At 39.0% G+C, this 61535-nt stretch overlaps 5 protein-coding genes across 5 annotated transcripts; 2 read left to right on the forward strand and 3 right to left on the reverse strand.

The window, feature by feature from the left end:
• Positions 1-16945: 16945 nt before the first annotated feature.
• On the reverse strand, positions 16946-20939 carry LOC121798068 (putative wall-associated receptor kinase-like 16). The gene is made up of 3 exons (XM_042196898.1): positions 20039-20939; positions 19463-19633; positions 16946-18361 (listed from the first exon to the last, which is right to left on the reverse strand). Exons 1-3 carry the CDS (start codon positions 20937-20939, stop codon positions 17097-17099), a joined length of 2337 nt encoding a protein of 778 aa, XP_042052832.1. The 3' UTR covers positions 16946-17096.
• Positions 20940-23591: 2652 nt separating this feature from the next.
• On the reverse strand, positions 23592-27196 carry LOC121798078 (chlorophyll synthase, chloroplastic-like). Its single transcript, XM_042196910.1, has 15 exons — positions 26854-27196; positions 26699-26743; positions 26515-26603; positions 26286-26373; positions 25848-25933; positions 25660-25746; positions 25520-25585; positions 25364-25447; positions 25222-25283; positions 24786-24861; positions 24632-24694; positions 24441-24522; positions 24286-24362; positions 24063-24110; positions 23592-23942 (listed from the first exon to the last, which is right to left on the reverse strand). The coding sequence occupies exons 1-15, from the start codon at positions 26966-26968 to the stop codon at positions 23877-23879; spliced, it is 1134 nt and encodes a 377-aa protein (XP_042052844.1). The 5' UTR covers positions 26969-27196; the 3' UTR covers positions 23592-23876.
• Positions 27197-31027: 3831 nt separating this feature from the next.
• Positions 31028-32997, forward strand: LOC121798086 (bifunctional monothiol glutaredoxin-S16, chloroplastic-like). The gene is made up of 2 exons (XM_042196922.1): positions 31028-31509; positions 32342-32997. The coding sequence occupies exons 1-2, from the start codon at positions 31123-31125 to the stop codon at positions 32840-32842; spliced, it is 888 nt and encodes a 295-aa protein (XP_042052856.1). The 5' UTR covers positions 31028-31122; the 3' UTR covers positions 32843-32997.
• A 1142-nt stretch (positions 32998-34139) lies between these two features.
• Positions 34140-42292, forward strand: LOC121746939 (phosphoinositide phosphatase SAC8-like). Its single transcript, XM_042140903.1, has 20 exons — positions 34140-34465; positions 34960-35037; positions 35519-35646; positions 35732-35823; positions 35917-35974; positions 36246-36302; positions 36575-36608; positions 36742-36822; positions 36906-37012; positions 37768-37854; positions 37958-38035; positions 38623-38687; positions 40322-40420; positions 40533-40639; positions 40787-40900; positions 40997-41069; positions 41171-41264; positions 41676-41762; positions 41897-41963; positions 42038-42292. Exons 1-20 carry the CDS (start codon positions 34303-34305, stop codon positions 42163-42165), a joined length of 1797 nt encoding a protein of 598 aa, XP_041996837.1. The 5' UTR covers positions 34140-34302; the 3' UTR covers positions 42166-42292.
• A 90-nt stretch (positions 42293-42382) lies between these two features.
• Positions 42383-45924, reverse strand: LOC121746930 (acyl-coenzyme A oxidase 4, peroxisomal-like). The gene is made up of 13 exons (XM_042140892.1): positions 45765-45924; positions 45484-45588; positions 45156-45262; positions 44945-45022; positions 44730-44853; positions 44567-44640; positions 44425-44484; positions 44090-44199; positions 43672-43831; positions 43395-43471; positions 43110-43281; positions 42935-43027; positions 42383-42793 (listed from the first exon to the last, which is right to left on the reverse strand). The coding sequence occupies exons 1-13, from the start codon at positions 45790-45792 to the stop codon at positions 42662-42664; spliced, it is 1320 nt and encodes a 439-aa protein (XP_041996826.1). The 5' UTR covers positions 45793-45924; the 3' UTR covers positions 42383-42661.
• Between the last annotated feature and the right edge of the window lie 15611 nt (positions 45925-61535).

Below are 61535 nucleotides of genomic sequence, written 5' to 3' on the forward strand. Positions count from 1 at the left end.
TGTTGCAAGTTTCCGACGACCCAACTTTTATATTCTATTCGAATCTAGGTACATGCTCTGTTTTCTCCATCTTCGTGTTTGATTCAGTTAAAAGAATGCATGTCGTTGTTAGTTAGAGTTTCATTTTGTTATTTGCAGCTTTTCTGCCGTACTTGCTAATTTTAGAATTATGGTCCCCACTGTTATATGCTTTATGTCTGCTTTTATTAAGTAGCCATTTACACGGTCTAGGAAGTAAATTTAATATCTCGTAGTTTTGATGATGTTTGATCTCAGCATGTTTACAGTTTCCTATGTCTACTGTTTACATTTCTTGCCTAGGTCTAGTCATAGTTAAACCTCAACCCAGTTTGGTGGCAGCAGCCGCCCTTGTCCAGAGTTTCTAAATGCTTTCTTACGTGTCCATCTTCGTGGGATCGACCCATGCTTCTCTATACTAAATCATAGTATTCGGGTTGAGGGATCTTTGAAGGGGAGTGTAGTGTGCCCAACGATAGAGCATTCCGTGTTCTCTTGAGTTCATAGACCAAGTGATCTAGTGGATTCATAGGACTTGGCATCTCGACCTAGCATAATACCAGAAGCATAGCGCATCGCATTTACACACAGCACACGAGCCTCACTTCATCAGCCTTTGCTTTCTTAGGAACCGATGAGGCCGGTTCCTCCTTCTCCTTCGCTGCTTGCTTTGGCACACTTTTATTAACAGACACGGTGGTGGGATTGGTTACTATTTCATTTCTCTTCTGGGTCGGGGTACTGGCTAGAGTACCGGCGGCTTTCTTGAGAGTTGAAGTCCCTGGACCTAGTTGTTTAGACTCGCTGCTGGGTCTGGGAGGCATCATCTGCTGGGCCAGGGGGAATCTCTTCTCCATCAAAGCAATCATCTTCATCATAACATTGATGGTCTCGGACATCTGCCCATTTTGCACTTCCATGTTCCCCGTGAGCCCTGCGATATATTTGCTCAACGCGCTTACCTCACTTCGGACTTCTCTCATCTCGCGCCTCCATTCCTCACGCTCAGCATTAGATGGACCTTCCGACTCTTCCAACTCCCTCTTCTAACTCCCACTTAATAGAACACAATCTCGTCGTCCTATATACGTAGGAGTCCCTTATATGTAGGACCTCTCAATCAAACTCTTGAAGTAACAAGACCCAGCGAATCAGTCTCGGTTTAGACTCCTTCTTGGCTAACAGATATTTAATAGCTACGTGATCCGTGAATACAATCACCCTCGACCCTATCGGAACTTCTCAAATGAGTACACAATAGCCAACATTTCTTTCTCTGTAGTGTCATAATTCTTCTTGGCCTGGTTGAGAGTTTTCGAGGCATAGAAAATCACATAACTCTTCCCGTCAATCCTCTGACCTAGGACTGCTCCAACCACGAAGTCACTCGCGTCACACATCACCTCGAACGGGTGATTCCAGTCTAGAGCTCTGATGATTGGGGCCGATACAAGCTTGCCTTTCAAAAGGTGGAAAGCCCCATGACACGTCTTGTCGAAGACAAAATCTACATCATTCTGCAGGAGACGAGTGAGTGGTTGTGCAATTTTTGCAAAATCTCTAATAAACCTCCGGTAAAAACCAGCGTGGCCCAAGAACCCTCTTATTTCCCTCTGATTCGTAGGGTAAGGTAACTTCGAGATCACATCCACTTTCGGTTTGTCTACTTGAATCCCTCTCTCGGATACAACATGGCCTAGGAAAATGCCTTCAGGGACCATGAAGAGGCACTTCTCAAAGTTAAGTACGAGGTTCTTTTCCTAACACCTTTGCAACATGACATCTAAATGTCCTAAGCATGACTCAAATGAATCTCCATAAATAGTGAAATCGTCCATGAAGATCTCTATGCACTCCTCTAGTAGGTCTGAAAAAATGCTCATCATGCATCTCTGGAAGGTTCCAAGTGCATTACAGAGTTCAAAGGGCATTCGCCGATAAGCATACGTGCCGAACGGACACGTAAAAGTGGTCTTGTCCTGGTCTTTTGGATTCACATAAATTTGGAAATAGCCATTGTAACCATCGAGAAAACAGAAGTATTGTTTCCCAGCTAACCTCTCCAGCATTTGGTCGATGAAAGGCAGGGGAAAATGATCTTTCCGCGTGGCTGTATTCAACTTCTTGTAATCGATACACATGCGCCGTCCAGTGACTAATCTCGTGGGCACTAGTTCGTTCTTCTCATTTTTCACCACTTGTATTCCAGATTTCTTCGGTACCATGTGTACCAGACTTACCCACTCACTGTCCGGAATGGAATATATAATTCCCAAGGATACTAGCTTCAACACTTCCTTCAGGACCTCTTCTCTCATGTTCGGGTTATGCTTCCTCTGTGGATCCCGATGGGCCTTTGCACCTTCTTCTAATCGGATGTGATGCATGCAGAGATCGGGGCTGATGCCTACCAGGTTTGACAGAGTCCACCCTATTGCTTTCTTGTTCCTCCTGAGCACTTCTAATAATTCACGCTCCTCTAAGTAAGCATACTTCAGACCCGGTGGAAGTGTTTTAAACTCCTTCTTTGGTGTACTGTCTTCCTGGGGCAGGGGATTCTTTTTCATTTCCTTTGTGGTCAAATCCTCCAAGTCTGGCAATTTTTCCACACCGGCAAGATGGGCAGATCCCTTTGACGTGGCAGACTTCAGATTCTTACAGAACTCCAAGATCGCCTCTGCTAACTCCTCGTCTGTCAATCCTTGAGTGTTCATTTCCTCACACCATCCTGCTACTTCTCTATCAATTGAATGACTCAACTCTAAATTATCAATTTGTTCCAGCATGAGTTCAATCTCAAGATATTCCTGGACAAAGGGGTTAATAATATCTACGGCATGAAGATTTTCCACATCTAAAGGTTACTTCATAGTCTCATCAATGTTAAAAGTGAATTTCTCCCCATGATAGTCCAGACAAATTGTTCCATCGAATACATCAATTATAGTCTTGGCTATGCGTAGGAATGGTCTACCTAAAAGCACTCCGCTAGACTCAGCAGACTCATGTTCACTCATCTTAATCATATGAAAATCAGCAGGATACAATAAGTCATGCACCTTAACTATCACGTTTTCTAAGACACCTTCTGGGTGTATGCAAGACCTATCAGCCAATTGGATCACTACCTTCGTATCAACTAACCTTACTCCTACCAATTTCTTATAAAGCGAAAGAGGCAACACATTTATTGACGCACTCAGGTCACACATTGCATGCTCATCATTCAAGTTACCTATCTCAATGGGTAGCGTAAACATACCTAGGTCGGTTCTCTTTGATAGCAGCCTCCTCTTTTGTATCACTGCTGAAACATTTTCTCCAATCACGATTTTCCCATCCAGCTTGGTTTTTCCCGCAATGAACTCCTTAATAAACTTACTGAAGGGATGTAATTTCAGAGCCTGTAGGAATGGTCTGTTGATTTCCAGCTTAACAAAAATCTCCATGAAATCCACTGGATCATCCTTTCTTTTTCTGGCTTCCCCACGATAGGGAAATGGCTTAACTGTCCTGTTGGGTTCTCCCTTAGAAAACTCCCCAGTTTCTTTCCTCACTTCTTCATTTTCTACTTCAGTTCCTGGGTTCAAGAAGGTCGTATCATCCTTCGCTCTATTTTCCCCTGTTACGGTGTTTCCCTTCTGTTGAACCGTGTCCTCTGTCTCCTTACTCATCACAGTCGGTTCTGGCTCATCAAGCTTCATTGTTGGCCCTTTGTACTCCCTTCCTAACCTCAAGGTGATTTGACTAATGTTTGCTATGTCCGGTGGATTTACTGAGGCAGGGATTCTCCCTTCGTTTCCACGCATCTCACGCAAGGAGGTGGCAATTTGAGATATCTGTTTGGCTAACATATCCATTGCAACCTTCTGTTCTTGCTGAGCGTCTTGCAACTTGTGGACCAAGTCATTATTGGCCTGCATGTTGTTCTGAAAATGTTGCTGCGAATTGAGTAGGTCTCCCATTATATCATCTGTACTCCTTGGCTGCTTGGGATATGGCTGACTCAAATTTGGTCCGTAATTTGGGTTGAAATTCCCTTGTTGTCCTTGGCTCGCATTGTAATGGGCATCCGGTCCTTGATTTCCTTGGTAATTGGCGGGAGGGTTTGAATTATTGCCCTGGTAATTCCTCTGGCGGGGTGGAACATAGTTGCTTGACGCTTGGTTCTGATTCCTGCTGACCCAGTTGGGTTGGCTCCCTTGGTTCCTATTCCCCCAGTTTCCTTGTCCTTCTTGATTCATGTGGTTCCAGTTCTGCTGGAAATTTTGCCCCTCCTGATTTCTGTTGGGCCAGTTCTGCTGTAAATTCTGCCCCTCCTGATTTCTAGTATGCCAGTTAGATTTCCCTTCAGGTGGATTCGTGTTATGTTGTTGAGGAGGTAGATACTGATTCCCATCAGCCCGCCTAAAATTAGGATGATCTCTCCATGGAGCATCTTTAATCTTCCAAGGGTTCCAGTTAGTATTCTGGTTATTCTGGTTCCAGTTTCCCACGTCATTCACTTGGGCTTGGCATTCCATCTCTCCTTGAGTTCCATAGTAATGGTATCCTTCCTCTGGGCGTGGCAATTGCTTGGCCTTTTCTGTTGGGGGCCGACGGGTTATTTTTTTCTAAGGCGGTCAGAATCGTCTTCTCTAGGCTATCCATTCTAGGGTCCATCCTATCCTCATTTTGCACATTTACTGCATCCATAGTTCCCCTTCTAAGGATAGTACGAGTGGAATCATACGCCTTCTTTGCATCAATCAATCTTCCCAAAATCTCCCTGGCTTCGCTCACACGTTTCTTTGTGAAATTCCCTCCGCTCGAGGAGTTCAGCAAATCCTTGGACTCTGGATTTGCCCCTTCGTAGAAGATGTTGTAGACCTTTGCTTTGCTCATTCGGTTGTCGGGGCAAGAATCTAGCAATCCCTTGAAGCGTGACCAATACTGGCTCAAAGACTCATCGTAATCCAGCCTGCATGCTAGAATTTCCTTCTCGAGGGCATTCGTCTTGTCCAAGAAAAACAATTTGAAGTCTGCCCATGTGCGGACAGAATTGTCTGGTAACCTTAATAACCATGTGTTGGCCTCATTCTTCAGCGCAAATGGAAGTGCGCGCAACCTTTAGTCCTCTTCAGTCGCATTAGGGGGCCTCTTCTGAATACTGCAAAGCTTGCAGAACTTATGGAGAAACTCATATGGGCACTCAATCTTCCGCCCGTAAAAGTGTGGCATCACAGCCAACACATTCGTTTTGATATCGATCGCCTGCTGGGCTGGGGTAATGACTATGGCTTGGGATGGTTCGCCATTCAAATGGGAGTTGAGTGATCCTATCTTCGTATCATTATTAATTATCTCCGCCATGATTTATGGCTGCTCTTCTTCAAACTCCGGAGGTAGTTCCGGTTCTCTCTTCCCAGGTGAGACTGGATCTGCCTCACTTCCTGAACTCGAAGGTGTTGGGTTTGTTGTGGTTATCCCGGACCTAGTGGTAACATGGGCTGTGTTTCCTTGGCCAGCCAACTAGTCTGTTTGTCCCTCTAATTTGATGTATCGTTCCAGTACCCGTACCTCGAACCTCAGCTCATAAACTGAAAAAGAAAAGGAAGAAAATAAAAACAGATCAAAAACTATATACACCAAATCACTCTAAACACAAACACAAAATACGCCATCCATCCCCGGCAACGGCACCATTTGATAGGTAGGGTTATGCGATGTGAGTGTGTGGGGTGCGAGGTGCAGATCAAACAAGTCCAGAGGTGTCAACCGCTAGGCTTCGGAGCTCCCTAAACTTATTTGTCTGTGTCGTTGGGCTACTCTCAATTCCTATCAAAACCTTAACTCATTTACTATTGGCTAGTACAGGGTAGTAAGGATCGATCCCACAGAGATGGACTAGGTAAGCAAGTGTTCAGAGGACTTGGAAGAGGTCGGCTACTGCCACGCAACTCATGGGTTAAGACTTGACTAACTACTAGACTTGGGGAAATTGAAAATGACTATCCTATTTGCTAGACCTAGGGAATAGAAAGAGAACGTACACATGCATGGGTAACAGAACTTAATGGTTAACTAAAGATATTTAATACGAAACTACTTGACCAGGTAAACGGGTTTCCTAAACCTGCTAAACAAAACGTAAACATGTAGTGGGGACCATTTTTCCCGAATTAACTAGTATGATGGAAAAGCTGGAAAAAGCAAACAACACAGATGAAGAATCCGACTTCTAACTAACTTCTACCTTCATCTTCTCCAGCAGTCGAGATAACAGAAACGAAAATAGAGCATCAACATATGAAAACAGAGAAATCAAAAATCTAACTTCAAACATTACGATCAAACATGAAACGACTAGATCTAAACTACTAGGCCGAGCAAAACAAGTAGAAAACAGTAAACATCCATAACCATGCAAAATTCAGAACGTCACGACTCAGATCCACAACTCTGTTTAACAATTCAACTCATGTTGAGATTCAATACGCACAAGACTTTCACACACTCAGGTGAATCACACACACACTCACAGTTGTATGATAACTCACAATGCAGAAGAACACACACTCACACTTAGAGTATCGAAGATGGTAATCTTGGAGAGAAAACTTGAAAACTCTTTATTGATTTTCACTACTCACTACGTACATGGTTTTGAGCTATTTAAAGCTCTACAATCAAGTAGCAACTGCTACTAACTAACTACAAGAAGAATCAAGAAAGCAAGAAGAATAACCGCTACATCTCGGCTAACTAACAGCTGCTCCAACGGCTAGTTTCTCTAGGCCGAACTTCCTTCTCGGTTCAAGACCGAACTGTTGCTTCTTCTTTCTCGGCTCAAGACGAACTCTATTCTTGACTCAAGACCGAACTTTCTTTTCGGCTCACAACCGAGCACTCTTTTCGGCTCACAACCGAGCACTCTCTTCGGCTCACAACCGAGCTCCCTTCTCGGTTCACAAACCGAACTCCTTTGCTTCTCGGCTCAAGACCAACTGTCTTCTCGGCTCAAAGCCGAACTCAAAGCCGAGCTCAAAGCCGAGCTTCCTTCTTCTTCTCTTCTTCTTCCAACTGAAATGAGCACTCCATTATTACAATTCTCCACCTGAGGGCTCATCTCAGTTCTCGCACAAACATTGATCAACTTCTTGCAATGATCAAACTTGTCTCTACTTAGAGATTTAGTTAGCATATCTGCCGGATTGTGCAAGGTGTTAATCTTAACCACCTTCACCCTTCCCCTTTCAATCTCATCTCTAATAAAGTGCAATTTTATGTCTATATGCTTGCTCCTTTCATGGAAACCCGGATGTTTAGCCAAGCATATAGCTGAGCTGCTGTCACAATGAATCACCATTGTTTCTTGGTCAAAACCAAAATCAGAAATCACTCCCTGGATCCAAAAGCTCTCCTGTACAGCTGCAGTGAGAGCTATATACTCTGATTCTGTAGTTGAGAGAGCAACTACACTCTGCAGACCTGATTTCCAACTGATCACAGTTCCAAACATGGTGAACAAATAACCTGTTTGAGACTTTCTGGTGTCCAGATTTGCAGCATAGTCTGCATCACAATACCCCTGCACAACCTCCTCAGATCCACCTTCCCAGCCATTGAACACAATCCCCCAGTCCTTAGTTGACTTCATGTACCTCAATATCCATTTAAGAGCATTCCAATGCTCCTTCCCCGGGTCTGCCATGTATCTGCTAGTCACTGAGATAGCATGAGCAAGATCTGGTCTTGTACAAATCATAGTGTACATGATACTCCCAACAACACTAGCATAAGGGATAGCCTCCATCTCATCAGCCTCTTGCTTAGTTTTAGGAGCTTGTTCCTTTGATAATCTGAAACTCTGGGACAAGGGTGTTGAGGCAGGTTTAGCATTCTCCATTCTGAATCTCTGCATAACTTTGTCAATATAATCAGTTTGCAGCATCCACAGCTTCTTGCAGCCTCTATCTCTCTGAATATGTATGCCTAGGATCTTCCTTGACTCTCCTAGATCCTTCATTTCAAAGCTCGACTTCAGATCTTGTTTAACTTTCTGGATTTCTGTCATAGAAGGGCCTGCAAGTAGCATATCATCCACATAGAGTAATAGGTAGGCAATGGGAGTCCTGCCTGCCTTCTTGATGTAAATACAATCATCATATTCTGATTTGGAGAAGCCAATCTTCTTCATCTGTGCATCAAACTTCTTATTCCACTGTCTAGGACTTTGCTTAAGTCCATAAAGACTTTTCTGTAACAGGCACACCTTGCCTTCTTCTCCAGTCTTCACATAGCCCTCTGGCTGTTCCATAAAGATAGTCTCCTCTAGATCCCCATTGAGGAAGGCTGTCTTCACATCAAGCTGTTGTAGCTCCCAGTCTAGCTGGTTCACAACTGCCAACAAGATCCTAATCGAAGTGTGCTTAACAACTGGAGCAAATACTTCATTGAAATCAATTCCTTCTTGCTGTGTGAAGCCCCTAGCCACCAGCCTTGCCTTGAATCTGATTCTATCTTTATCAGTGGTCTCAATCTTTTTCTTAAACAACCACTTACAACTGATCAGCCTCCTTTCTTTTCCATCTGTAGTCAGTCTGGATTTATCCACCAAAATCCATGTTTTGTTCTTGAGTAAAGATTCCATTTCCTCATTCATGGCTTCAATCCACCTTTCTCTGTCTTTACTCTTCATGGCTTCTTTATATGTGAGAGGATCTGCAATATCAATGCTCTCAGCAGCACAAAGTGCATAGTAGACCACATCAGAAAACCTTTCAGGTGGTCTTGTATTTCTTCTGCCTCTATCTCTTGCTATCTGGTACTCTCTGGCAGAATCTGCTGTAGGCTCATCAATTTTTCTACCTCGAGCTAGAGCACCATCATCCTCTGGTTCAGACTCACTTTCTGAGTCAGAGGCTCCACCTGCTCCTTGGCAAAGTCCCACTGGCTCCACCTTGAGGAAATCACTCTCAACTTCATTGGAGTCCAGCTTCCTTTTTAAGTATGGCATCTGATCCTCCAAGAACACAACATCCCTACTCACCACCACCTTCTGCCTACCAGGCTCAATGCACCAGAGCCTATACCCCTTAACACCCCTCTGATACCCCAGCAATATGCATTTCAGAGCCCTAGCCTCAAGTTTACTTTGCCTAGCATGAGCATAGGCTGCGCACCCAAACACCTTGTATTTTGAGTAGTCACTATGGGCTCCATACCACATGTAATCAGGAGTCTCAGACTTAAGGGCAGTAGATGGACACTTATTGATGAGATAGGCTGCTGTATTCACAGCCTCTCCCCAAAATCTGTTGCTCAGACCAGAACTGAGTAACAAGCACCTTACTCTCTCTAGGATAGTCCTATTCATCCTCTCCACAACACCATTTTGCTGGGGGTTACCAGGAACAGTGCGGTGCCTCTTCATACCCTTTTCTTTGCAAAACAGATCAAACTCAGTAGACAAGAATTCCAAGCCATTGTCAGTTCTTAGGCATTTAACACTCCTTCCCTTCTCTAGCTCCACCTCTTTACACCATATCTTGAATTTTGTGAATGTCTCTGATTTTTCTTTCAGTATGTACACCCACAGTTTCCTAGTGTAGTCATCAATAATAGCAAGGTAGTATTTCCCACCACCAATTGAGCTTACAGGTGAAGGGCCCCAGAGATCACTGTGTATGTAGTCTAATGGGGCTGTAGAAGAGTGAATACCTGTAGGATAGGGTGCCTTCTTTGCTTTTCCAAGTATACACTGCTCACAGGGGTCCATCTTGTTGAAATCTCCAGAGATCAGGCCCTTCTTGATGAGTTCTTTCAAGCTTCCTTCTGCTGGATGGCCCAATCTCTTGTGCCATAGCATTATGGAATCATCTGACACTGCATTGCTTTCTCCATCAACAGCCTTAGCCTTCAGATAATAGAGAATGTGCTCTCTGTCAGCCTCCATCATCACTGCATTCCCAGATTTCACAAGCATCTTTCCCTGACTCATCAATATGGTGAATCCTTTCTCCTCCAGCATTCCCAATGAGATGAGATTTCTTTTCACTTCCGGAATATACCTCACCCCAGTTAGGATCTTTATAGAGCCATCTTGCAAACTTAGCTTCACTTTCCCTATCCCTTTGATCTGACACACATGGTTATTTCCAAGAACTACAGTCCCTGATGCTTCCTGAAGTTCATGAAACCAAGATTTGTTGGGGCACATATGGAAGCTGCACCCTGAGTCCATTATCCACCTGTGACTGATCCCATTATCACTGACATTCATGAGTTGAGCAGGGGGATCAGTACTCTCTACACAATCAGAAGTGTTGTGGCCCTCAGAGGCTAGTTTTCTCTTCCAGGCATGGCAGTCCTTCTTCAAGTGCCCTGGTTTCTTGCACCAAAAACATGCTCTGGTTTCCTTCTGAGCATCAGAACTTGAGGGTTTAGAGCCCTCAAACTTTTTCTTGAAGTTCTGCTTTTTGAACTTCTTCACATTCAAGGCCTCTACAGCTTGAACATTGGAGCTTGCAGAGCCTCTGCTGGTAGTCTTCTGGAGTTCCTTAGCCATCAAGGCCGAGTAGACTTCTGCATAGGTGATAGGCTTATCTCTGCCATAGATAATTGCATCACTCAACTGGTCATACGAGCTAGGCAAGGCATTCAATGTAAGAATGGCCTTGTCTTCATCTGAAATTTTAACATCCACAGAGCCCAGATCATCAATGATCTTGTTGAACTCCTCCAACTGCTCTATGATAGATTTTTCACCAGAAAAACTATAGGCATAGAGCCTCTTCTTGAGATACAGCCGGTTAGCCAAAGATTTTGCCAGGTAAACTTCATCTAACCTGTTCAAGATCTCCACCGCAGTCTTGGCTTCTTGAACTTCCCTCAAGACCTTATCTCCAAGGCACAGAATCACTGCAGAATGTGCCTTGAGCTGCATCTCCTCCATCTTTGCCTGAGCTTTATCATCAAGCATTGGAGCCTTTCCTTTCTCTTCTGTATTTGCAAGAACTGCGGCCAAGCCTTGTTGAATCAAGACCGCCTTCATCTTCATCTTCCACAGGCTATAATCATTCTTGCCTGTGAACTTTTCTGCATCAAGCCTTGCTGCCATCTCTGAAACCGTTTGATCCTCTGCAAATCAGCTTCAATATCCCCTTCCCACAGACGGCGCCACTTGTTGAGATTCAATACGCACAAGACTTTCACACACTCAGGTGAATCACACACACACTCACAGTTGTATGATAACTCACAATGCAGAAGAACACACACTCACACTTAGAGTATCGAAGATGGTAATCTTGGAGAGAAAACTTGAAAACTCTTTATTGATTTTCACTACTCACTACGTACATGGTTTTGAGCTATTTAAAGCTCTACAATCAAGTAGCAACTGCTACTAACTAACTACAAGAAGAATCAAGAAAGCAAGAAGAATAACCGCTACATCTCGGCTAACTAACAGCTGCTCCAACGGCTAGTTTCTCTAGGCCGAACTTCCTTCTCGGTTCAAGACCGAACTGTTGCTTCTTCTTTCTCGGCTCAAGACGAACTCTATTCTTGACTCAAGACCGAACTTTCTTTTCGGCTCACAACCGAGCACTCTTTTCGGCTCACAACCGAGCACTCTCTTCGGCTCACAACCGAGCTCCCTTCTCGGTTCACAAACCGAACTCCTTTCTCGGTACACAAACCGAACTCCTTTGCTTCTCGGCTCAAGACCAACTGTCTTCTCGGCTCAAAGCCGAACTCAAAGCCGAGCTCAAAGCCGAGCTTCCTTCTTCTTCTCTTCTTCTTCCAACTGAAATGAGCACTCCATTATTACAACTCAGACTCCAATACGTTAAACCAATACTCCTCAACTCTGATTCAACCGATTCAACAACAATTCAACTCCGATCAACCCGATCTCAACTCCAAAATAACATCAATTGCAAAAAGCATCCAAACAGTAAATACCAACAATTAAACATCAGAATCAGCCAAACAGAAAACATAACTTCCATAGCAACGATATTTAAGGTTCAACACTGAGACAATAAACGCCAAGCATCTAAAACGGTGAAGTCTCGGCTTAAAACGATGGAAAATAACAGAAAATAGTAAATTGTATCTTCGCCCTTCACGAGAACGGTGTTACACCACAGAAACTGAGCTAGGCTACCACGGACTCCAAGAATTTTACCCAATAAGTTCTTAAGTGCGCAGAGAAATGTGTGTGAAGTGATGAGCTAAGAGCGAAAAAATGTGAATGATGATCTGTGATGGCTCTCTCTTCATGTTGTCTCAATTTATAGTTGAGGCTTGAACTTCTAGGGTAGTCTCTCTGCTGAATTGTCGATTTTGCCCTCCTAGAAAGTCCTTCAAAAAGATACTTTTCCGCTCACAGCTGCTTCCTCGATCTCCTAGGTCGGGTTGCAAACTGGCTTCTTCACTCCACTTTTCCTTCAGTTTCCTCTGCCTGGTAGATTTTTACTTCCGTTTCCTTTACCTGGCAGATTCTCTACGCACCTAAACTTAAAACGTGTATTAGTTTATAGAAATCGTAGAATTTAACCCCATAACCGATGCATGAAATTGGCCTGATCACATGTATCACCTAAACTAACATATCTCAGAAATCGAGCACGTGAACAACTAGATCTTAACCTCTAAACTACTGAAAATCATGTAAACAACATTGATCTAAACATCTAAGCCACCAATTGCGAAGAGCATCTAAGAAATATGAGTAAATAGCATCATCAACATGAAAATGAACACCAAAGCTTCATAAAACTGGAAATAAGTCAAGATCCAACGGCGGAGTCGTCAATTCCTCCGATGAAACTCGAGATCTAACAACAGCATCTCCCAAAGCGGTAAAGAAAGCAAGGATCCAACGTCGGATCGTCAATTCCCCGTCGAAACCATTGAACTAAGCTAAGCTAAGAGAGCGGTGGCGTTAAGCGCCTATGAGAGCTTCCTACCTAAACTACGATAGCGTAAAGCGCTGCTACTTCAATGTGGAAAGCTTCTATTTATTGAGCAGCTTAAACTTCAACCCTAAGGCAACTTCTCGTCCGATTTGACCATTTTACCCTTGCAGTAATTGAGGATCTTCATGTCAGCACGCCATTTTGTCTCCTTGACCAGTTAGGCGACTTTTTCTACACTTTTGCTCCATTTCTGCTCAATCTGAATCGGCTCGGTCAGTTTGCACCATCTACTTGATCCAGCAGATACTTGCACACTATCTCACAATTTGTGCATTATCTACCCCAAAAGCATATAATATCACCCAAAATCAAAGCATGAAACGAGCTTTATCATTCATTCGAATTCACTGAACAAGGTTTTTACTTTATTTAGTGTAAAAATACAATTTATTCCAGTAGATTTATTACTTCATTCAAAAATATTATTACTTCATTGGATTAGGTTTTTACTTCATTCCAATAGGTCTAAATATTTTTACCATTTTCTTCCATCTCCTGACGATTGATGAATCTACTCTTTTCTTGCATCTCCTTAAGATTGATGATTTTAATAGCCACAAAATTTTTCGTCTGAACATGTGCAATTTTCACCTTTGCAAAGGTGCCACGCCCAAGCACCTTCCCAACTCTTTGTTGAGGTTTGCACAACGGAAATTGCAAATTAAATAAATTCACAAAAGAATCTATTTAGGAGATTATGTGAATCAATTCAATTTCATGCTTCAAAATGTAGAGACATATTATTGTGCAATTAATCACATAATTTTAATATGAAATTCTGATATTGAATCTTACAATTTTGATTCTCCAAAGAATCAAATAGGCTTGCTACTTCTCCACGTGTAGATCTTGAAGCAAAACCAAAGATCTTCTAACCTATGACCCAACTCTAGATCTAACTTCCTTGTGGGAGGAATCTATTAGAAATTATAAGGATCTTGAAGGAGAAGACAAGAAAAACCAATTGCACACACTTTGCAATTTCGAAATCTCTTATTAGTGAGGAGCTAGAAAATCTTGCAAGCTTGGAGGCTAGGTTTAGGTTTTGTGTGATGTAAAATGTCACACCTCATTCATTCCTATGTATAGATTTTGTGATGGGCTAGGTTAGGGATCTATGGGGCTTGGACTAGGCCTCCCCATTTGAACATTCTTTACTAATTAAATTATAACTCATAATTTAATATAAGTCCAATGGAATATTTCTTGTGCCGCTATGGAAGAAATACTGATTGTCCATCCAATCCGTGATTACAAGCAATCCGAGTTAACCTCTTTAATATATTATTTCCCGTATTTAAGGCTTTTTATATCCATTAAATAATTTGTAGTCTGCTATGGACTTTAAAATTAATAAATATTTTATTTCTAAGAGTTTGTCTAGTACGAGATATATATTAAAATAATATACTTTGCTTTACTATTATTCTTTGATAAAATCCAAATCGGCCAGGTTTCCGAATAATAGAAATTTTTTCGAACACCTCTTGGGGATATAGTCAAACTGCGAAAGCACACGATTCAATGTAATAATAAAACTGACATCGCACTAGTTATTAATTACTACTCCTCAAGATATCAGGAGTATTTGATTGCGAAAAACCTGCATCTACTGATAAGTTAAAGCAGTGTATGATTAATAACGTATGTCCTATATTATTACAATGATTACGAAATATTAAATCTCCAAGACATCGTCTTTCAAAAGATAGCAATAAAGATGTTTCTATACTTTATATCCTTTCAATGTTATACCACACCAATGTCTCTAGTCATTCTCAAGGTAAAGATGACTTTCGGATGGACACTGCAACCTTTCGCGATATGTAGCCAAAACCTATCTAGGTTGTGAAAAAATTTTACTTCTACAAGGTTCCGGCTGAGTCATCTACTGTGATGACCTGTTCCACTACTCAGCCTTCAATGTAGAAGACTTAGACTGATTTTACTTTTAAGCATTTTAATTGAATATAATTAAATATATAATTAAAACGGTCAATGCCCATTAAAGTAAAATACACGGAAGAAAATATTTATTATTCTAATTAAAGAAGAGAATTTACAATATATAAGTAATTTATCAAATTTATATAAACTCAAAAAATACTTTTTAGTATACTTGCTGCAACATTGTGTAGTTCCTCCTAAGTGGATTGACAGCCTCCATGTTGACAGAAACCCAATACTCACGAGATTTGATTTGAAAGTAGAGAGAGAGTTTGAGCAAATTAATAGTTCATGCTACATATGTATTTGTAATGAGTGACATACTATAACAAAGGAAATAAAATAACACGAAATCTAACCAATATGGAATTAAATTATAATCAGAGGCGGACCAATGTGGGGGTATGGGGTTCCTTGGAAACCCCACCCAGTTTCCTATTTACTATATTAGGTATAAGAGCATCCACTACGTTGTCCCCACACCGTCCCTTAATCATCCCTTAAACTATTATTTGAGGGTCCCACTGTACTTTATTCCTCCATCCCTTAACTAAGGGACGGAACCTGCAACGCTCCGTCCCTTAACCGTTCCTTATTCCGTCCCTTAAATTACTATTCATTCAATTTCATTTTTTATTTTTTTTTCCAACACAATTCAATTAAAACAAATACACTTCATTAAAATTAAAATAACATTACATCATAAAATAAAAATACAACTTAAAATTTAAAAAAAAAACATAATTAAAATCTTAAAAAAATAAAAATGACATAATTTAAAATACAATTTATATGGACATCCTTGAATGTTTTATGTTTCACTTTCGATGTGGGACAAAATCATTCTTGGATGTCTCTATAAAAGAGAAACAACCAAGAATGATTTTGTCTCACATCAAAAGTGAAACATAAAACATTCAAGGATGTCTCTATAAAAGAAGAACAACCAAGAATGATTTTATCCCACATTGAAAGTGAAACATAAAATATTCAAGGTTGTCTCTATAAAAGAGAAGCAACCAAGAATGACTTTGTCCCACATCGAAAGTAGAACATAAAACATTCAAGGTTGTCTCTATAAAAGAGAAGCAACCAAGAATGAGTTTCATAAATTCACAAGCCCATCAAATATATGTGGGCTATTACGAATTTCTTGTATTTATTTATTTTATAAAAATTGTTTTTAAATATAAAAACAATTTTTATAAATAAAAAGTATTTTTTTTAAAATTTGATTTTTTTTAAAAAAAATTGATTTATTGCGTTAGCGTGACGACGCCCACTCGCGGGCCGGCGAGTGGGCGTCACGCATGGCGCAGGGGCGCGCCACGTCGCCACGGCGCGTGGCGTGACAGCCCGTCCCGTGTCTTGCAGGCACAGGCCGCGGGACGGGACCGCGTGTCGCAACGCGTCGCGCGAGCGTTCCGTCCCTCCGCGACGGAGCGCGGGACGGTGGCGCGCCGCGTAGTGGATGCCCTAATTAGACATCATTAGTCAAGTAATTAGTTAGCTCAATTGGTTGGCGATTCAGTCATGTAACCAGCTGGTCGTGTGTTTGACTCTCCTTGGTGAGAATACTATTTATCTCTCTCATTCATATCTCTCGCAGCTCTGTATTGTCTCGGGTTGTTTCTAAAATCATCGACACTAAAAATATGCAATTATCGTTAATGTAATTTGTACCCCCTCAAGTATAAAAATAATGCCTCCGCCACCACTGATTATAATAATAGAAATATGGACTATGGTTATGCGTTCGCTGAGTCACTATTTCAATTAGAAATTAAATTTAAGAGATAGAGGAAGTATTATATAGTATTAAATTAATTAATTAGCATTTGAATTAGAGATATAAATGAGTATTGCATAAGTTTATACACAATTAATGTGGACGTCCATGTTATTTTATCGATTACTAGAAAAATGGGAGAAGCCCCAATTGTAAAAAATTAGACAACTTGAGAATTTATTAGTCACTTGCAAAAAACTGAAACTGAGATTGAACCTGGAAATTGAAGATGTGTGTTTTATATTGTAATTTATCCAACAATCTTGCATTGATTCTGTTGGGCTTCAAATCATCCCAAATTGCAGAATTAAAAAATGCATGATATCGTACTAATGTGGAGTTTGAATATGCATTGACGAACCAAAAGCATTTGGTCAACGAGGATTATTCTTCATGTGAGGGAAAATGTTGGGACTCTGATCACTGTTCAAACTGTATTGGCCGGTTAAATCCCCAGAGCTGATCGGCGCAGTGTAGAGATCTCCCCCAGATTCAATCCGAACACTGTAGAGATCGGCAGCCACTGCGACGTCGTTCTGATTCATCAACCCGACCGATTCCTCCTCGTCTGCACCTTGATTCGCCCATGGATGTTTGTTGAACTTCCTCAATCCTTCGAGCTCCATTGCCACCTCCTTCATCGTCGGCCTGTCTTCGCCGTTCAAGTTCAGGCACCGCTTCACCAGTTGCGCCATCGCCTGCAGCTGCTCCAACGATCCCTCCCTCACCACTCTCGGCTCCAGTATCGGGAACAATTTGTTCTCCTTTACCGACATGCAGAAATACGTTGTTAAATTGCGCGTCTCGAGGCTCCTCTCCATGTCGATGGGCTTCTTCCCCGTCATCAGCTCTGCCAAAACGACTCCAAAACTATAAACATCGCTCTTTTCTGTTAGCTGGCTTGAGTGGAAATACTCAGGATCCAGGTAGCCCAAAGTTCCCTGGACCAGTGTTGTCACTTCTGTTTGGTCCAGGGAAATAAGCCTTGAGGCCCCGAAATCCGAGATCTTGGCAGTGAAATGCTCATCAAGCAAGATGTTGGCGGACTTGACATCCCTATGGATGATTGGGATGTTGGCCGCCGAGTGGAGGTACGACAGGGCGCCTGCGGCCTCTGACGCGATCCTCAGGCGGCTCTCCCAGGACAGCCAGGCTGCCCCGGCCTTGTTGATGTGCTCGTAGAGCGTGCCGTGGGAGACATACTCATAGACCAACAGTGGCACCTCAGCCTCCAAACAACATCCCAACAGTTTGACCACATTCCTGTGATTGATCTGCGTCAGTATCACGACTTCGTTGATGAACTGCTCGATTTGGCTAGCGTCCATCACTCTCGACTTTTTTATCGCGACGATGGTGTTGTTGGGCATTATGCCTTTGTAGACCGTGCCATAGCCTCCTCGGCCTAGGATCCGGTCGTCGGCGTAGTTGTTGGTGGCTTTCTCGAGCTGCTCCGCCGTGAATATCTTTGTCGATTCCATGGAGTTACCTTCTTCGGTGGATGAGAATTGCTGTTTCAGAAGCATACCGCCGTTTTGTTGGAAGAATTTCTCTCTTAGTTTTATCAATTTTCTTTTTTTTAGGCTGAAATATATCAATGTTGCGACAATAATTACGGCTAAGAAACTCAATCCGGCACCTGCATTATTAAACAACTTCAATAAGATCACAATATGATGAAAAAATATACAAGTGATCATCAAAAAAATTTAATCCAAAACATAACAAATAACGAGCAAATTCATACAGAACTTTACTTTTGGGCAGCCAGAGCAATGATTCAATTTTATAAAGTGCTCTAGGATAAAATATACTCACTTCGATAACATGTTTCTATCAACCATCTCTAAGGGCATCTACAATCAGTTTTTTCTTAAATGCTAAAATATTAAATATACTTAATTCTCCATTGTTCTTATTTGAATTTTATGTATCAGATAAATCAACAAAATATGATAAAGAACACATTTTAAATAAAATAACTCTAATATATACCTATCAAATTACCATTAATTTGAAGCAATTAACATCTTCTACATTTTTTTGTTATTTATACTTGCTATTTTAAATATGACATTAATAAAATGTTAGAAATTTGTTAATAAAAACTAAAATTACATAATTAAATTAGAAAAATATATAATGAAAAAGAGTATATAATTAAAATACGCTACGTAAAAATTCATAATTTAAATTAAAAGAAATACATAATTCAAATACATTGCAAAAAAATTAATTTTAATTTAATTAGCACATAATTAAAAATATACTAATGTAAATACATTACAAAAAATGCACAATTTAAAATTTAAAAGTATAGTTGAAAATATATAATTTAAATAAAAAGTGCTATTTAAGTAAAAAGACAAAAAATTAAAATAACAATTGAAAAAATACAAAAAAAATGATTCTAGAATTAAAAGGATAAAAAGTTGAAATTATGAGAATAAAGAGAAATGTCACATGGTATGCAGCCATTGGTTGTCTTATTCTTGTGCACGCACTCACGCGTAAGAAAGCGTGCTTAGGACAGCCGCAGTACCGTACTTAAGCAGTAAGCACTTCGCGGTATGCTTTGGCTAACATCGGGATCCAAATGCTTAAACCATTACATACTTCATAAACAGTAGTATAATATAATACGAGATCTACAAAATACTACTAGCACTTATCTCTAAAATCGACACATACTTCATCAATAATTGTAGTAAAAAACGAGATGTGAAATCGTGAAAATTACCTAAGACAACTTTGATGCTTCGATTTGATGAGCTATTACCAATGCAACCTTTACCATTCTTTCGGCCATCCCCACTATCTCCTTTAGGACAAAAACAATCGTAACCCCCCGGTTTGTTCAAGCAGCCTTTTTTAACACAATCGTCGAGCCCCATTGCGCATTCATCAATATCTACAAACAGAAGCACATTATATTTAAAAAAAATACAAACCACAAAATTTAATAATCAGCCCAATTTTAAGGGCATATTAATTTACAAATAAATCACTAAAATTAGTCATATTAACTCATACTACACCGTTTTTCTAATGAAATCCGGGATGATATGGCAATCAGATTTTGCAATTATCACCATCAGTTAAACCGCACGAAGTCGTTATGTGTTACCGTTGTTTTGTTCACGTAGATAAATCCGTATGTCACATCATCGTAGGGTTCATCAGAAAAATGATGTATGGAATAATTGTGAAATTTTATCATTTAGTTTTATAAAAACATAGAACGAACCAGAATTTAACTATTATTTTTTATTTATTTGAAAATTTGCTTTTTTAGTTAACAAAAAAAAAAGCATACCTATGCAGCCTGGATCCAAATAGGGGTTTCCTTCATAGCCGGAATCACACCGGCAACGGTAGCCTCCCAAGCCGGTGGTGGAATCAACGCAAACACTATTAGCCTTGCAAGCGTAGTCAGCTGCCGCCGCAGCTCGGTCGCACGTGCTATTCCAAATGGCCCAATCTAAGACGATGGGGACCGTATCCTTGACCCGCTGCATGAAATTGGGATCGGAAAGGTCCGGCGCGCCGCGAAACTCGAAGCGGTTCTCCTCCCCGAAGAAGGCGTAGCTGCATTGCCCGAAATCAGAGATATTAGTGTGGTTGCTCAAGCTGGAGAGACGCGTCTCGTAGTACTGAAGCCCCTTGGGCAGCGACGTCTGGCAGCACCCGATCCCCGAGCACGAGCCCCCGATCACGTCCTCCTCCCTCGAGCACAGCGTGATGCAGCCGCTGGTGAAGTTGCGGCTGCCTCCCCCGTCCACCAGGGCGAAGTCGTCGCACCCGATCACGGTGAACTTGTTGAGCGGGGAGTAGCTCAGGGGCGTCTCCGTGATGTCGGAGGAGGCGCTGTTTTCTTGAGTTGGTGCTCCCGTTTTGTCATAGCATTTGCGGGCGACCACGTTGGAGATGCGGCAGCGGTCGTCGGAGATGTCGAAGAAGCGGATGTTGCCGTAGAGGAGCTGAGGGGCGCCGAAGGCGGTGGTGCAGTTGAGCTCGAAGTCTCTGTTGAGGCCGCAGCCGGAGTTGATGCCGATGCCGAAAGGGTAGGGGACGGTCAGGTTGCCGCACTTGCTGGGGCAGTCGGCTTTCGTGATCGTCGCGCCTTTGGTGATGTTGTGTGTGTCTCCTACGACGGTGGCGACGTGTGTTTGGGTGCTAGAGAGGAGCCAGGCGAGGAGGAGGAGGAGAGGGAGCATGTTTGCTGGTGTGCTTCAAATTGTTAATTTTGGAGTAATATATGCGGTCGTAAGTTGACTTTGAGGTAGTAGGTAGACGTGCGAGTAATGCGATAAATCCAGCCCAAGTTGTTCTTTTAAAAAAACAAGACTAGGACAAGTCTTTGCTAATACAAATCAATATAGTATTTGAAATATAATCGAGAGAAGTAAAATACTATATTCAACAAACCATGGGCCACTAGCAGCTATTTAAGAATCGGGTGTTAGAAGACTTTGAGGGAAGACTAAGAACGGGTCATAATCCTCCGAAATTGAGTTGTCTTCTACTAATAAATAGGAGTACTACTATTACATAGTTTACTTATTTAAATAGAGTTAAACATTTATATTTACTCCTATGATACCGACTTCATATATTCCTCTTACATTCATGCAGAATGTACCTATACCCAATTGTGAAGTCAATATGTAGAAAAATGTTAATAGTGACAGTTAAGTCCCAAAACTATTACTTAGTCCCAAAAATTAATTTGTCGCAAATACTCTATAAGAGAATCCAATTGGATTGAGAAAATAGTAGTCCTCTTTAATGGGGATTAGTTATCACATTAATCTTAGCTATGAGTTTCGACCAAGTGTAGTAAGAAGTAGCTACCTACATGGCATATTTAATACTATCTCCGTCCCATAATAGATGTCACACTTTCCTTTTTAGTTTGTCTCACAAAAAATATCACATTTTTTTTTGGAAAAAGTTCTTTCTCACATTAATATAAATATATTATTTTCTCTTTCCACTTAACACACAAAACAATACCTTCTAAAACCATATGTCAATCTCCATAATAGATGTGAACGCACATCTCTGAAATTCTCTTATCTCTATACTTTTATCTCTGTGATTTATCTGCAATTAGTTGTTTACTTGCTTTCAATTGTTCTTTGTTTTCAAAAATTCACAAAATCTTTCGGTTCTCCAAATAATAATTGAGTTTTAGTAGAAGGTAGCCAATTTGTGATTGTTTTCCCTGTGATCGATATCCGGTACTGACCTTTAGCTATACTAGATCTACTCTTTATACTTGCAGGTATTTATAGTGCTAATAAAAAGTGCATTGCGGTGGCGGGGGAGACGAGGCGTCGGCTGTGCGCGAGGCACCAGCCGCGACGGAGAGCAGCAAGGCAGCAGCCATGGCGGCCGCGGTGGCGGCGACTGCAGCGGGGGCGGTGACGGCGATGGCAGTAGCGGTCGACGGAGGACTTTGTACAAAGAGGCAGAGTCCCTTGCTATTGCCAAGGCTTGGGACGCGGTCACGGCGAATGCCATAGTTGGCACGGATCATACCGACATATGCTTCTGGAAACGCGTCCTGGCGATGTACAACAGATTCAAACCGACAGGCAGAGCCGAGCGTACACACTACCAGGTCCGGAAGAAGTTCGGCAGGATCACTAAAGCCCTCAAGAGGTTCATTGGCATATACGAGAACCAAATGCGCACTGTTGAGAGCAGCCGCAGCGAAGCCGACATAAAAGCGTTGTAGATGCAGTTGTTCAATACTGAAGGCTTCCCCAAGTTCGGCTACTGGGAAGAATTTCTCGTTCTGCAGGACTCCCCGAAATTCAATGCCATCTTTGAGGAACAGAGTGCTCCTGGTGCAAAGCGTACAAGACTCGGCGTATCCGGCACTACAACAGTAGTAGCGGCTTACGTACCTTCGACCTCAACGACGATGTGTTGGAGGAGCCCCCCTCGTCACTCTCCCGGCGCCCACGTCCACAGGGCCAATCCCAGACGCTAGATCCTCCTACCAGTTCTCTGTTGCGGGCGCGTCTGCATCGCGCCCAGCATCGGCCTCGGCGGTGTTGACCAACACCCTGGAGGTGCAGATGACGAAGCAACTTCAGGATACTTTGTCCTTGTATGAGAAGTCGGCCGACCCACCCACCAAGCGGATGTACTACGACCTCATACTGAGGCTGAGGTCGAGGTTGGGGTGGGAGGAAGCGGGAGCGGTGGGCGGCGACGGCGATGGCGATGGTGAAGAAGAAGCGGCAGATTTTGATGACGCCACCGAGTAGGTGGTGGTGGCGGTGATTTTTCGGTGTTTTTTTAGTTATTTTTTTAGTGTTTTTAAAAAAAATTCGTTGCATAATTTTACCCCTTTCTATAATACAACGAAGATTTAGTTTTAATTTTTTTTATTGAATGATTTTTTTTATTATTATTATTATAGTCCGATAATTTTTATTCTAGTTGAATTAAAATACCTCAAAAAAAAATAATTGGTAGTTTGGGCATGTCCACTTTTAGAGTGGACAAGTTTTTTGATGGCCTGGCCAAGTCTTGTGACCTAGGCCAAGTTTTTTGTGGCTTGGGCAGGGCAACCGAGCTATCCTCATGTGGACAATCTTAGTGATTGTATGACTTGTATTTCAGTTTATTTAAAGAAAAATGGTGGATCGTGTTAGATTATTGATTGTGTTGAAAAGTAATCATTAATTTAGTAACAACAAGATCATACAGTACGTAATAATTCCAGTTACTTAAAAAGGATGAGAACTCATTGACGACTTCTATACAAAGAGGAACTTCAAGCTGGCTGCGTCGAAAGCCTGTGCTGTGGTGCTATTCTTTTCAATGGTATATAACTACACACACATAGCATGGACACGTAAAAATGCTGCTTATTTACAGGAACCTTCTATCAAACAATAACCAAAATACGAGTCGCTTGGACGTATCTCGATATTGGTGACTTGCATCAAAATTTCAATCACCAAAATGTAGCGCAACTTACAAAGGGCACTATAACAAGACTGACATGATGTTCAAACTACAACAGGAGAAGTAGATCCTGCTGCATAAACAAGACCTTTCTTCTACGGGAACGAAAATTACCTACTAGATAATCTCTAAAATTCAGGCCGAGACTGTTACCTGGATTCATCGCTCTAAGACGAGCTAGTTGCTAATGCAGTGACTAATAGACCAAGTATAAGAAATGGCTGTGCACTAGCCTGAAATAGAATATGGAGCTAATCAAATACATGTACAAAATACCCAAACGTTCAGCCGTTCAACTGCTTTTTATGCTCGTCATATTCATGAATCTTACTATACAAGGAAATAATATGTACCTGATACTTGACATCATATTTCACTGGGTCTTTGAGGAAGTACTTGAACTGTGTTAAATGGTAGTCAAATTCACTAGTTAGAGCAGCATATGACAGTCTAACAGAGAAACTATGCAAAGATATTGAATATCATTATCGAATTCTGAGCATTATTTTCCACTCTAACTGAAGGAATTATTCAAGGAATGAATCCAGAAAAAAGATAGGTCTCAACCATCACTACCTGAAAAAAGACTTGAGGGGCAATTAACCCTAGAAGTGCTAAAGCATACAACGGTTTACCAGAACCTAGAAGATATCCTGCAATGAAAATAACAGAAACTTGTCATGAGATACATTCACCAAAAATTATCTTTTGAGTTGATAGTAAGCATTTACCAGCCACAGATATCTGAGTTATGTCGATAGCACCAACACAGATCCATTTTGCAGTCTCAGAGCCAAAAGCCACTGGGAGCGACTGTATATATTGAATTATGTAAGACTACAAGTATTTGCTTCCCTGAATGCAAGTGTGTATGTTCATCAGGATTCCACGCTAATTTATAAAACTAATCCGTAAAAGTTACCTGCAGTCCCATTTTTCGGTCTCCTTCAACACTCTTGAAATCATTTACAATTGCTATGCCCAGCTAAGGCTCAGAAAAATGAAATTTATGTAACAGTTCTTCTCTATTAAGAAGCACATAAAATGTAGAAACAGAAAAAAGAGGTATCACGTACACCGGCTATACTGTAGAGCAATGTTAGAACAATAATGTCTGGTGTCAGGGTCCCAAACAGCGCTTGACCAGCCCACCTAAGATTGATATATTCAAAGAATTTTGAATATCATAAGACATACAACAGGGGGAAAGGCACCATGCTCATGGCATGAGTTTGACATAAATTACGACTATTATGTCCGGAAAAATTGCACTCACATCTTACACAAAATGATAATTACACATTAATTTCATATGTAGCCGTGTAGGCAATTATCCACAACAAAACAAACCACTGACTAATTTACTGGTCATTACAAACTCCAAAGTGGCCACTAGTCTTCATTGTATATTGAAACTCCACACACAATTTCACTTTTGAAACACTTGTAGCTATCCAGACAACTTTAATACTTCCAACACACATTATACAAAACTCAAAGTTGAGAAATTACCAAGGCAAACTAATGTAGCTCGCTCCTAGGGCGAAATTGCCGATCCATCCATTTTGTTTTAGCTGCAAAACAGGAAGTTGTACTTATTCATCCCTTCCCAAAATTTCAAACTTCAGTGTATAAATTAAGATGAGGTGAACACCTTTAAGGGGGGAGCTGAATATATGTAGGATAATAAGGATCCGCCAAGGGCAAGGTAAAATATCACTGGGGTATTATGCCCTGCCTGTATAGAAAAAGCAATTAGGAAAGATTCTACAACATTTGCAAGTAAAGAACCATCCTTTTGAAGACCTACCCACACATCCAAAAGACCAGCCAACCCAAGGCCTGCCAGGAGCAGCACCCATATTTGTGTAATCACCTGATAATATTATGTATTTAGTATTGGAGAACAAGATCATTTCATACCAGAGAATAACTTGAAATGTAAAGTACCTCATTCTCAGATACTGCTCCTGATGGTATTGGACGATAGGGCTCGTTGATAGCATCGATCTCTCTATCATACCAATCATTAATTGTCTACAAGTTGAAATACATTAAATACATAGACAGAGATCTTGAGACTAGAGCAGATATAGAAGTTCCATAATTAGCAAACATCTAATTAATATGGGTAGTACCTGTGTATAACCAGTCAGGCAAGGTCCAGACATAAGCATGCAGACTACTGATTTAGCTACATCTTCCGGAGTCCAGTGGAAATTGCCTGTGAGAAAGTCAGGGTAATTGCATAAGACGTAGACAGCACTAAGTACTTTTTATCATCGAAAATGGACGGTTAACTCATTATTTGAGGATTAAGGAACATAATTATTCATTAAATTTCAGTTTATGCACACTAAATGTCTGCCTTTTGAAATAAGCTTATGACACAACACAATGACTACTATTAACAGCCTGCAACAGTAAATGTTTATATATGCACGACAATACGACAATGCGTGAGGCAAATGCGCTATGCAGTACTCTCATAAATCTACAAACTGTAGTAATAGTTAATATAAATTGGTTCCAATGTCACACTTGCATTATAAAACACTTCCAGTGATAGAAATTACCCGATGCAGCAGCTCCACAGACTACACCCCAAACAAGAGGAGGCCATGTAACAGGTTTCATCAGCTGAACTCGAATCTTCCATTTATCCTAAAAATTATCACTACGTGTATTAGCAGAAGACCGAAATAAGAAACAAATTCGTAATCAAGAGAAAACTCCCGCACTCTATACAACACTCATTACCTCAGTATCAAATTCAATAAATCCATAGCTCATAAATAGACTTACAGTTTCCTGCTTAGCTCCTTTAATACCGAGAATCTGATTAAAGCTTGAACCCTTATCAGCCGGTGCCTTATCTGGTACCTTGGCTCCAACTACCACACATCAACCAAAAAATCTCAACAAAACATTTAAACCTCAATCCATATGCAACCAATTTATACCATTCAAAAAGGAAAATTAACCATACCTTTGTCTGTATCGGTCTCAGTAGCTCTAACTACAAGTCTCCGTACTAGCAAACTCAATGCACACCAAATTAGCACACAAAAAACGCAGAGAAGAAGCGCACAACGCAATCGCTCAAAACAGCAATCAATTATTTATTTGGAAAAATAAGCTTACTATGTACGGAAGTAGAGCTCGGATTGACCGCCAGCCGTCGATTTCGCTGCGAATTGAATGCACCGTAGTTGGAAGATAATTGCAGTGAAAAGGCTGAGTTGAGTAGGGAAGCCATTGCAGAGAAAACGGGAGAGCTTAGTGTTCCGATGATAAAACTGTAGTGTCTTTATCGTAGTCTTCAGTGGTGACGTGGCGTACAGTGATGGGATAAGCGTCCGTTTCGGCTCTACTACGAAATTCTAGCCCAAGTTCCCTATTCGGCTATTTCCGGCAAGGCCAACTAAACAGTAGATTAATATTTAATGAGATAACCTTTTTCTTCAAATGGAATTCAATCTAACATTTCGTGGAACAAATAACTTGTACGGATATTTTCCATTTATGCAAGAGGGATTTTAATGCTAAAAATAGTTCAGTGGGTCAATGCATTTGAACTTTGTTTCAAAATCCTTTATTTCTCTTGTACCATCTCTAATCATACTTCAAAACTCTTTTTTGGCATAGACAATTTCTCTAATCAGACCATCTTCAACCATACTCTAAAAATAAATTTTAGTGTAGAAATATTCTCCAACCATACACCAAACTCAAACTCATTTTTGGTATTTTTTGTGAAACAATACCAAATATGGTGTTACTGCAAAAAATTTATGAGACAAAAACTCAAAAATGGTGTAAATGGTTAGAGTAAAAGTACTTTTTATGTGACGTATACTAAAAAATGGGTTTGAGTTTGGTGTAAATAGTTAGGGATGGTCTCATACACCAAATCCAAACCCATTTTTAGGGTTTTCAATATAATAACACCATATTTGGTTTTACTGCAAAATTTTTGTGAGACAAATACCTAAAAATGGTGTAAATTTTAAATATGGTGTGAATGATTAGAGTAAAACTATTTTTTTTGTGTGACATTTATAAAAATGTGTATAGATTTAGCGTAAATGGTTGGATATGGCCTTCCTACCCAACTGGCCAATATCAACTTTTGCAATAAAATTCATGATAAAAAGCGGCTCCTCATTTAATCTGCACTAATACTGTAAAAACTAAAAAGGATAAATTATTTTCAAGAAGTGTAGCATAAAATGGTTGAAAAGAATACGGAAGATAGATTTTGCAAGAGAGATATAAGAGCATCCATAGTGGTGCGGATGTCCTGACGGACATCTCCGGGGACATCCCAAAAACACCTCCTGCCACGTCATAAGGACTTCCCACTGCAATGCCACGTCATAAGGACATCCCACTGCACAGTGGCGGACATCCCCAAGGACATCCCGACGGACTTCCCACAATAATAAAAATTCACAAATTCACCAAATTAAACAATTTACGGAATTAAAATTTCGACACAAATACGGAGAAATTGCATCCACTTTATTTAAAAAAAACATACACAGTACAAAAAAACATACATAATTATTTTAAAAAATTACATAGTTAAAAAAAACCGCCGTCTCACTCCTCGGATTCCCCGCCGCCAGTACCCTCGTCGTCCCCGCCGGTAGTCCCCTCGTCGCCACTCTCCGCCATGTCTCCCAACCCCAAATCGCGCCGCATACTGTTGATGATATCCTTCAGCGACGACCTGTAATGGCGATCGGTCGATGTCCGCCATTCAACCATTGCACGTAACAGGGTTTCATGTTGCGCGACGCGGGCGAGTGAGGGGAGCTCGGGATCGTTTTGGGTAGGAGCTACCGATTGGTTCTCGGCGAACCCGCTGGCGCTTCCACTCGCCATCCGCGCCGCGGACTTTTGCCCCACCGGGCGACGGCGGCTGGCCGACGATGAAGGTGTCAGGAACTCTGCCTCGGCGGGGGGAGTTCGTGGGAACCAGCACTGCTACTGTACTCCCTGGAGACGCTGATCTTCGTCCGCATCGGCCAGCCAGATTCAACACCCGTAGTAAACTTGGCCGAAGTCTGCACCACAAGATACACCTCCCAATATTTGAATTCCCCGAAGCCCGCCGCAACGTCTTTGAACTGATGGTGAGACAGAAGCTTCACTTCCTCGACAGACATGCCGCTGGTTGCCGAGCGGAGGTTGTTTGTGTAAATGCCAGTGAATCGGCTGAGCTGCCTCTTCAGCCGCTCCCACTGTTTCCGGCATTGCTCTCCGTTGTGAGGCTTCCCCCCTGGCAGTTTGAATTGGAGGTAGCTTTGGCTAATGCGCCACCACATCCTGTCGATATGCTGGTTAGCCCCGATATATGGATCCTCCACTATACTGATCCACGCCTTCGCAAGCGCGATGCACTCCTCTGTGCTCCAGACGGTCCTCTCTTTCCCGCTGGATCCCTCCTCCACCTCAACGGCCACCGCCTCACCATCGTACCCAGTCGCAGGCGAGGTAGTGCCCCGTCCCCTGCCTCTCTCTCTCCTTGTCCTCCCCCTCCTCCATGTCGCCATTGGTGCGTCTGTGGGAGAATCCCGGATCGGAGATAGCCCCAACTCCTCAAACGAGAATGTCTCGATACCAGTGAACTGAGTCTCGAGAGGAGTACTCGGGGGTTGTCCGTCGACAGTAAATCCATATAGGGGCGATAGACATTGTCCACCGGTGATTGGGGGACCCCTGCCTACTCCCCCGCAGCGACAGGCGAGCCCTGCATCATTCTCGGCATCATCATCCCGGTCATCTGGGGCGGCATCATCCCCGGCATTCCGTGCATCATCCCCGGCATTGGGGTCATTCTGGCACTCACCCTGGGCATTTGGGGCATTTGGGGCATCATCCCATACCAAGGCGGCTACATGTTGTAGTACCCGGACATTATCCCCGCCGTCATTTGGGGTTGGGGCATCATCCCCGCCATTCCGGACATCGTGGCGAACATTGGGGTACTTCAGCCAACGGGAAAGATCAGTCCATGTGACTCGCTCGTGGCGGGGGAATCACTATCGTGGTGCTCCATTTATCTTCAAAAGAAAAGTATTTAGAGAGAGAGATACTCGTTAATACAAGTGGTGCTGATGAAATGAAGTTCAACGAGCCATATTTATAGAATTTTAGAAAAAAAATAATAAAATAATCGGGACGTCCGCGCGGACGTCCGTGGAGTCAACGCAATGGCGGACGTCCCGGGAACGCCGCGGAACTCCGGCACGCGGACGTCCGTATCCGCGTCACCGCTGCACAATGCGGACGTCCCGCGCGGAACTCCGGCACGCGGCCGGACGTCCGCCGGGACGGGCGCCATTGTGGATGCTCTAAGCATGTCAAAAGAAATACTCCCTCCGTCCGGCATTAGGAGTCCCGGTTGAGTTGGGTGCGGGTTTTAAGAAATATTTGAGTGTGTAATAATTGGAGTGTGTGATAATGGAATGTGAGACTCATTTGCATTATTATTTGCTTTATTCTTTGGATGTATTTTTACTTGTGCTTTTTAGTATTTTATTTTATAATATTTTTATTTCACTTTTTATGAAAATGTCTAGCTGGGACTTCTAATGCCGGACGGAGGGAGTACTAAAAAATTTTAGATGACTCAGAAAAAATTGTACTCTATGTCCTATAAAAATATAGACATACGATATAATACTAAAATTAAGACAATATTGGTAAAGTAATAGAGATGAAGAGAAGAGTAGTTAAAGTAGTGTTAGTGGATTGTGAGATCCATATTATTATTAGTGTTTTGATGATGATATAAGTTGTAAATAAATTGATGTATAAGGGTAATAAATTCGATAACTTTCCATAAATGGAAATGCTCATATTTTTATGGGACCAACGAAAATGAAAAATGCACATATTTTTATGATACGAACGAAGTATAACTATTGTCATAAGATCAGAATTAATGGTGGATTAGAAAATGAGAAAATTAATTATGTTATTGCCGCATCACTAGTCGCCTGCCAATTCACAAATTATGGCGTGCAAGTTGCAACACATCAATTCTCGATGCATAAATATTCCTTCTGTAAACATTTTTTATTCGACATGAAATTTATTTGGTTTTATTTTGTGAATTAAGTAAAATCAATAAAATATGAAAGACAACAAAATATAAATAATACTATTGTAATATCAGACCTTCGACGACACAATAGCGGACGTCCCGGTCGCCCGTCGCGGACGTCCGACCGGACGTCCGCCATTGGAGATGCTCTAACAAGGTGAAACTAGGTAAGAAAAACCCACGATTCAGCCCAATATGAAATCACTGCATACAACCGGATAATTAAACACTGGAGAAAAGCGAAGGTAGTCTGATATATCGGAGAAGCGATCTGTAAATCAGAAGGCTCGCAGAAAATGGGTGCTTTAAACTTGTCATCTCCAACACACTTCCCTTACTCTCTTCAGACACTCTCCATTTTATCCAATTCCAGATATGCCCCTTCCCTTTCTTTCAATTCCCTTCCCAGCCCCACCGCTCTCTTCCTCTCCGCATCCTTCAAGCACAAATCACCGGCGAAGCACCGCCGCCGCGGCCTCATCGTCTCCGCGCTGCAGAAGTTGTCGGAGACTGACTCGGTCACGGTTTCCTCCGATTCCGATGGAAACTTACCGTCCAATTCCGGTGTTTACGCCATTTACGACAGTGGCGGCGGCCTTCAATTCGTCGGCATAACGCGGAATCTCGCCGCCAGTGTTCTCGCTCACAAGAAGTCCTTGCCGGCGCTTTGTTCCGCCGTGAAGGTATCGAGTTTTGTGCTTAGTTAAATTGCGATTTTGCGATAACGCATGTGAAGAATCTGTACCTTTGTAGAAAGCTTTTAATTTTGAAGGATATTGCTTGATCGAGTTTGAATTAATCTTCAGCTCTGAATTTGGAGCATTTTAATTTGATCTATTGCCGAATTATAGTTGTTATATTGCAATTACTCGGATGAAATCCCCATTCCTTATCTGAATCCACCCGCCCCCAATTTTTAAATTAGGTTTTCATTGGAACTCTATGTGCGAAAAGGAATTTCATCTCATAATTTACTAGCTCAAATTCGTTAATTTACTCAACTTGGATCGAAATGTAGCACTAGAAAGTAGAAGCACTGTTTGATTGGCTGTTTTGCTTTTTCCAAATTCGACCATGCATTATTTGAAGCCCCTTGATTAAATGAGTTTAAACTTGACAGCGGTATCATTTGAGCTCAATCACATTGCCAAGTGAAATTGAATTGGAATTCAAGGGTGGGTTCATAAATTGAAAAGATTGAACTACGTTTAATTTTGTTTATTTTTTAACTTGGAAACCTAACAGTAAATCTTCTAATCGTAAGAAATAAGAATACCTATTGCTTATCTTTATCGTCCCACGCAGAGATTGCTTACAAATACACTTTCTTACATGTAGTTTATCGTTCCAGTCAGCTAAAGTTCGAACTGTGGGCTCAAAATGTTTGAACAAGATTCTGATTACAATAGGCACATATGCATCATTTCATTGATCTGTATAAGTTTTTGTTCCATTATGTGTAGTTCTTGTGTTTATCATTTGCCATTTCAAAATCATTGGATTGCCATTGTGTAGGTTGCAGTGGTAGAGGACCCAGATAAAAATGCTCTAACCGAAGCATGGAAAGAATGGTTGCAAGAACACATAGCAGCCACTGGGAAGGTTCCACCAGGAAATGAACCCGGGAATTCAACGTGGGTGAAAAGGGCTCCGAGAAAGAAGTCTGATCTGAGGTTGACACCAGGCCGCCACGTTCAGGTGACAGTGCCTCTGGAGGATCTCGTTGACAGGCTAGTGAAAGAGAACAAAGTGGTTGCATTCATCAAGGGTTCAAGAAGCGCCCCATTGTGTGGGTACTCACAGAGGGTCGTGGCGATTCTTGAAAACCAAGGGGTGGATTACGAGACCGTTGATGTGCTCGATGAAGAGTATAACTTTGGTTTGAGGGAGACGTTGAAGAATTACAGTAACTGGCCTACATTCCCTCAGATTTTTGTTAATGGAGAATTGGTTGGGGGCTGTGATATACTGACCTCCATGTATGAGAAAGGTGAGCTTGCTGGTATGTTCAAGTAGAATGTAATTTTATATACTCCTTTTTATCTTTTGTTTTTCAGAGTTTATTTTGGATCCAGGAGGAGAAAGAGGCAAAGCTAGTTGTATTAAGTTAAGTCAGATTATGGATTGATTGATCCATTGTTTTCATGTATCAATAAAAAACAGTTTCATTATATGAAACAAATGCAGATAGCATCGATTGTATACAATTCATCGATGTTTTGAACGGTAGAGCAGAGCTTCGACGACACAATTCACAATCAATGAACACAACTAACTACAACATGTGCTACTATGTCGCTGATGACATTTATCCAATTTGACTATCATTCGTGGAGTTCTTTTCTAGTCCAACCCGTGCCCAGTAGAGCTCTTTTTGCACAGAATCAACCTACATTTGGCACGAAAAAACATTGAAAGAACATTCCGTATTCCACACGGATGATTCGCGATCATCAAAGGTCCAAGGGGTTTGTGATTTCGGAAGTACTTGTTGATATCATGTAGACATGCATTATATTGCACAACATGATGATCGAGGATGAAAGACAAAATGACTCAAATTGGATATATGATCGGCTCGTCGAGCTCATCCTGAATTGAGAAGCAATGATTAATTGCTAGTTTTTTTTGCCAAATATAAAAAAAATTGCAAAACTGAAAGATCCAATAAAAAACTAGCTAAAAATAGTAGATTTTGAACCAGAACGGCTATTTTTGACCAGAAATTGAAATTTTGGGGAACATCATGCAAAAAAAATAAATGTTAAACAATAAAATTGGATAAAATAGTTGCATATTTTGTGTTGAAATTAAAACTATTGGTTGCAAACTTAAAATTGGAATTGTTCCGGTTTGGAACCGGCTATTCTTGCTTGCTCCGTTGGTGGGTACATAATTTGCAATACTACTAGAATTTAGATACTGTGGTCAAGTGAAATATCATAACATGTAAATTATGCTCAATTTAATCCCAAAATATCATTTAATAAGAAAGAAAAGTCCCAAAATAGTTGTAGTCACAATTCATAAATTTTGGAAAGTGATAATTTGGATACGTGTACCATTTTTCTTCTATAGTAATGTCTGGTCACCAAATCCAGAAACAACCTAACATGGGAAGGCTTGTATAATCTCGACCCACAAAATATAACTTAGAAAATGAAGTTTTGTGTTTGAATAATTGAGTCTAATAATAGTAATTTGAGAGCAATTACTAATACAACTAACATTCCTAATTTCCATTATATACGCTTCTTATCTTATCCAGAAAACGACAAGTAATTTATTACTAGTTCGTAGTTATAAAAAAGAATGCTTAATCATCTTAAAATTGATTAATTCGTCAGTTTTAACTAACTTTCTTTCAAAATTCCTCGCACCAATTGGATCGTTGACTCGATTCAGTCTCTTCTAAACATTTCCGAATCCAAACTTTTCTCACAAAAAATAAAAAGAAGTTTCAGAAAAAGGAGGTAATGGAGGCGGAAATCGAATCGAATTCATATGGTAGTTTCAAGCTGTGGAGCGAATTGGAATTAGAGGAGTTCGCCGATAAATTAGTGTTTAAATCTGTTGAATCGCCGGATCAAGGCTTCTGTATTAACCGATTTGATGGAAATATCGACAAGCTTGACAACGGTCAGTATGGTGCTAATTATTCGTTGATAGTATGTATATAATTTTTGGTTTGATTGTCAATTATCGGAGATCGTCATGTTTATTTCTTTGAGAAGAATTTCTTTGGAAATAGTTAATGTCTTTGTGTTTTTACTACGTAAAGGGGCAGATTGGAGATTTTGATTTCAAGGAACTTCTGTATGAGCTACCAATTAGCGACTATGCCAATTTTGTTTTGAAGTTTCAATTTATAATGTCATTGTGGCACAAAAAGTAGTTATTCTAGTGATATTATAGAGTAGTTTACTACTAAATGTTAATGGTGTTCATGAGGAGGAGGAGCCAATTGTGCAGGAATAGAAATTTGTTATGCAATACTATAAAAGAAATAATTATTTTGGATGATATTCTTTTCCCTTTTCTCGATTATTTCCCTTTTTTTCTCTCTGCGTAAAACAACGTCACTGCTGAAATTTCTGATTCTCAATCTATTGTTGCGTGGTGTTAATTTTCAGATATAGGTGAGGGTCCTTCTGGAAGTCCTAAAGTCTCGACTGTATATGGCGTCGCTGGAACAATTAGGTTGCTTGCAGGTGCTATTTTTAACTAGTCATAGAACTGTGTTCTACCACCATTATTATGAATAAGCATCAGCTCTTTACAGCGAAGAATATGTCTGGCAATTAGTTATTCGAACTGTTTTGTGTGGTCACTAGTACTGCATTTGTGAAAATGTTCATCAATTTCCAGAGCTAGAATGTTCAGCTTCTTATGTTTTATGTTATAGAAAGGATGTGAAAGAGGGATTAGACTTGAACTATATACATAGTAAGTTGACAATTCTACAAAGTACTTAATCCTTCAAAATAAATTGCACCATATGCTATCTGGGTACAGCTCCTTCATTACACTGACTAGATTGACTCCAATGGAAACATGATATACAATCACATTGGAATGTGCATTGAAAGGGACAATTAATGCATAGATTTAATTCATCTGATCATATGCTTATCTAACATGTTGCTGTTCTGTCTACCATACTGGCCAAACTGACAGACTATCTTTTTGTAGGTACATATGTGATGGTTATAACTTCTAGGAAGGAAGTTGGAAATTATCTTGGTTTTCCTGTTTTCCTGGTTACATCAATGAAGTTTATATCCTGCAATGAAGCTTCAAGAAACTTAACTAATCAAGAAGTATACTTTTGCATTCTTCATTTAGTTAATGTTTCAAAGTTCCTGACAGTTTGACTAGATAAGTAACAAGTCCATCTATTTACAGAAAAGGGATGAAGATTACTTTATGACTCTATTGAAGACAATTGAATCAACTCCTGGCTTGTATTATTCTTATAGAACTGATATAACACTGAAGTACGTTTTCTGTATAACTTTCTCCTATGCTTGTGTTTACATGAAAACCAGTTTTTATTGATTCGTCTTAAAAATAGCTGATACATTTACCAGCTTGCAGAGAAGATGCAAGTTGGCAAAAGGATGGGAGAGTAAGCCAATTTGGAAGCAGGTATCTTGGTTTTACTCCAAGTTTTTAATTGGCTTGCTTATGATTCATATTTGGTACATTGTAGAGAATAGATTAACATATCAATTGTACATCATTTACTTGGAAAATATTGTTTCTCTTCTTTTACAAATCTAGATACTAAATTGATAAATATGTTTAGCTCGTCCACTACATTGATTGTGCCTCACATTGGAATTTTGCTCAACCTTTTTCTTTTCCTTGAGGTTTTTAAAATGCATTTTTCGTGAAACTGAATTCTGGTGGATTGCAGGGTGACCCACGATTTGTTTGGAATCGGAATTTATTAGAGGAGCTTATTGAGAATAAGGTTAGATATATATATATTGCCTTCCACTATGCTGGATAAAGAACATGCTACAAGTTCTATGTTGGATGGTTTCGTTTTATTTTCTTTTCTTTTTTTTTTATAAATTTAAACCTCCATAGTTGTTTCTTATTCTTTCCTCACCGATGGAATGTTTTTTAGATAGAAAGTCTGTAGGAATGAAGTTTGGTTTTAGATTGAGGGTTCTGTTGTGCTCATTACTCATGAGTCTGTTGTGGTATATCTTATTTTAATGGTGTGCTTTAATCGTGCAGCTTGATGAATTCATCATCCCTTTATTACAAGGAAATATCCTTACCTCGGTCTCTGACCCCCCCCCCCCCCACTTGCACATACATAAATGTAATTTTTATGTTCTGTTTTTCATATCAAGCATCTAATAATAAAAAAAAGGATTATGTTTTACTTGACTAAGGATAACGCTTTCAGACTGGAGAACTGAAGCTAAAAGATTCTCCTGCTATTATTAAAATAGTTTCACGAAGGTGTACGAGGCGCTTAGGTAACAAAACATGGGTTGTCTTTTATTACATAAAATAAATTTTGGATCCTTTAAAATTCAACTTATTGCACATCTTGATTTAGGAACAAGAATGTGGAGACGAGGAGCCAATTTAGAAGGGGATGCTGCTAATTTTATAGAAACCGAGCAGCTGCTGGAATTCAAAGATCGTATATCTTCTTTTCTGCAGGTTTACTTCAGTTATCTTCATCCTCCTGTAGGAGATAGATTGTTGTAAATATCTGGAACCTCGCCTTATTTGATCCGATTGATCCCTTTCTTAATTAAAGCAGATAGTAAGGAATAATAGATATCAATCGCATGCAACAGTAGGGATGAAAACAGTTTTCTACCTTCACATCTTGCTTCTTTTTTCTTGAAATACCCCTGCTTAAGCACCTTGAGCTAGAACTTTTGATATATCTAAACTGGAATAGATACCTGTTTTACAAGCTTCTTTATGCTTAACAATTAAGTTAATGTGAAGTAGGGAAGCCATATAAGAAGTTGAACTTTGTGAACTTTTATTTATATATCCTTTTCACTTTAATCAAAACTGTGGATTTTCATGTTTACTTATCACGGTTTTTTCAAGTCCATTAATAAATACTCCCTCCGTCTCATAGAAATAGTCCATTTGGGTTTGGCACGGGTTTTAATGTGTAATTGGTAAAGTAAGAGAGAAGGAGAAAAAATAGTTGAAATTGTGTAGTGGATGGTGGGCCCATAAATGATAAAGTAAAAGAGAAGGAAAAAAAGGTTACCATAAATGGGTATGGACTATTTCTATGGGACGGACGAAAAAGGAAATATGGCCTATTTCTATGGGACGGAGGGAGTATGTATTAGAATGACTGTATATTGAAGATCTGGAGTGGATGCCCTTTTCTTTTGGATGCTCTAACCGCAGGGAGGAAAACTCATAATAAAAACCCTGTTTTTTAGGTTAGGGGCTCAATTCCACTTCTATGGGAGCAAATTGTTGATTTGAGCTACAAACCACATCTTCAACTAATTAATCATGAAAATACAGTACGTATATATCCTTCTAATTAACTTCCTGTTTCAGAGTAATGTTTTTTTCTGTATCTACTCTTTTATTCATTGCTAACCCTATTATATCTGCTTGTACCAGTCTATGGTTGCCGAACGGCATTTCAATGATCTATTGAAATGTTATGGAGGGTGTATTGTGGTTGACTTGACAGATAAGGTTAGATATTCTTGGTCAATACCCCTAGAGTTTCCAAGCAATATGCTGTTGAATGAGTCCGGTTTTAGTTGTTTATACTGTATTCTCTAATATTTTGTCCAAAGGTGGTGATAATTTGGTCATTTTCTTCTTAGTCAATTTTGCATTCATGGTAGTCAAAACTGTCTCTGTTTATTAATTCATCTTTGCTTTTGTATATATGATTTTAACTCTGTTGGTTTCCTCTAAACACTGACTCCATCCGTCCCAAGGAAGATGACCCCTTCCTTGGGTGGCACGTGATTTTATGCAGTTTTATTTTGTGTGTTAAGTGGAGAGAGTAAAGTAAGAGAGAGGGAATAAAGTAGAGTGGGAAAGGTGTTTCCATTTTTAGTAATGAGCTTGGTTGGGACAAACCAAAAAGGAAAGTGGGTCATCTTCAGTCGGACGATGGGAGTACATTACAAAAAGAATGACACATCTACTGATTGTCTAAGATTTGCACCTGTTCAATTATCTCAAATTCCACTATGTAATGTGTTTTTTTTAATGCCTATTAATAGTCTCGTACAAATTTGACTGGGTACTCTGTTTCTTTCTGTCTTTAGCATGGAGATGAAGGTATGTTAAGTACAGCTTATGAAGAAGAAATGCAAAAACATCCAAATGTGAGGTGCGTTATTTATATTGGTTCTGTAAAACTATGATATATACTTCTGTTTCGCATATTAGGAATAAAATTGCCTAAGATAGCAACATGAAGTCCCAGTCAGAGCATAATCTGAGAGTTAAAGCGATGGATGAATGAAATATGAGCAGAGAAAGAACGAAACAGCCTGCTGGAGGAGAAACTAAAGAACAAAAACAGGGAACAAAAGAGAACAGAGATAAAACTGAATAAAAGAGAACAGAGATAAATCCGCTTACAAGGCCCTACGGAAACTACCGCCCTATACTACTTTTTCCAAAACACATAGCTCTTCCAGTGAGTAGCTCTTTATAAAAACTACTCCCTCCGTCCCATAAGAATATGCACTCTTCCTTTTTCGTCCGTCCCACAAGAATATGCACTTTCCAATTTTGGTAACTCTTTTCTTTCTAATGAGGTGGGACTCATTCTCCACTAACAATACTTTAATTACTTTTTCTCTCAACCTCTCTCTTACTTTACCAATTATGCATTAAAACCCGTCCCGAACCCAAAGTGCATATTCTTTGGGGACGGAGGGAGTACTAAAGACTGGTACTTTAAATATAACTATGTAACATAAACCACTACACTCACAATAAACAACATACAAATAATGACCAATAAAATATAAAGACTCTTGCAAAGGATAAGGAGTGATCCTCATCATCCACGTTCACCAGCAGTGGATTAATGAAATATGAGGAGAGAATGAACAAAAAGCCTGCTGAAGAAGAAATGGAAGAACAAAAACAGCGAACAAAAATATAAAACAAAATAAAAGACAACAGAGATAGATCCTCCTACGAGGCCCTAAGTATCTACAGTTCTATGCTACCTTTTCCAAGACACATAGCTTTTCCATTGAGGAACTGTTTATAATAAGTACTCAGGACTCATACTTAAATAAACCTCCTAACCCTAAACCAACTCTAACTCTGATAGATAACCACTAGACTCCTTGAGACAATACACAACTAAGTAACTAACAAATAATAATTAATAAAAATCTAAAGGCTCTTGCAGGGCATAGGGGATGATCTTTATCATAATCACACTTTATAGTTTTTGAAAATTCTAAATTCTTATACTAGAACTTAAGGAAATGAAATGCTTGTCCTTTTATCTTTTTTTTTTACTGAAAGAGCATAATTGATCCACTGACTGCTCCAAAATTTCTGTGCCTAGATTATAGATGACTCATAAATTAAAATATGTTGTGTTGAACTATGTTTTCTTTCCAACTACTCCCTCCGTCCCATAATAAGAGTCTTGTTTTGCCATTTCGGTCCGTCCCACAATAAGAGTCCTATTTCACTTTTGCCTTAAATGGTAAGTAGGCCGTACATTCCACCAACTTATTCCCCTTACATATTGTTATAAAACTAATATATATATAAGTGGGACTCATATTCCATTAACTTATTCAACCCACTTTTCTTTACATTTCTTAATATACGTGCCATAACTAAATAGGACTCCTATTCTGGGACGGAGGGAGTATGTATTAACCATATACAGTACAGCGATCTGTTTGAATTCTTTGTACTTCCCCCTTCTGTTTTCCTCCATGTTTTTAATGTGGGAAAATATAACATGTTTATATGTTGTTGCTCTAGGTATGTCTCATTTGACTTCCACCAGTCATGTGGCCATGGAAACTTTGATAATATCCAACTTCTGTACGACAAAATTTCTGAAGACTTTGAGAAGCAAGGGTAATATTTGGACTTTGCATTTCAAGTTTCTTATTTCTGAAATGTTTTTGTGAATGATACTATGGTGGATATTGGTAATGCCCTTTTAATATTTACTATTCTAGCTGAACAGATACTTCCTTTTAGATTCTGAAGGAAAGATTCTAGCAGAACAGGAGGGAGTGGTTAGGTCGAACTGCATTGATTGCCTTGATAGGACAAATGTAACACAGGTTGGAGGCCTACATATTCATTTTCCTCCATTCGATAACTAGCAATCCCTGCACAGGACCTTTTCCTTATCAATAGTAAAAAATATATTAATTATTGTTTTACTGTTTTTTTTAAATCATGAATTCTTACATATTAATAAATTGATGTTTCAAGTGCATAGCTACCTTGCACAAAAATCTTTGAATTCACAGCTACAGAGAATTGGTGCCATTTCTTCAACTGAAAGCATTTCAATGTTCAGTGAAGATTTTGAAGTTTTTAAGACCTGTATGTATCAAATATGATTAATTCTTTTACAATGTTACTTTTGATAGACTCTAAAGTACTAATCTTTTTACCATGCTATTCATGGCACGGTGGCAGTATGGGTAGAGCACGGGGATGAGATAAGCCTAGAGTACTCTGGAACTCATGCTTTAAAGCGGGACCTGGTAAGGTAACCATAGAACTTGGGAAAATTACTAAATCTCTGGATTATTGTCATATGATAAATAGAAATTGACAAAGTCTAGATGTTTTGGATGCATTTTGTCACAGGTATGGAAAACAGACATTGTCTGGTATTATTAAAGATGGGATAAGTGCCCTGTCAAGATATTACTTAAATAATTTTCAAGATGGGGTTCGGCAGGTAAATTATCTAGTACTAGTTCTATTGTTCATACTCGTTTATCTTTCATCTTCCCCGTGTTTCTTTTTTTTTTTTGCAATTTTACATTATTTTTTCTTGGGTTGTTTAAAAAATAGCATGATTTTCGAACCTATGGTGACTTTTTAGCCTGAATTTACAATAATTACAAATATGGCCTAAAACACTGGCAAACTGTGGTTGACATGTATCACCGAAAAAGCTGAGTTGGAATAAAAAATATAAATAAATAACAATGACAGATATTTTATGAATAACCCTATATACATATGAGTATTTGTATATAGATGAGTTTGAGTTTGAGTTTGGTGTAAATGGTTGAAGATAGTCTAAGTTGAGGCTATATTTTTAGAAATAACCCTATCGGTCCTGATATCTATACCTCGCCCGCAGGATGCTATCGATCTTATCTGTGGTCACTATACCGTGAGCAGAATTAGACCCTCTCCGCTCCAGCCTAAAGCAATTGATACCCTCTCAGTAAGATATAATCTTTTGCATAATCATCACATTCGTTTTCAGGCTTCACAATTGGAATCTCAAATATCCATTCACTCACTCTGTGTTAACAATAAACTAGCTCACTTTCTAACTCGTGAACTGTATATTTTCAGTACCTTCCCATTGCATCTGCTTTAGTAATTGGAGGCTTGGCTGTGACGTCAATCACATTAAATCAAGGTATCGTTACATTTATCTCAAGCAAGTGCTAACCGGTCACTAACATCGTCTGGTGTTTATTTACTGCACTGCAGCAGGTCGAAATGCACAGCAGTATCTATCTTCTGTGGTCTGCGCTGGGCTAACTGCTGGATTGATGGCTGTTGTTAAGGCCAATGGGAGGCAAATATGTTCGAGGCCTCGCTTGTGTGGTCTGTTTTAGGCGACACTTGTACACTAGCCAAGACAAGTTTTTCGAAATTTGTCTAATAAAACTAAGAATAGAAGAGGCTGTGATGAACTGTGAAACTCAATTATTTCGCAATGTATAAATTTACTTCACTTTGTTATTGGTGAGCATAGTTTTATAAAGCGCACGAGTATGGAGATCTTCACATCATGCAACATTGATTGCATAATCTAAGCTTGGTTTCATCATATACCTGAATTTGCTAAAATAACATTAATAGAAACCACTGGAGATTGGAATATTCACATCCCATACATGAAATTGCTTGAAATTACAGAGATGGCGATGCCACTCTTATTGGAGTACTAATCAATAATACTTGTAATATAAAAGGTTCAACTGTAACAAATTTGTAGCTAGTCGAGTTTCTCTTTTAATTGGCGCACATATGCTAATTCCAACCACCCGTCTTGGGACGCAGAAGCCAAGCAACTTAACAAAACCCAGTCAAACTCGTGGAGCCACAGTATCACAGACGACTCCGGTTGCTCGATGCTGCTGGCCTGAAACTGGCGATTCCTGTGATCTCTCTGCCCGTTACAAGGGTGTTGATGTCGTAAGTGCCTTCATATGTATATATGGGCTCCAAATCGCAGAACGCCTGACAAAAAAATCACATGGTAACAAACAAGGGAAAGAGTTGGTGCATCTCTTAAACAATGCAAGATCGTTACTCTAACAAATATACTAAGATGAAAATTCGCTCTTTGGATACAGATCTAAAGGTTACATGATACCGTACCTTTGCAACAAGAAAATCGGTTAAAATCCCATTGCCACCAAGTAATTCCCGCCCAAGAGAAACAGTTTCTCTTGCCTTCAAGGAAATCCATGACTGAATGGAAAGTTTCAGTTAGAACCGAAATGTGCTATTCTCCATGTTTCTTGATTAACCAAGTGCAATAGCAATATTTTACCTTGCCCATGCTAGCTTGACCAGGAGTCATTTTACCACTCTCGTACAGCTTGCACAGCCTCCAACCAACGAGAAACATTGCTTGAATATTACTTAACATGCGAACTAATTTCTGTTGGTTGATCTGGAAAGCTGCCAATGGAGCACCAAATTGCTTCCTCTCCTTCAGGTACCTTTCATATAATCAAGCTCATAAAGTTCAAGAAAGGGATTAAGGAAATACAATGGGTCGTGCACTGCACAGGTGAGGTAGTAGCATAAAATAAAAAATAAGTTAGTTATTTACCTGTGACAAATGTCATACACACCCATCGATATGCCAATTGGCTGCCAAGCAACCATGACACGAGAAACAGCAAGCACCTACTTCCAGGTAATGTTCAATCATTAGCAATGTAAAGAAATCCAATTATTTGAACAAGGTTGTGTTACCCTTTCGAAGCAGAAGGTAGATGATAAAGATACAGAGCCAGAAAATTTCTTCAAGTATCATTATGAATATCATGTGCTATTGATTCAGGCAACAGAAGAAACTAGCCAAGACATGTTCTAGGATATTGTACCTTGCTTGTATCTTGAAATGAATTAACTCCGGAAAGCCTGTCTTCATCAGGTACAAAAACTTTTTCCAGTAAAATATCACCGTTTTGTACAATTCTTAGGCCAATTTTGTTTTCTATTTTGGTCGCTTGTAAACCCGGAGCATCCTTCTTCACGATGAATCTATAGCAAATTCAGATCAGGTAAATAATGTTGATACATGTGCTAGAATTTGGATCATGATCAGCATCATAGAAACAATGTTATCACAAGGAGAAAAAAAAAGTGATCAATACAGACCATGAAAATGTAGATCTCCTTAATAAATCACAAGGGCTGAATGAGGGAGAGAGAGAGAGATTTAGAGAGACTGTATAATGTGTTAGTAGCATAGTAAAACTTGCTTATGCAGAAAGAGAAACATTCAGTTTTTTTACTTACCCATTAATCTGATTCGTAGCAGTGTTTCTAGCAAAGATAACTAAAATATCTGCAAAAGTACTATTCCCTATCCACCGCTTTTGGCCATCAAGTATCCAACCACCCTCGACCTGATTATTTGAATCCAAAGTAAGTATCTACAATAGTGGTCAACACAAGCAAACACATTGATGCAAACTAATATAGACATAATATGAGATGTCACGTTTGAGGAATCATGGTTTTCTTAATTAAAACCTCATTTTCTGAAATTCTGTCCCTACAAGATCATTTATATATAAACACAGTATAAAGTAATGAGAAAGGAATAAAGAGTAAAAATTTATACTCCAAACCTTTCTTGCAGTTGTTCTCAGAGCACTTGCATCACTACCATAATCAGGTTCAGTTAGCCCCTAGCACCAATCAACAACAAAGTTAGCTACCAATTTGCGGACATATCAAGAAAAGAGAATATGCATTGCAAATGCTTCTCACCCAGCACGCTATTGTCTTCAGTTCTGCAAGGGATGGTAGATATTTCTGCTTTTGTGCTTCTGATCCACAAAGTCCTATCATTACAAGGAAAACAAATAACAAAAATAAGTCCGATCACCATCAAGGAAACAAGACCAAAATCAACAAGCAGTAGCAAGGTTACCAATTGTCAGCATTGCCAAGGAGGAATGCACCAATACGAACGTCGAACAGCTAGCATCAACTCTTGCCAGTTCTGCTGTAGCAATGGCATTCGCAGTTATGGAGAGGTTGGGACAACCATAGCCCTATACAGTATGCAGTTAGATTCCAAACTGGCTCCATCTCCATAGCCATCTTTCGGAATGTAAAAGCACAGAAAAGTTCCAAACGAAATACCTTGATACTGCCACCGGCTACACGCAGCGCACCAAGCTTCGGAACCACTTCAAATGGAAATTCTGCCTTCTCCCAATACTGAAAGACACAACAGTATACAATAAGCTAGAGCCTCTCTCTCGCACTAATTTAACACATCTGGCTAATAACAAACATATATATACGAATAATCAGAAAGTGTACAAACAATTTGGTTACAAAATAAGAACACCTTTGCCATTATCGGAGCAACTTCTTTCTCCATGCACTCTCGCACTCTCTTCCTCACAGCTTGCTCCTCGGCAGTCAATAGATCATCAAATTGATAATAATCCGAAACTGTAAACTCAACAATTCAGATATAGCAAAATCAGCACCAGTACAAAGCATGATTTTCACAAAAAAATAAGGAAAAAAAGTGAAGCTCAAATGGAATCAAATGTGCAAAAATATCAGAAGCACACGAGTTTAAATTCCAATTCACTAATAGTGTTTCGCAACTGAAATCCACGCAGATCGCTTTAATCCTTCAATAAAATAGCAGCAATCTTTCAACTTACCGCTGGGAGGAAAGGCCGAAGCTGGAGTTGCTTGAGGAAATGAGACGGAAACATCCAACGCTGGCAAATCAAAATACGCGCTCTTCGCCTCTTTGTTCATATCTTCTGCACAACCAATTCAACCATTTTTCGATGTTACATCTAAATCGATTACCTTGGTAAATAAATTGATTAACAATAAATCGGATCACGATGATACAGTAACGTAACATAAATGGCAAAGGAAAACAGAAGAAAAAAAACTAAAATAATATATGCGCGTGTTTGTGTGAGTGAAAAACCTTGAGCTCTGGCAGCTGGAACTTTCATGGCGACGGATTTCTCACAATTGCAGATGAATGAAGCGAAATTGGATAAGCAAGCGAAATGAAAAAGAATCGATATAAATAGTAGATTCTGTAGGCTTGGAACATCTACTACAGGATAATTAAATTTTACGTGCAAAATGTTTCATTAGCGTTTCAAAATAGTATAAAAAGTTATAATGTTACTTAAATCATTTCATTAATGTTTTAAGTAAATACATTCGGTTAAAAAGTTTAAACACCGTTAGTTTTGTTAACCAAAAGAATGAGAAATATATAAGAAAAAAAATACGGGGGAACTGAAAATTTTCATTGAAGAACCAAAGTAAGCAAAAAAGTTTGGCCAAAAAAATTATTCCCAAACTTTCCATCAAAAAGTCAAATAAACTCAGTTCTCACGACGATAATCATTAGACATTATTTTTAAATAAAAATACTAATCGAAAGTTGCAAATCATAAAAGGTATAGTAATATTCAGAGTCCAGCAAAAACACTAGACAAATTAGTTAGATTTTTATGGGTTAATCATTTCAAATGTAAACCACAGAAATGTGCTCCATATTCATTTTTGGAGTAGTGGAATTGTGGGAACAAATTTGTTCACTAAACTGATACGGACTAATACTCTTCAGACTTATAAATTGCATTTAACTCATTAATTCTTGTACTCCTATTATTCTGCTAATAAATTAAATAGGATAGTTAACAAAACTAACGTGTTTAAACTTTTTAATGGAATGTATTAACTTAAAACATTAATAAAACTTTTTGTATGGTTTATGTAAATTTATAACTTTTTGTACTATTTTGTAACACTAATGAAACATTTTGTATGTAAAATGTAATTACCCCATGTCTACAACTAGGAAAATAAATAAATTAATAAAGTACTATATTTATTATTTATCTTTTCCAAGCTATAATTATACTTTCTTAAAAATAATAAACTTTAATAAAAGAAAGTAAATTATAAAAACAAAAATAAATAACTTTTTTATTTTTTTATCAAGAAAAGATAAAAATATCTTTTTAAAATTAACAAAAATATAATACCTCTTCAAGCCTTTTCAATAGAGCATGAAATTTTAGGAAAAAGAGATAAATATATCCGTTTCCTTTGACATGCTTTAAGATAGATCAAATTGGCACGACACTTTTGGCCTTTCATTGTCAAGTGACCTTAAAATATGATTTTTGAAACTGACAGACATTTTCCTTATATTTTAATTGAGAGAATTTTTTCTAGTACCTAATTTGGATGGGTATCAAAGTCTTTTAAGTTTAAAAATATCAATAAATGTCCATAATTTTGATTTAATACTTCCTCCATTCTTAAAATATATAAATATTTAATTTGATATAAATCTTAATGTGTGATTAATAAAGTAAAAGAAATAAAAGATAGTATAAATAATAATATTAGTGTAGATTGAGTTTTATATTTTATTAGTGGTATTATATAATGATACACGGCGTAAATAAAATGAATTCAATAGCAAATGAAACTCAACTATGCGGATGAACGGTCTAGGTTTTTTGTGATCTTCTGAATGGTTTCTCATTTGTTACAGTTAGTAATTCAGTCCCCAATCCCAGCAGACATCCACCCACCCCCACAAAAAAATTGGAAGAAAATAAATGAATAAATTCTTCCAAATCGCAACGTTGATGTAAAAAAGTGATGAAATTCTTCTCCATTTCTTCAAAAAAATTGGATAAGAAGAGAACTAGAAAGAAATGGAGGAGAAAATCAAGTACCACAACCCTCCGTGATGATATCTCCAGTGTTCGATATAACTTAGTTATATATTACTCCTTCTGTCTCCAAAGAATATGCATTTTGGATTCTGTACGTGTTTTAATACAAAATTGATAACTAAAAGATAGATAGAGATAAAAAGTAATTAAAGTATTGCTAATGAAGAAATGATCCCACCTCATTAAATAGAAAAGAATTTCTTGTGGGACGAGGGAGTATTGAATTGAGATGCTTCACAATTAAGAAAATGATATTTTGAAAAAGAAAAAATTAAATGATGTTAATTTTAACAATAATAATATAGGATCGAATGGAAAATGGTAATTTAAAAAAACGCCCATATTTACTAAGAGTATTTTGGTTATTCTGGTACAATAAGTTTTCTAAAAATAGAAATTCTTTTATTTTTAGTCAATTTCCTAAAAATAGATAATTGTTAATCTTAGGAAATGGCTCTCACAATCTATCAACAACACTAATTCAACTACTCATTCAGTCCGCGAATAGGAGTGTCATTTCTTTCCGGCACAGATTTTAAGAAATACTATTAAGAAAAGTAAGTGGAAGAAAGTTAGTTGAATAATGGTTTCACTTGTATACATTGCTTTTTATGTATTAAATTGATAGTAATTAAAGTAACAAAATAAAGTAAGAGCATTAGCAGTGGTGCGGATGTCCCGGCGGACATCCCAAAAGCACCTTCTGCCACGTCATACGGACATCCCACTGCGGATGCCACGTCACACGGACATCTCACTGCACAGTGGCAGACATCCCCAAGGACATCCCGACGGACTTCCCATAATAAAAATTCACAAATTAAACAATTTAGGGAATTAAAATTTCGACACAAATACGGGGAAAATGAAACCACTTTATTTAAAAAACATACTTAATTAAAAAAATACATAATTATTAAAAAAATTACATTGTTAAAAAAAACCGCATTCTCACTCCTCGGATTCCCCGCCGCCAGTCCCCTCGTCGTCCCCGCCGCCGCCACCCCCCTCTTCGTCACTCTCCGACATGTCTCCGAACCCCAAATCGCGCTGCATGCTATTGATTATATCCTTAAGCGACTGCTTGTAATGGCGGTCGGTCGATTGGCACCATTCAACCATTGCACGTAACAAGGTTTCATGTGTCGCGATGCGGGCGAATGAGGGGTTCTCGGGATCGTTTTGGGTGGGTGCTGCCGATTGGGCCTCGCCGGACGCTGGCGCTTCCCCTCGCCATCCGCGCAGCGGATTTTTGCCCAACCGGGTGACGCCGGCGGCCCGGCGATGTGGGCGTCGATAACTCTGCCTCGGTGGGGGGGAGAGTTCGTGGGAACCAGCACTGCTACTGTACTCCCCGGAGACGCTGATCTTCGTCCGCTTCGGCCAGCCAGATTCAACACCCGCAGTGAACTTGACCGAAGTCTGCACCACAATATAGACCTCCCAATATTTGAATTCCCCGAACCCTTGTGCAGTGCCGATGAACTGATGGTGAGACAGGAGCTTCACATCCTCGGCAGACATGCCGCTGGTTTCCGAGCGGAGGTTGTTTGTGTAAATGCCGGCAAATCGGCTGAGCTGCCTCCTCAGCCGCTCCCACTGTTTCCGACATTACTCTCCGTTGTGAGGCTTCCCCCCTGGCGGTTTGAACTGGAGGTAGCTTTGGCTAATGCGCCACCACATCCTGTCGATGTGCTGGTTAGCCCCGACGTACGGATCCTCCACCACACTGATCCACGCCTTCGCCAGCGCGATGCACTCCACCATGCTCCAGACGGTCCTCTTCTTCCCGCTGAACCCCTCCCCCACCTCAGCGGCCCCCGCCTCACCACCGTACATCGGGACGGGCGAGGTAATGCCCCATCCCCTGCCCCTCCCTCTCCCTCTCCCTGGCCTCCCCCCTCCTCCCTGTCGCCATTGGTGCGTCGGTGGGAGAATCCCGGATCGGAGATAGCCCCAAATCCTCAAGCGAGAACGTCTCCATGCTAGTGACCTGAGTCTCGAGAGGAGTACTCAGCGGGTTTTCTGGCGCCAGTAAATCCATATAGGGCCGATAGACGTTGTCCACCGGCGATTGGGGACCCCCTACCTACTCCCCCTGCAGCGCCATGCAATCCCTGCATCATCCCCGACATCATCATCCCGGGCATCGGGGGCATCATTCCCGGCATTTGGGGCATCATCCCGGGCATCTGGGGCATCATACCGGGCATCTGGGGCATCATTCCCGGTATTTGGGGCATTCCGGGACTCGTCCCGGGCATCTGGGACATTTGGGGCATCATCCCATACCACTGCAGGTACATGTTGTAGTACCCGGGCATCATCCCCGGCATTTGGGGCATCGCGGCGGACATCGGCGTACTACCGCCGACGGGAAAATAAGGCGCATGTGACTCGCTACTGTGGTGCTCCATTGTTCTTCGAAAGAAAAGTATTTTAGAGAGAGAGAGATACTCGTTAATACAAGTGGTGTGAATGAAATGAAGTTCAACGATACGTATTTATAGAATTATTAAAAAAAGAAATTAATGCAATAATCGGGACGTCCGCACGGACGTCCGTGGAAGTCAACGCAATGGCGAATGTCCGTATACGTGCCTCCCTTGCACAATGGCGGATGTCCCGCGCGGACTTCCGGCACGCCAGTCGGAATTCCACCGGGACGGGCGCCATTGCTAATGCTCTTAAATGATACTTGAGTGGAATGAGTTAGTGAACGGTGGGAATACTTTTTATCTTCTTTTTTCTTACTTAATCCATTTTTTGTCTTCATCTCTCATACTTTACCAATTTTATATTAAAACTCGTGACGTTTCCAAAGTTTCTATTTTTTGAAAACGGAAAAAGTAATTAATTTTAACTCTATCAATGTCATACTTTAGAAATCGCTCATAATCTAAGTTCAGAACTAGGGGTAGCACGGTACGGTATACCGCACTCAAAATGTCATACCGCATACCGTACCGCAAGTTGCGGTATGAGAAAATATCATACCTATACCTTAGCGAATTTTTCAGTATACCTCTTTGCGGTATACCGCAAAATTCGGTATGGTTATTTTCGATACCGTTACCATACCATCTATGCGGTATATCATACCGTATTGCGGTGTACCGTACTTTTACATTATACCGAAATAAGGTATGGCATATCGAGTACGGTATACCAAAATAAGGTATGACATACCTTAATACATGTGTTTCATACCAAAAAAAATTCTATTATAGCCAAATATTTAAAATAAAATTTCACTTATTTAAATAATTTCCAAAAGATTAAAACTACACCATAATCAAATTTATACAGTGGACTTGATTTGCATTTTTGCATATGTATGTTTGGGGTTGGGGGCGGTTGAACTAAAATATGAAAGTATGGTTAGGGATTTTAACATATTAACTATTTTTTATATAAATTTTAAATACAACATATATATATATATATATATATATATATAGGGGAGTGATCAAGATATAACCAATCTTAAGTGTATAACTAGAGAACAAATCTCAGCCACACATCTTAATGGAACAAATATTATTTATTTTAATTATATAAAATAGGCCAAGGGTATTTTTGGAAAGTACAATATGAAATTTAAATCTGGATCAAATTACGCGGTTTCATTATGCGATCCTTCCAAATCTGCGTCGGCGTATTCAAGGCGAACGCCGCTAAACTCGCTCATTTGATCTCCGCAACTGCCGAATCAAATCAGATTGTGGAAATTCAGGTTAATTACTTTGCCTTTTTCTATTTTTTTGTAGAATTTGCATCATCACAATGATAATTTCCGCAGATTGGGGAAATTCAGGTAAATCACTTCACAAAAGCTTGTGTGATTTTGCAGGATTTGTTCATGAAATCGGAACTGGACTCTGTGTTCAAGGTTGTGCTGGGCGTTGATTTTGAGAGCATGAGCGAAGCAGACGGAGGAGGCCAGTTTTCGAAGGCTTTCGATGAAGCAAGTGAGATGACTACTCTTCAATACGTGGATGTCACCTGGCCTATCAAGAAGTTTCTCAACATTGGATGTAGGATTTATTATTACTACTGTAGTACTATGATGTTTAATCCTTGTTATTTTTAGATATATGTATATGTTTCGTTTCTCATCATAATATTCTACTCCTAATTTAGGGAATGTTCATGCTTTCTCTCCTTAATTAGAATGTAATATAGTACGATTTTACTTCACTCTTGTTTACAAAACACATCACTCTTATTCTGATTTTACTTCACTCTTGTTTACAAAACACATCACTCTTATTCTGATTTTACTTCACTCTTGTTTACAAAATCACTGTTAGCATGATTTTATTTCACTCTTGTTTACAAAACACATCACTCTTAGCATGATTTTACTTCACTCTTGTTTACAAAACACATCACTCTTAGCATGATTTTACTTCACTCTTGTTTACAATACACATCACTCTTATTCTGATTTTACTTCACTGTTGTTTACAAAACACATCACTCTTATTCTGATTTTACTTCACTCTTGTTTACAAAAGTGAAGTAAAATCAGAATAAGAGTGATGTGTTTTGTAAACAAGAGTGAAGTAAAATCTGAATAAGAGTGATGTGTTTCGTAAACAACAGTGAAGTAAAATCAGAATAAGAGTGATGTGTATTGTAAACAAGAGTGAAGTAAAATCATGCTAAGAGTGATGTGTTTTGTAAACAAGAGTGAAGTAAAATCATGCTAAGAGTGATGTGTTTTGTAAACAAGAGTGAAATAAAATCATGCTAACAGTGATTTGTTTTGTAAATCAGAGTGAAGTAAAATCATGCTAAGAGTGATGTGTTTTGTAAACAAGAGTGAAGTAAAATCATAATAAGAGTGATGTGTTTTGTAAACAAGAGTGAAGTAAAATCATGCTAAGAGTGACGTGTTTTGTAAACAAGAGTGAAGTAAAATCATAATAAGAGTGATGTGTTTTGTAAACAAGAGTGAAGTAAAATCATAATAAGAGTGATGTGTTTTGTAAACAAGAGTGAAGTAAAATCATGCTAAGAGTGATGTGTTTTGTAAACAAGAGTGAAGTAAAATCATAATAAGAGTGATGTGTTTTTGTAAACAAGAGTGAAGTAAAATCACTACATAAGTTTAGTCAAAGAACAAAAGTCTAATCATACATGATTGATTGTTGAAAAAGTTCACATATCATCATCGAACTCCCAAAATTTTATTTTGTCATTACTCTTAGATATGTATGTTTCTCTAACTATTCTATTGAATAAAAATTTTCTTGTTTTTGGCATTACCATTCACCATAAAACTAAAATCTCATTTTAGATCTCCAATACAATACGCATTTACCCAACACTGCTTATACAATAGTATTAATAATCGAGAATTTGGAGAGATTTTGTTGGTAATTAATTTCGCATAAATAATTTCGAAATCTTACATTCTTCGATGATCAAAGTGTATGATACATACATAGCAAAAATCAAAACATTGTTCTGCAAGTTCCTCTTTCAATCACATAATCAGATCACATGACGATACAATTAGGCTTACGATTAAGCTCCTCTTGAAGCTCCCAGCTCCGATGATCAGCCCGGCTCAAACACTCTCGCATCTCGTGCCCGAATTCAACTACTCCGCCGCGTCGAAGCTGCCGTGCAGAAAGCATCCGAGTTCGTTGTCGGTGGGGATATGCGCTCACTGCCTCAAGGACAGGCTGGTGAAGCTGGTCTGCTCGGAATGCGGCGAGCAGCGTCTCTCTTCCTGCTCCTGCTCCGACGTCTCCTCCTCGCACCGCAACTCTTGCAGCACCATGGAGGTCGGCAGCGTCGGGAGAGTCTCGTTTCTAATCGAGAACGACAAGACCGATCAGCCTCCCAAGCCTGCGCGAGAGGAGAGATTGGAGCAGGTCATATTCCTGCAGCGGAGCGCCAACAGCTGCGTCGAGGTGAAGAAGACCAATGGATTTTGGATAGAAATTTGCAACATAACCTTATTTTGGCCGTCAATGACTATTATACCCCCGCTTTGTTATTGTAGAGTAAATTTGTGATTGAGGGAACTAATTTCTCCTTAAATTCAAAAATTAATACTAGCCCTTGATTTTTTTGATCTTGTGGCTATTATTTGTTCTCTAGTTATATGGTTAAGAGGTGTTTGCCATAGATCATGACCCTATATAGGTTAGTGATCAAGATATAACTAATCTTAAGTGTATAACTAGAGAACAAATCTCAGCCACACATCTTAATGGAACAAATATTATTTATTTTAATAATACAAAATAAGAAAAGGGTATATTTGGTAATTACATTATGAAATTTAAAATCACATAAGCGGTTTCATTTCCTTCCAGATTTTCAAATTTCATTCCAAATCTCCTTCCAAATTTGCCGAGGGAGTCGCCGCCTTGTTGCTTGATGAGGTTTAGGGTTTAGGTGAAGATTCTGCGGGCCTGCTGGACGGAGGTCTTGATGAATTCGTTTACGAGTTGGGAGATGAGGAGGCCGATGGTGAAAAGAACATGCTCTGGAGCTCGCGGCGGAAGATGAAGTGGGAGACGAAGCCGTCGAAGCTGATGAAGGTGGGAACAAGGGAAATCCATGCCAGGAAATGCCCACTGGCGTCGTCTCTCCCTCCGATTCCGTAGCCTCCCTTTCGCCTCTTCCCCGATCCAGAGAAATACCACCACGACAGGCCGAATCCTAGTAGCAGCGAAGCAGCGGCGCCGAAAAAGCCCGCGGAAGAGATCATCGTCGGTCTCATCGGGGTATCTCCAGTCGAAGAAATACAATCGCAAGTAGTAATATGGATGTGTTTGGTTATCATTATAGTTAGTCATCATTGTTGGTTACAATTTGGTTGTGAGGGTTAACAATGATGGTATAGCGAACTACTAACTCTGAACAACTTACTTAATTCCATTGAAGTAGAGAAATATTGAGCATGGAAATTATAGATTGTGAAAGGGAAAAATGGAGTGTTACAGTTTCAAAATATTCGTATGCAAGCAATTCAACTTAATAATTGCGATTGGGAATTTACGTATGTAGTTGAAGAAGATAATATGTTTGTGATTACAGACGATGATGTAATTTGGGGATTTGATGATATTGAACCAAAATCATTTTTAAGTAACGGATCAATCTGTTTGATAATTTAGATGATTAGCACTGTGCACTTTCAAAGGTTCATTGGATTATGTATAGATAGCCACAACCTTATGGCTATTGATAAATATTAAGAAAACACATCAGTATATAAGCATGATTTTACTTCACTCATGTTAACAAAACACATCACTCTTAGCATGATTTTACTTCACTCTTGTTTACAAAACACATCACTCTTAGCATAATTTTACTTCACTCTTGTTTACAAAACACATCACTCTTAGCATGATTTTACTTCACTCTTGTTAACAAAACACATCACTCTTATTCTGATTTTACTTCACTCTTGTTCACAAAACACATCACTCTTATTTTGATTTTACTTCACTCTGGTTCACAAAACACATCACTCTTATTCTGATTTTACTTCACTCTTGTTCACAAAACACGTCACTCTTATTATGATTTTACTTCACTCTTGTTCACAAAACACGTCACTCTTATTATGATTTTACTTCACTCTTGTTCACAAAACACGTCACTCTTATTATGATTTTACTTCACTCTTGTTCACAAAACACGTCACTCTTATTATGATTTTACTTCACTCTTGTTCACAAAACACGTCACTCTTATTATGATTTTACTTCACTCTTGTTCACAAAACACATCACTCTTATTATGATTTTACTTCACTCTTGTTCACAAAACACGTCACTCTTATTATGATTTTACTTCACTCTTGTTCACAAAACACGTCACTCTTATTATGATTTTACTTCACTCTTGTTCACAAAACACATCACTCTTATTATGATTTTACTTCACTCTTGTTCACAAAACACATCACTCTTATTATGATTTTACTTCACTCTTGTTCACAAAACACGTCACTCTTATTATGATTTTACTTCACTCTTGTTCACAAAACACATAACTCTTATTATGATTTTACTTCACACTTGTTCACAAAACACATCACTCTTATTATGATTTTACTTCACTCTTGTTCACAAAACACGTCACTCTTATTATGATTTTACTTCACTCTTGTTCACAAAACATGTCACTCTTATTATGATTTTACTTCACTCTTGTTCACAAAACACATCACTCTTATTATGATTTTACTTCACTCTTGTTCCCAAAACACATCACTCTTATTATGATTTTACTTCACTCTTGTTCACAAAACACGTCACTCTTATTATGATTTTACTTCACTCTTGTTCACAAAACACGTCACTCTTATTATGATTTTACTTCACTCTTGTTCACAAAACACGTCACTCTCATTATGATTTTACTTCACTCTTGTTCACAAAACACGTCACTCTCATTATGATTTTACTTCACTCTTGTTCACAAAACACGTCACTCTCATTATGATTTTACTTCACTCTTGTTCACAAAACACGTCACTCTTATTATGAATTTACTTCACTCTTGTTCACAAAACACGTCACTCTTATTATGATTTTGCTTCACTCTTGTTCACAAAACACGTCACTCTTATTATGATTTTGCTTCACTCTTGTTCACAAAACACATCACTCTTATTATACCCCCGCCTTGTTATTGTGGAGTAAATTTGTGATTGAGAGAAGTAATATCTCATTAAATTTGAAAATTAATACTAGCCCTTGATTTTTTTGATCTTGTGGCTATTATTTGTTGTCTAGTTATTTGGTTAAGATGTGTTTGCCATAGATCACTACCATATATATATATATATATAATATATATATATATATATATATATATAGTCTTCATCTACCAAAATAAGTCCTTAAGTATAGAAATACAGACTATATCTATACCGTCGGATCTAGAGATTAATGGATAAGATTTGGAGTGATTCCTCATTTTTTATGGGTCATAATAAGACCGATCTGTGTCATGTGCGGGGTAATTTAGGAATCAAAAATATTAGGAACCGTCGTTCCGTTTTTAGGCGCTGATTAATTGGGATTTGGGAGTAATTACTACACACGCTTAAGTTGGTGCTTCGATTCCCACGCCATTCAATTTCACTCTCATTAAACAAAAACTCTCCAATTTCCCTCAAATCTTCTTCTTCTACCGCCAAATCAACAAAAAATCCTCCAACAAAAAATCGTCGCTGCTCAAAATCGACGTCTCGTCCACAAATTCGTCGTCTCCTCCACAAAAACGTCGCCTCTTCCAGAAAATCGTTTCCTCTACAAAAACCCTATTCCTACTCCAGAAAATCGACGAAGAAGGGGAACCAAATACCTAATTCAACAATGGTCAACACTCGAGCAACTGGATCTGCTAGTCATGACGGAAAAGGTTAGTAAGTTTTTGTTACCCTTGACTTAAATTTGACAAAATCAGGCCAAACTTTAACTTCAGTTCGTTGTTCGACACGTAGTGTATCAGAGAACGAACGCGAAGAAGAAGATACCGCGGATCCCAAAAGCACCGAAAGGTAAGTCGATTTCACATTCTGGGATTTGGATGCATGTAGTTTTGTTTTGATTTTGGAACTTTGGTATTTAATTGTGGTTTTTTGTTTCATAAGCAAAAGGCAAAACTTCCACAAAACCCTCAACTGAAGTGATTCCTGCTAGCCATGACATAAATCAAGGTTAAAGTTATATATTTGAACACTGTTGTGTATGAGAATTATGTAATTTGTAATGGACCAGTGACAATGTGGAACCCAGGGCCAGCTTATTTTGCACGATGTGTAACCATATATTTCCATGACCCAAATATTCGTTTAGTATGACCCAAAAGCATAGCTGATGGTTTTTGGTTATTGTTAGTGTATTCTCCGGTCGTATGACCTACCTGCTTATTATGGCCCAAGTTAACCATATGTTTCATGACTCGAATATTCGTTTAGTATGACCCAAAATTCGTTGTTGATATTTTTCGTTATTGTTAGTGTATGCTTTGGTCGTATGACCCAGTTCCAGCTTGTTATGACCCGATTTAACCATATGTTTCCATGACTCAAATATTCGATTAGTATGACCCAAAAGCATATTTTATGTTTGTGGTTATTGTTAGTGTATTCTTCGGTCGTACTAATATTTGGAACCCATGACCAGCTTATATGATATATTTCATATAATTGCTATTTTAGTTTGATGTTTGATACCATTATCCAAAGTATTCGGTTCGACAAACATAGTGAATTGCAGGGTGGTCTCGCAAGAAGAATCGGTGTGAAACAAGGAAACAGAACTAACATAAATGAATTACAAAATTGTGTTGTTACACCACAGGCTGGAGTAAACAAGGTAATTCTTGTGTAATAATTCTTTACGTTTATTGATTAATGCTATAAATAGGGTTCTATAATGGTATTATCGTACGATATATAGAAATTATTATTGCAGATCTATGACATACGTAAACAGATCTAACACATTGCATGTTTTACAGAGGACGTTCTTTTGTAAGTATTTAGCAATGGTTGGTTGTCACAATCAATGCAAATCAGTGATCAACGTACCTATTCTGAGGTTGAAGATGAGTTGGAGAATGACAAACAATGTTGATGACAATTATTTGCTTAGACACCTTGAAGTCTACATGAGTGAAAGAGAGGGTCAATGAAATTGTGGACTATCGACTAAAAACAAAGGTGTGCTTCAGTATTTAAGAGCTAAATACAACCGTATGTTGATGGTGGCATGAAATAATCATAGCGCGTTACTGAATAAAGAGGCGGCATCTAAACATTATGCAAAGGAGAACAAGGAAAAAAAGATCAACGTAGAAAATATGATAGCTAACTATGAATCTCGCCAAATGGTTATGTCGTAACTTAAATTAGTGAAACATTTTGTTCATTTCTTTAAAGATAGTATTTCTCTTGTTTTTGAATCATGTTTATACGGCGGCTGGATGTCATTGGTACTATATACTATTTCATCTATAAGATGAGAAAAAATTCCATTACAATGACCTTTGTATGCTTTCCTCTTGTTTCTTGTAGACGATAGCCCATGCGATGAACATTACTCGATACACTGGGTCATAATAAATGAATATGTGTGTCATAGAATTGTTAGGTTAATTTGTGTCATAATATACCAACAGTCGAGGCATGACGTAAAACTACTGAATACCAGAATGCCTCATACAATTTGATAGATATGTTTGCACGAAACAAACTGATTAGTAGTACGAACGAAGAATATTCTCGTGTTTTGAACATATTAAAAAATCAAATACGCGATTCTACTCATGTTTTAAACATATTAATAAAGCTAGTACGATTGAAGCATGCAAAAACAATTATTAAAAACAACAATTATGCTTTTGGGTCATACTAAACGGTTTTATGTGTCATAAAAGTATGTGGGTATATTCGGTCATAATAATGCAATATTAGAGTCATGACGTAAAACTACTGTTTTATATGCCAAAAACTTAATCTATTCTTTTGGGTCATACTAGATGAATATATGAGTCATGAAAACTTATTGGTAAACTGAGTCATAATAATCCAATGTTCCAGTCATGACATAAAAAACCTGAGAAACAGAATGCCTAATACAAATATGAATGAACTCAGTAATTTCTAACAACGTGACATTGCAAATAAAATGGTCTCCAAAAAAAACTTAAACTGACGTTACTTCAAAAAATAGAATACATTGTATCAAACTTCAGAATTTCTTCTAGACCGCCGCTTTTCTTTCTCTTTGAATTTGTCGCAATTCCTTGAATCGTGGTGACCCCACTCCTGACATTTCTTGCATTGACGCAAAGGCTTCCTCTTAAGCTTCAAAGCCTTCTCCACTCTTGAGGGGAGTCTACTACCACATCCCTTCGTGCTGACGACTTCGGGTGGTTGAACATCTACTTCCTGGGGTGCCTCAGCCCCATAAAATTCCTCAATTAGTTTCTTCTATAGGGCATTCTGGTGTATTTAAATCTGTAATAATTCATAATCAGAAAACACCAAAAAACTAACGATTAAGAAAAGACAAGTTTCCATCTACTGGATGTAGAATGATAATAGGTCATAATATGAAGAAATCGTGGCATACAACTCATACAACTATCTTATACGAAAATGGGACATACTATACACAAATCGAAGCATAGCTGACAAATCGATCAAATAATATAGTTGAAAAGGTTCATACAACCGAAGACGATGACATACACAGATACAAATATGTGAATCGGAGCATAACAAACAAATGAAAATAAAAAAACATAACCATAACTTGTATTCCCAACAACGTCATCGGAGTGTGATTGATTATCTACAGGCGAAGTAGAATGTGTGTCGGATTCCATTTTTGGAGTTGCGATCTGCCAACGTGGATGATATAGAATTGAAAATGGAACAGATTAATCTGGAACACGATTGGAGTTGGGATCTTCTAACGACGATGATATAGAATTGAGAATGGAAAAGATTAATCTGGAACAAAGTTTGATGGTACAGTGGCTGAAGAAGATGAATATATGAAGGAGAAGAAGTTGAGTCAATTCAAATCATAATTGACACATATGATTTGTTAGTGGAAAGAGAAATGACAAAATTATAGGCAATGTCATAACCAACAAGATGTAGCTAATGACTTAATTAACCTTATTAGATTTTTAGTAAATAAAATAATAAGATTTAAGGAATTAATTGAGCCATTAGATCTTTTAATATCAAGATGATCTCGCCAGATCCTAAGGCTGAAAGTTGGCCTGTATTTCTTTGTTTAAAGCCATACTTGTTTTGATCAACATCATATATATAAATATATATATGATTGTGATCAATACCGAACCACTCTTAAACCTTAAACGCCGAACAACATCATTATATGATAACATGGAGTTCATTATAATGAACTAATAACAAACATATAATGAACTTCAGATTTCTAAATTATGCATGATGATGTCATTGTTTTTAAATCTTAGAATTCCCTATAATGAATTACAAATAAAGTTGTAATGAACTCCACATTATTATATAATGATGTGTTTGGCGTATAGTGTTTAAAACTAGTTTGGTATATAATACAACTCTATCTCTCTCTATATATATATATATATATATATATGGCCGTGATAAACTACAAACTACAAACTCTAATCCTATACACCCAATATAATTCATCAACGGTTTATGATTAGTACTCATCGTAATGTCAACATTTCCTATAAATTTTGTCACCAAGGGGTATTATTGGGACTAAAAATACACGCTGATTTCATTAAGATTTGTTGAGATTACCTAATCCTCGTAATTGTCGTTTATAGTCACTCCCTCCACTATTACGTTTCATCTTTCTTGTTTCCTCTCCTCTTTCAACCCCATTCCAACTTTTCCTCTTCCCTCAGAAATCCAGCGACGGTGCGTCTTTTCGGCTGCGGCGGAAACATCAAATCGGATTCAGCGTTGAAGTGAAACATCCTCACTACCTCATGAGTTCTGTAAGACGACGTGGCCAAGCTTCCACTGATTCGATGGAATGTGAGTTTTTCCGGCTAAAATCATGCAATAGGTTTTTGGCAAATAATACGATTGGTGTATGATTTTAGAGTTGGTGTTGACATTGTTGACACTGTATGATTTTAAAGTTGGTGTTGACATTTTTTACCAATGAAAGGATCTTGGAGTTGTTGTTTACATTGATGTATTCACTTTTGACATTGTTGACATTTGGTGTTGACATTATTGGGAATTATGATTTTAGAGTTGGCGTTGACATTGTTGACGTATGAATGTTTTTATAGTTGTTGGTTTCATTTGTTGACATAAGAGATGTCAAAAAATGTGGTGCTGTGTTGACATAGGGGTGGGGTATGTTGATTCTATTCTCATGGACATTTTGTGCTGACATTCCAGGTTGAAACATGCTGTTGACATTCTCTACTAATAGTGTGTCGTTGAAATATGT

Source organism: Salvia splendens, chromosome 1 (assembly GCF_004379255.2).
Source record: "Salvia splendens isolate huo1 chromosome 1, SspV2, whole genome shotgun sequence".
NCBI lineage: Eukaryota > Viridiplantae > Streptophyta > Magnoliopsida > Lamiales > Lamiaceae > Salvia > Salvia splendens.

Excerpts from the sequence above, each read along its gene's own strand:
- LOC121798078 (XM_042196910.1), bottom strand. The coding sequence starts at position 26,968 with ATGGCTTCCCTACTCAACTCAGCCTTTTCACTGCAATTATCTTCCAAC. Across the intron at positions 24,695-24,785 it reads TGCTCTACAGTATAGCCGGT|CTGGGCATAGCAATTGTAAA; the intron begins GTACGTGATACC and ends TCTGAGCCTTAG. Across the intron at positions 24,523-24,631 it reads ACCGAAAAATGGGACTGCAG|TCGCTCCCAGTGGCTTTTGG; the intron begins GTAACTTTTACG and ends CAATATATACAG.
- LOC121746939 (XM_042140903.1), top strand. The coding sequence starts at position 34,303 with ATGGAGGCGGAAATCGAATCGAATTCATATGGTAGTTTCAAGCTGTGG. Across the intron at positions 36,609-36,741 it reads CATCCCTTTATTACAAGGAA|GCTTTCAGACTGGAGAACTG; the intron begins ATATCCTTACCT and ends ACTAAGGATAAC. Across the intron at positions 37,855-37,957 it reads TAATTAATCATGAAAATACA|TCTATGGTTGCCGAACGGCA; the intron begins GTACGTATATAT and ends TGCTTGTACCAG.
- LOC121798068 (XM_042196898.1), bottom strand. The coding sequence starts at position 20,939 with ATGCTCCCTCTCCTCCTCCTCCTCGCCTGGCTCCTCTCTAGCACCCAA. Across the intron at positions 19,634-20,038 it reads TTTGGATCCAGGCTGCATAG|ATATTGATGAATGCGCAATG; the intron begins GTATGCTTTTTT and ends TTCTGTTTGTAG. Across the intron at positions 18,362-19,462 it reads AAGCATCAAAGTTGTCTTAG|GTGCCGGATTGAGTTTCTTA; the intron begins GTAATTTTCACG and ends TTAATAATGCAG.
- LOC121798086 (XM_042196922.1), top strand. The coding sequence starts at position 31,123 with ATGGGTGCTTTAAACTTGTCATCTCCAACACACTTCCCTTACTCTCTT. Across the intron at positions 31,510-32,341 it reads CGCTTTGTTCCGCCGTGAAG|GTTGCAGTGGTAGAGGACCC; the intron begins GTATCGAGTTTT and ends GCCATTGTGTAG.
- LOC121746930 (XM_042140892.1), bottom strand. The coding sequence starts at position 45,792 with ATGAAAGTTCCAGCTGCCAGAGCTCAAG. Across the intron at positions 43,472-43,671 it reads CATTTCAAGATACAAGCAAG|GTGCTTGCTGTTTCTCGTGT; the intron begins GTACAATATCCT and ends ACCTGGAAGTAG. Across the intron at positions 43,282-43,394 it reads GTGTATGACATTTGTCACAG|GTACCTGAAGGAGAGGAAGC; the intron begins GTAAATAACTAA and ends ATTATATGAAAG.